Below are 72,089 nucleotides of genomic sequence, written 5' to 3' on the forward strand. Positions count from 1 at the left end.
TGACAACCTGGAGGAACACAGCGCCGGGGGTCAGTAACACACAGATAAGTACCACCAGAGTTACTCCTCTTCAGAAACGTGGAACTCATAGTAGGAAGTGCAGCCAGAAAAAAACAGAGGGCTTGGCTCTACCACACTGGTTGATCATTAGGCAAAGTCAAAGGTTCCCCTGCAGCTCCTTAAATCCCCAACCGCCCAACCAGGAGATTCCAGACAGGTGTGCCACCTGCCTTACATTCAGCAAACAAACAATTTTTAACAATCCTAAATGAGAGACTTCAGCATGATTTGTGAGTGAAAAAACAGCTAATAGGTCTTTTTTTTTATACAGCGTATGTGAACATTTGGTTTCAATTTCATATAAACTTGTGCTCTTATTTGTATTTCTATCTGATTGACCTTTCCCTTTAAACCTTTTCCGATAAGTGTTAGCCACAGGCCTAAACCATAGTATAAGAACGGCCACCTGCAACGGCTGCAGAAAGACCCATAATCCTCACTTGGGTGTCAGCTGGAGGTCATGTATGTGCTGGCGGGCTGATCAGAGTGGTGTCAGGAGCTTGTGGACTTTTTTTTTTTTTTTTTTTTTTTAGTACAGAGCTGTAATTGCCTAAACTCAGCTAAGAGCCTGAAGCTCTCTTTCTAATCTTGGGTAAAAGTCATCTGCTGTTCTACAACTACTGGACACAGCGAACAACTTGTACATCTTTTAAAATATTCTAAGGTTAAAACTGAGTGGCTCCACCTCAATTTCCCCCCGCGGTGGGACCCAAGTGAAAGCCTTAATTGATTATCTCCGGGTGAAAGGTGTTTTCGCTTTGAAGAAGTAGCAAGAAATATTGAGCATGTATTAATGTATTAACAAGGTGTGGTGCCATTACTCTCAAAATGCAAAAAAATAAAATAAAAAAAATGCAGAAGATGAATCACTGAAAGTGAAAAAGTAGTTCCAGCAAAGCAATAAGTTGCTACAGTGGCTCATACATTTAGGGGAATGCAGACTTTCTAATATTCATGGCTTTCAAGCCGAAGACCAAAACAACCCTGGAAAGTAACAGATGCAGAGAGTCAGACCCAATTTAAAGCAGCTCTGTTAGAGACCGTAGGGCCAAAAGGTGTCCGGCTCCTTAGAATATTTCAGTCTATCTACGTTTTAGGCTGGTTGTTGTGCTGCTGCAGCTTTACAGGGTCGTGATGTGGCTGATGGAAGATGACTGGACGGTCAGGAGGAATGAAAAATGAAGAATTAAGCCTTCATCTTTTACAGCTGTGCTCTATCGCCCCCTGCTGAGATACGACGCGAATGAGCAGAATGAATACTGAAATAAAGGCGAAACAAACATCTGTCCTGTGCCATGGAGCAACAGAAGCCTTTTGTTGCAATGAAGAATGCTCAAACCCCGACTGAATATGAAGAATAGGCTCGTTTATGCATGTGGGAAAATTGTCCAATGCTCTGATGAAACCAAGGTTGATCTTTTTTGGCATTATTTCCAAATGGTATGTTTGGTCTAAAAAGGACACTTCACATAATGAACGCCATATCCACAGTGCAGCACGGTGATGGAAGCATCCGGCTTTGGGGTCGTTTTTATTCTCTTGGAATGGGACATTATTTAATCCCATCTGAGAGGAACGGGGAAGAGGAACAGCATCTTTCAGCATGACAACGACCAAAAGCAGAACAGAACAGAATTGTTTCACCAGAAGATAAACATTTTGGAACAGCCCAGCCAAAGGCCAAACCTGAATGTGCTGGACAGTCTGTGAAGAAGGCTGTGCGCACAAGATATGGTAGAAATCGGATCGATCTGAAGCACTTTTGCAAATAAGGGTGGGTAGATATTGCCAACATGCTGCCAGGAAATGTGGAATGTGAATAGACTTAAAACCAGACTGGAGACTGAATGGACTGAATGCTGTCATAAAATCAAACCAAAAGGTGTTTTCGACCAGTTATTAGTTTAAAGGATGAGCAAGTGCATTATTTTAATTTTTCTTCTTTCTTTTTTAAGATTTCTGTTTGTTTTCAAGCGTGTCCTCTAACTGAGAATGTGTAATACTTTTAAGTGATGTTGAAAGTGTACTGAAGCATTTTTATCTTGGCCTCATTTTTTTTTACACTTCAACATCTTGTCATTATAACAGTTTGCAGGCGTTTTTAAATATCCACTGGATGTAAGGCTTGCATAAATACATTGAAACCAGTAGATGGCAGCATCTTTCCTATCACTTATTCAGCTCCCAGCTCAACTACCAGCACTGGGAGGATGGATGCAACATTTATTTTAAGAAAGGGGCAGTGCAGTGTTAGACAAGAGAAAAAAAAAAAGTTATTTTAATGCATAGCCTCTGATTGGATGAAAGTTTTAGGGATTTTTTTTTCTTTCACCGAGGCAGTCCTTAAAAATCTTCTACTGCTGGTAAAGTTTATTTCCTTTGGAGTTTGCAGGAGAGCTCACTTGGTGGATTACCTGGGGGAAAACGTGCATGTTTTGCTGGATTTAACCTTTATGTTGGAATATCAGCTTTAGAATAGATTTTTCTCTTCCACATTTTGACAGATCTATTAACCCCACCTCAAACTTTGTAAGGGTTTGTGACCTGCGACAGGTTGCTCTTGACGCAAGCTTTCTGCCATGGCAAACTCTTGCCTCCAACTGTGCGGCTTCATCCTCAGCAGCCTCGGCTGGCTCGGGATTGTGATCGCCACGTCCACGAATTACTGGGTGACGATGTGCAAGTACGGTCCGAACACCTGCAAGAAGATGGATGAGCTTATATCCAAGGGACCATGGGAGGAGTGTGTCATCTCCACAGCTCTCTACCACTGCTCTGCCTATACACAGATCCTGGAGCTGCCAGGTAGATGCCGTTCTCTTTCACGTAACCCAAGCCTCTAACTTTAGCCGTCTCACGCTGTCACTTGAAGTAATGCTGATGAAGTTATTTTTGCTCCCGGTTAGTGCGCCACCTTAGTATGAATAGGAAAAGAAATACCTAAATATAAAAACAATTTTGCTCCACAGCCCACATCCAGACCACCCGAGCCCTTATGATCACAGCGTCTATCCTGGGTCTCCCTGCGGTGATACTTCTTCTCATGTCGATGCCTTGCATCAGCCTTGGAAATGAAGCCCATAGCTCCAAGAACAAACGTGCCATCGTGGGAGGAGTGCTGATGCTTATTGTTGGTGAGAGACTTTTGTTTCAATCGCATATTCTTCTATAGATACAGTGGTTATTGATAAAATGCCATAATTAATAAGCATGATACACGTAGGCTACTGACAATAGGTTCAAACCTTCCCAGTCTTGACGCATTATGACCTGGGCTCACATGCCTACAAGTGTGTTGAGGGTAGAGAGTAGTTAAGAAAAAAAGTAGAAAAAAAGGCACTGTTCCTCCAAAGGCTCCACACATATGCAATCATTCCTGTTTTATTAATAACCCCCTCCCAAAAAAACAAAAACACAGAACCCATCACATTCCTCCTATCCACCTACTCTCATCCACACCCTGCTTTTGTCCTAAGCCACATGGAAATTCCCAGAGTGGCCAACTTAACTGAGATCATAAATATGCAACTGTTGCTGCAGCGTTTTCCACCACCCACTTCCCTGAGAAAGCAACAACTGTTCTAAAATTATTTTAGTTTTCCAACACCTACTTTTTCACAGAAAAAAAACTCTTGCCAACTCTGACTGATATCTCCAAATTTCCTTTATATGAAGACAACCTAAACATGTTTTGTTTTTGTAGAACATACTTATACTTCAGGGCAGTATGTTCTTCTATGTTTGTTTGAATCTTCTACATTTTGCACACTTTGTTCAGAACCTTGCTTCAGGCAATATTGGATATCATACTAGGAATGTGGTAAACAACTACTATCTCTTCTACAAGCTTAATTTCAGCTATGTCACTCTTTGTGATGGAGCTGCAGCAATTTCATGAAGCAGGAGTATTTTTTTTTTACCACTACACAGTCCATAAAAAAACTATTTTTGCTAATTGGTAAAAGCCACTGGGTTAAAAAATGGACATGCACCAGTCCGTCTTTCAGACCTGCCAATCCTAATAGTATATTTAATGCTAAAGAACTATAACACATACAAGAGAAAAATGGATGTCAACCGTTCTTTGAGGTAATAGTTTTGAATTCCTCTCAAAATGAAAGGGTTATAATATAATCCCTATTTATTCATCAGAATGTCTGTCCCTAATCTTTAGCTGGTTATAACCAAGCTCAAAGCAATTCAAAAATATCCATGCTGTTGGATAACACAGACCAAAAATTATCTTTCTCAGTTTTGATGGAATAATATTTTGAAAAATATATAACAAGCACACACACACACACACACACACACACACAAAAAAAGCTTTTACCAGGCGATCACAAATAAAATCTTACCAGGAGAACTTTTTTCCGATTTGAAGTGATTGGTGCATCTCCAGTTAAAAACAACCCTATTGGGTTATCTTGCTAACCCAGTCCTGGATCAAATATGGGAAGATCCAGTCTAACGATGATTAAAAAAACAAAGTTGTGTTATGAGTTTGACCCAGCACACTGAGTTAAGTTTCTAACCCCATAAAATAGCTTAAACTGACCAACACCCAATGATGGGAAGTAAGTGATATTTGGGTCAACATTATTGCTTTCTTCTGTCTTCAGTTTAATTCCATAAAATAACCAGATAAAATAGACAACCTCTCAACAATGGTGCCACTAGGATACTGTTTGTATAAGTAAGCAGTGCCATGGTTGCACAACCCATGGAAGCAGCTGAAAGTATAACTTTTTCACACAGAATACTTTGTGTTTGACTAGTAAAAGTTTAACTGAAATACAGTATTGTAGGTGTCAAAACATTATTTCTAGAACACCATCTGTCACCACGCTCAACATCTATAAGTTCAGCAAGTTTTCCAAAATATTTTGTTTGGCCTTATAAAGTAACTTCAGGTGAAATAATGTAGTAGTTGCCACAGCTAATTATTGCAGGTAAATATGTGGGATGACTGCTTGGAGAACACCATCCACCAAATAAAGCAAACATTTCTTACTGACAAACAACACATAGAAAAAAAAAACACAGTACTGCACTTCTGCGTTAGAGATACTAAAAAATAAAGCCCACAACCTCATAACATCTCAAAAGACGTGTGTATTGACAAAACCTGTTGAATTTAGATAAAATTCATTCTGAGTATAAAACACTGTACATAGTGTTATGAGTCTGTTTTGCCGTTATGACCAGTTATTCAATCAACGTGTGATTTTTGAACAGAGTTAGCAGCTTCTTTTGTGCAAAGCGCTCTGCAGGAAAAAGGCTAATGTCATCTCAAGCGAGAAAACCTGTTTCCTAGAGTGTACTAAAGTCCTTAACACAAAATTATAACTTGATTTTTATTCTTTATAAAATTTGCAGGTGGTTCAGTGAAATTTGATCAGGTTGTTGTACAGTTCACTGTACAGAGCGATCAGGCTGCTTCTCTTCTCTAACAGACCTATCTTCTTTTCTATCATGCAAAGGGCCATTTAAAACAAAATACATGTTTGTCGATACACTATTTTATACACTTCAGCGAATCGCAGCTACTTTACAACCTCAGTTTCTTTTGGTACTGTGCAGAACAAGATCTTTGAGTGCATTTGTCAGCACCATTTAAAATCCCAACCAAATCACTTTTTTTTCTCCTTTCTGCCTCCTTAGCATTCTGCGCTTTGGTGCCAACCATCTGGTTCCCCATCGGTGCCAACATGGAGCCCGGCCTCATGTCTTTCGGCTTCTCCCTCTACACCGGATGGGTGGGCACCGTTTTCTGCCTGCTGGGAGGCGTGATGCTAATGTGCTCATCAGACTCCTCCCCATCGTCTTCGCGCACCTACCAGGACAACAACCATTTTTACTACTCCAAACAGGGAGGTGGCAACCTGCCAGCGGCATCTTCCAACAATCACGCCAAAAGTGCCCACGTCTAGGGTGTGAGAGATTGCCGGTTGCTTGTATATAGAGACATTTGAGCAAAAACAACAAAAAAAAAGTTTTCATATGTTCATGTTCAATTCATGTTCACTGTACAATGTGAAGGAGAACAGACACAAAGAACTCGACTCATCATTCACGCCGCTACGAGATTTAATTGCAAACAGTTTGAGTGGAGCTTTGTTTCTGTCCTGAAGTGGCAATTTTCCAACCTCCACATGAAGGGTGTGGTGTGGACTCACCCCGCTGTTACATAAATATAATTTCTCCTTGTACAAAGCCTTGTTTAATGAGTACACTAATGACGTAATCTGATAAGGGCCTTTGTCACTGAAGATATTTTGTAAACCTTCTTAGTATCAGGTTGTATTGTTTTGATCAAATATGGGAATGGGAGTGTACTGTTTTGTTAAAATGTGTTCCTATTGTTTATGTACATAGAATTTTTTTTTGACAGTATTAATAACTCACAGGTGATGGACTTGATTCAAACAATTTAGCACTGCTTTCTAAATGGAGGATGGTAGTTGTATGGAAAGAGACCCTAAAGGGAAGTTTTACCAAGCAGTGTTTTAATCTCTGTAAAAGAATTAGTATTTGCACTGTAAAACATTGTTTTATTTTATATATATATATATATATATATATATATATATATATATATATATATATATATATATATATATATATATATATATACTGACTTTATAACAGTCAGCATATAGCAAAAATGAAATGTCACATTTTGTATTTTTACTAATTGTGTTCTGTTTTAGGTTTAATGAATACTACTTTGACATAAAAGCATGTGCCATTAAACATTTCTCAACCAGGCATCCAAGTGTACAGGATCTTTTTGTTACACAGGTGTGCCCTAAAAAAATCTGGGTTGTATTTAATAGTTTATGCCTTAAAATTGTAACGGCATTTTTTTTTTATTCGTATATTGAACCGCAACTCAAATATATGTTAAAACATCCTCAGCTATTTACTGTTGCGAGGGTATACTCTTGTTTTACTTTAAATTATGAATGCCAATGAAATAAAAATATTAAAAAAACTAATACATTATTATTGTAATTAAAATACTGGGTTTATTATCTAGGATAGACGTTGGTTTAAGTTATAGCTAAATTGAATTGAAAATGCATTTTATCTCAAGAGAAACTGTAGGGAGCCTGTGCATCTTAAGTATTTTGTTTATTTAGTTAGTGATTAAGCTGCTCCAGTGACTCTTTAAAGAAAAGCTGCAAATGTTTTTGTGATATTGGAAGCTTTAGAGAATCGTGTGTCATTCTTACTCTGTTAAACAAGCAGTTGGTGCAGCCATTGCCAGACTGCAAAGCCATCATTCCTAAGTGTACACTAAGGTTTAAAAACAAACCAGACTTGTGAATACTAAAGAATAAATCATACATAATCATACATCAGTTACAATATAACTTCTGGCAAACCAGAAAACAATAACTCCACTGGAATGTTCATTTTTGGATCATCTTTACAGGACCAAAGCCAAACCAACGGCAGAGGGTTGGAATTGTTTCATATGTACAAAATGATTGGATGGAGTAAAAAATATATATTTTAACATGCAAATTGCTTGTAAATTCATGAATTATACTTTTCAACTTACTCTTTGGTATCATTAACATTAGACCTTTGTCACGTTTAGACATTTTTGGAGTTGACAACCTACCCCAATATGGGTAAAACCAGGGTGGTGGTCTCGTTCGGTCCATTTTTGGTTCAGGCATGTCACGCAGTTAACAAAAAGACTAAAACTTAAACTCAGCATTTTTGCAGTGTACAGTTTTCTCAGCTGAAGCTTTTTAATGTGATATTTTTATCGCACTCATCCCTTTTTTTTGTTGCAGTAATAGAAATTTGTTCACAAACAGAACAGGAGTGATACATGCGTGAGATAGGAAGTAATGTGCCTCCCAATGGCTTGTCATAAGATTTCCGCTGCAGCTCAGCGATTCAGACTGACTGTCTTAGCATATATGAGTATTTGTGCCTGCATTAGCAATGAGAATCCGGGCTGAAACAACAAGACAAGGTGTTTTGCTGGAATTAATCACTGCGCCCTTGGCTGAGTCTAAGGGACAGAAGAGTCTGTCCCTTAGACTCAGAGAGCCTCCCGTTCTCTTCTGGTAACCGCACAGATACGCAGCGGGAGATAACTCTGCCCAGTGTGTGTACTCCTTTGCCCAAATCAAGGTCACTGAGTCATTGCACAGATGAAAACAACATGTGATGTCTCTTTGACGTCAGCTTATCTTCGAACAAACACATTCAAACATCTTGTCTGAGCGCCGATCCTCACTCCGTTACAGTTTCATTTCTAAGTTTCATATGAATTTCCTGGCATGCCTGTGATGTAGGTGAGCCATCATCACGGCGGAGTGTGAATTCCCTGAAAAAGGGAAACTGTTCCTGGTAAGAGCCATCTAGTTCACATGAGACAGATGGAAGGGTACTGAGCAAATAAGCCGTCCTGTATTGATGAAACGTGATGAAATTATAAACACCATGATTAAACATTTGCTGTTGAAAACTGCTGTTGATGTTTATCGGATTTTCTGCCTGAGTATCCAGCGTTCATAAGCCCAGTTTGCTGATTGTATTGTATCAGGAACCGCTCCGCAGACCTCTTCCTGTTTCCAGGTTTAAAGAAAGAAGGAAATGAACACAGGGGCAGAGACCTTCACTTTTAGAGACATATCCTGTGGTCTGATGAAACTAAAATCAAATTGTCTGACCATGAATGGGGGAAGCAACGTTGAAGTTTGCGTACCCAAAAACACCCTCCTAACTGTGAGGGGCAGCAACGTCATGTTACGAAGGTGTTTTGTGGCAGGAGGGACTGGCGTACCTCACAAAACAGATTACATCATGATTAATGAACTTTATGTGAAAACATTGTAGCAACATCTCAAGACATCAGCCAGGAAGTTAAAGCTTGGACATAAATGAGTCCTCAAAAAGGGTAATCATCCTAATGATGTTGAGTTACAAATTGGCTTCAATTCAAGTATGTGAGTGTTTTGGGGAGGTCATCATAAAGTGCTGATCTTGATGACTGGAAACTTTGTTGGCAGAATCGAAAACGTGTGTGTGAGCAAGGCGGCCTACACGCCTGACTCGGTTAAGCCGGTTCTGTCAGGATGATGTGGCCAAAACGCCAGCAAACGTTTGTAAAAGCTTGTCGAAAGGATATATGCAAAATGTTTGGCACTCGGTTTAAAAGGCCATTCTGATAATTCAAATGAAATGTGTATAAGCTTCTGAATTTAAAGAAAGTTAAAAATAAAGAAATGTGTAGCAAGGAAAGATGATTACTATGAACCATAGTAAATAACTATAAATTTTAGTCTCAGTTACCATCCATACAAATATGACATAATTTTTTCAATCTCATTATTTTAGCATTTGGTAACTAGAAAAATGTAATCCTAACCGCCTTAAAACTGGGAAAAGTTAGTCTGATTCAACACCAGCCAGTGATATATAATAAATTGCCTTTTTATACGGCGCATGTAAATAGGGCTGGACGACAATTAGTTAATAATATATATTGATCCATAGACATATATTGAAGATCAGTAAATATATTGAAGGGTCAGTAAAAACTTCAATAGAATAACAGTTTTCCTTCCATTTGCATTCTAGCCTATCATTTAGGTTAATATTACAGTCGTTACATCCTCCCAACCAATCACAAAGGCAGACCCAGGAATGCTCCGCTACCAAGCTCCGCCCCCTTCAAAGAGTTCACGTGTTCTTTTTTCTTTTTTAAAAGATTGTAGTTTTGGTAAAAAATTGTTTGAATAAAGAGTTGAGTTTGAAATCTGTGTGTGTGTGTTCTGTATCTAAAAATAGGTCGCCAAGCATCAGAATAAAATGGCCAGGGCTGCACTTAAAATATATGCTTTGAATTTGTTGATAATATCAATATCGATCCAATATGATTTCTATTTTAGCGATATGCATTTTTCTATATCGTCCAGCCCTACGTGCTACCATGCATAACTCTAGAAACCCCCTGAAAGAGGCGGTGCTGTTTGTCCTGTGACTGTATGTGTCCACATTTATTGCACACCTTAATAAATGAACAAGCCTCTGTTTAATCTTTGCAGTAAATAACTTTTCATTGATACATGGAAGCAATATTAACAGTTCAGCAAAATACAGTGCACCTAGGAGATAAAGTAAGCACAAATTTGAAAGAAACTATCAAAAAAACAAAACACAACAATAATATACCACAAATGTACAGAAGAGCAACAAAATATTTAGTCGATGCAAGGGAAGCCAGTCTCAACAAAGTCTTACACACATGGACTGGACACTTGGCCGCAAACATAGAACATGTGCAGAACATGGCATTCCTTCTCCGATACAAAAGAAACACAGAGTAGCTGACTTTAAAAGCAACAGTGACAATATTTAAATGTTTTTTTTTTTTTTTTTTGTAGTTTAGCTCTCATAGCTTGGTAATAAAATAATTTCAGCATTGTTTTCTCTCTCTTAAGATCCCTAAACTGTTTAAAGTCCTATGAACCTCTAAGTAAACCAATTCAAATTCATTCAAAGGAAAGTTTATAAATTAGCTCTAACTTTCTAAGGACTACATTTATTCAAAAATATATTTTAGCAGTTTATATCAGGCCTCCTTGTGATTAAACAGATGCTCATGAAGAACTAACAACCCCGCCTTGTTCAGCTCAGCACACCCACCCAAGGAGGTCCTGTAGATGGGAAACAGCTGTAGAAAAATACTTCTTCTTCATTCACATCCTTTAGCAATGTACTTTTATATGGGTCATCTATGGGGAGGACAAATGAATCTAATAAAGTCACTGAAGTCCAGACTAATAACTTATCTTTTTATATATATATAAAAAACATGAGCAAATATTATCTAGTGAATATTTATTTTCTTCTTTTCATTTGTTTCTTGTGATTTTCCTCATGAAAGAAATGATGTCCCCTTGTTGTAAAACAGCTTATGAACTGATAATACCCAGGAGGTCAGCTCTAAGGTACATTAATAACCATGCTTTCTGTAAAGGAACGGTGAAACTAAACAAAAAACAAAAAAAACATACTTTGGCTTGGTTGAGGTTGAGCGTTGGACAGATGCACACACAAAAAAACTGCTGGGTTAGTTCTTTAATCTAAAAGCTGGACTTATGCTGTTAGGTAGAAGTTGGGTAGTTAAACCAAGTAAGAAAAGAAAAACCCCGGTGACCCACTTTGTTGGACTAGATAAGTTCTGAACTATCCAAAAGATCTGACCAGACACTGAAATTGTCCAACTGCATGAAGTAAGAACTAGTAAGACTAAAATATTGCCATGCAATCATTTTAACCTCAATGGGTTGTGTTAATGAGTTTTGTTCAGCATAGAACAAGTTTTTTCACCTAAGTTAACATTTCCCTCTAATCCGCTTAGTAAATATCTCTAGATAGCTGTGTGCGACATTCACTTTTTAACCAATCAAGCTGGATTGGGTGGACTTTCCACACTTTCCTCTGAACTGTTTATTCAGCTGCTGCTGTGACTCGTTTTTTTTTTCTTAGTGTCTAAGCCAAATGAATGAAAGTCTATGAATCAGTAGTTTGACTTTCCTTTTTAGTAACCACATCTGCAACCTTAGATGAAGAGACTTTTAAAGCAACAAAGTTCTTGACTTTATATTTTGACTGCAGCTTAACTGTAAATTAAATCTTCATGCGTACAACCCAAACTGGTTATTTGCTAAAAAGAAAAAACAGATTTTTAGCTACTTCCATTCACTGCCACTATGTTTTACACAGCTCCTAGAAACACAACCCAGTATGCTGTTATACTGAATCAACCCAGTGCTGGGTCGGTCAATGTCTGACCCAGGACCGGTTTAGCAAAATAACACCAATTGGGCTGTTTTTAAACCCAGCAGTTTTTAGAGTGTATACAGTAAGTAAGCATTTTATAGATATCTGAGAAAGGGAGTTAGTCTTCACATCAGATCAGTTTGCTACATAGTTCTGTCAAATGGAGCCATGGTTTCCAGATCTGGAGGAGTGAAGAACTTAATTTTACACACACACACACACACACAAAATAAATAAAATAAACACCTTATTAAATTTTTGGTTTGTTGTTAAAACAAAACAAGAAAAAATTAAAAAGACACAACAATAAATAAAACAATCCTAGGCAGTGTTTTTAGAAGCTACAAAGCTTTTAAAACAACAGAAAAAATGTATTTTCCTTTACCACCCTCGGTAACTAGCTAAAACCAGGGCTCCAGGGCCGAGGAGATCTAAGCCTGAATTTGGTTTTGTGAAATTTCCGTTTCTTCCTGTTGAGATCTATAACAACATGCAAGAACAACATTTAGCAACTGAGCCTTGTGCACAAGAACATGCTGGACATTCACCAGACAGTCACATTTAGGCGCAGGTGTGGACCACAAGTGGACATCAGAACACACGGTCACGTACATCTGTATCTGCACATGCATTCACCAAGTCCGTTAATCGCACACGCAGAGCATAAGAAATAGAAAAGAGGACCGGTCCAGAAACTGAGACATGAAATCAAATGTATTTGCATGTTTGTTTTGGCAGGGCCGCGACTACAAAGCTTTTGAAAGTTTTGGACATCAAACTGAGGTTATATGGTCATGTAAGTAATTCTAGTTAAGTGTAGGGGTGGACAATATAGTAAAAAACATCCTGTCGTCACTTTCTTTTACAGCAATATCAAGATATTATCAAAGTTCTAGATGTTATTATCAAAGTGATAGCTATTAAGAAAAAAAAGAAGATAAAACATTTACGTCAGAGGGCAATGCTAAGAAGATTTTATTCAGTTTTGCCCAATCTTATCAATTTGTGTCAAAGAAAACTGGCATTTAAAAGTACAAACTCAAGACTTGATTTCAAAGATAGACAGAAAGAAGACAACCCAAGTAAAGTGCACTTTTGAGACATTGTAGGGATGTAATAGTATGTGTATATAGTATGATGTTTCGTGTGTTCAATCATGAGTGTTTTAATTCATCAGTTCTCAATTTGATAAAATCTAATGTTATTGCTAAGATTAGCATATTTCAAACTCAAAACTAGTATCAGCAGTAGTAGTATCTTTCATGGTAAAGCTTTTTACTGTGAAGGTTTGAAGGAGGTTGTGCCTCAGTTTGTCGGCTGCCTCTGCACTATCAGAATAAACCGTCCTCAAAAGGCTTCAGGGAAAAATATTTTCTTTATGCCAGTAGCCCAGAAGATCTGACCAGCTGGTAGCTGTTAAGCTGACAAATGAGAAGAGAGCCAGCTAGAGGTTCAGCACCTCTCGTGTTGCCCTCTGACTCCTTTCTTCTTGAGTCTGTACCTACGCGTGTGCGTAGCTGCATTGTATATGCAGTTAAAATACCAGAGTTTTTCCACATCATTTCAAAACATTTTCATCTTTTTATTGAGATAATTCAAATATATAAACATTGCATAACTACTACATAAAACAAGCTTTTGATGCCGAAGGGAAATGTAGGGAAACAAGGCCCCTCCAAAAGGGAAATTTGTTTCATCTTAATAGCTTATGTCCACATTTGAACCATGTTTGGTGCCAAAGAAGACCTGGAATATTTTAAAAAAAAACAACACCTTTTTCAATAGTTTGCACCCACATGTGCACTTCATATTCAGAGTTTAACCCACATAACATACGTAGAGGCCTACATATTTATGTGGCTTTCTGAATCACAACACGGAAACTTTTTTTTTTCACATTCACGTTGTGTTTTTTCCTGCATCTCTTTCCATTAAACTTGAGGTGTAACCGCAAGAAGTAAAAGACAGAATAAAAGGTAAACTGTCAAAGAAAACACAGGTTACAATTGTTTGGAGAGATTATTTAGCCTCAGACTGCTTTAGCCACATTGACGAGTTTCTTCTTTTTAATTTATATGTACTTCATGATCTAATTGTTATATCGCCCACCCCTACCTAAGTAGTATACAAGAAAAGAACAGACATATTTAAATGTGTGCAAATACTTGCCGAGTACTTGCAGGAAGGATTGATAACCCTTGAGGCTCTCAGATTATGTTTGTTTCTGCTATATTCAAAATTTCAAAAAAATAGATAATAGCGGGTATTTTACAGTTATTTTCAGCTTGATTTTATTTTTTAATTATTTTTATTTTCTTTAAAAGTGACCTTTAAACATAAACCGGATCATCGGAATGTTCCATCTTCACCGTTATCAAACCCCAGTCAGATATGACAGCAAGTTCATGTGATAGGGACCTGTCTGTATTTGCATATTGAAGTTCTTTAAACATATTAGATTCCAAAACCGCAAGGAAAGGATCTTTATTTTTTTAATGGTTTTGATGATCGTGGTAGGAGGGAGAAGTAGGATGGGTGGGGGAGGGTTTAGCGTGGCATCCTTAGATTTAGTGCATTAGACAAATAAGGCTTCCCTGACAGGGACTAATGCAGCAACAGGGGGCACAAGGAACAGGTAGAGGTGCAACAATCAGCATAGACAGCAGCACCAGAAGCGATTGAAGGAGCAACCCTACCCCCAGCGTGATGGCATAACAGTGTGCTATTTGGTGTTGGTAAAAATCCCACTTACTGGATATAGAAATACCTCTGCATATGTTTCACAATGCCTTTTTGTGTAAAGCTCTTTTTCCAACCCGTGCTTGTCCTGCCTTTCAATCCTAACTGTAACAACCTCACGTTTTGAATGCAATAAGAAAGAACCTCATAGGTTTTGGATCTTGCAGCAATTGATACCGTCTGTTTATGCAACATATATATATATATATATAAAAAAAACTGCAAACATATGGAGTTAAAGTTTGGTGCACTTATACTATTCTGGGACTTGTGGGTTGAACCCCCTAGGAGGGAAATAAGTGCTCCGGTGACAAATCAGATGAGATATAGCAGACACTGTTAAATCAAATTGGAGCAAGTGGATCGACAGACCATGAGCAGATCGCTGTTCCATTTCCAGAGTGCAAGCCAATCTTTGGTGGTCTATTACTTGCAACTCGGAGAGGCACTCCCTGATGAGACCGTCCGATTGATATCAAGAGAGGAGTTAAACGGTAAAGGGATGATGGAAGAGTTGGGCTGGAGCAGAAAACGAGTCGTGGACATTTGTAGAGATAAAGTGACGGAAAACCATGAAGGAAGAGCAGAGGAGAGAAGATATTATAAACAGGAAGGATTTGATTTAAGCTTTTCTTTTCTCCTCTCTAATGTAAAAGATAACCAAAATAGGTCAAATTAAAACTTTGCAAAATTGAAAAGATAATTAATTCCTTACGGGTGTTACATAGAGAAAGAACCTCATAGGTTGGGATACAAAAGCACAGAGAAAGGACGACATGACTTTCATTTCTATAAACACAGCAGGTTGCCTAGTAGGATTCCCCCTATTCTCGCTTTCTGTGTATCTACCGAGTCTAATCTCTAAATCCTGTTAAGGTAAACTGATGAGCAATCCACATTGCACATTTGTTTTTGGTTGTGGGTGGACTGATTTCATTTTCATGCAAGGTAATAATAGGAAAAACAAAAGAAGCACACTTTTAAATAAAATGTCTGAAGAGCCCACTTTGTACAAACACAGACAAAGAAATTCATGTAAAGCTTGGGTTTGAGTGCACATAGTGTACAGAGCCTTGTAAAAGTACACATTTTTTACATATTGTTATGCCAAACCCTCACACTTCTGTATTTTAATAAAATGTATGTGATGGACCAACACAAGGTGAAAACTCTCATTCCTTTGCACTCATCCCTCTGAACTCTGATACCCATAAATTAAAACCTGATGCAACCAATTCCCTTCTGAAGTCACCTAATAGGTAAATGCAGCTAGCCTCTATGTAATTTGATCTCAGTATAAACACAACTGTTCTGTGAAAGCCTCGTTAGAGAACATCGAGGAACAAACAGCATTACAAGGGCTGGCAAAAAAAAAAAAAAAAAAAAACCAGGCAGACCCGAGATAAAGCTGTAGCAAAGATTAAAGCAGGGTCAGGTCAAAAATAGCTCAATCATTTTAAGATTACAAAGCACTGTTCCATCATTCAAAAATGGGAAGAGTGTGACACAACAGCAAACCTATGAGGACATGGCCTACCATCTAAACTAGGGAGTATTAATCAGGGAAGCAGCCGATGTGCCTGCAGAAACTTAGGAGAAGCTGCACAGATCAACGACTCAGATAGTAGGATCTATTCACATGACAACTATTAGCGATGCCCTTCACAAATATGGCCTTTATGGAAGAGGGGTAAGAACATGCTGTTTGTATTAAAGTGAGGAGTAAGTAGTCCAAATTGGAGTTTTCCGGCAACCTTGCTGGGGACACGCCAACCACATGGAAGAAGGTGGTTCTACTCAGCAAAGACCAAAATTAACGATTTTGGCCATTCTGCAAACTGCCATCTTGTGCATTATGGTACCCCATCCCCCCTCCAACCTCCAACATCCAGTGGCGAAGGATTACTGTGGCAGCATAATGCTGTGGGAATGGTTTTCTTCAGTACAGCATAGAGGCTGGAAAGCATTGAAAGGAAGGGCGGTGGAGTTAAATACAGGAAACCTGCAGGAAATCTTTCGACAAGCAGATGTGTGCCCGAGGGGAAGAGGTTCACAATCTAAATGCCCAACCAGAGTTACAATGGAGTGGCTTGAATACAAACTTTGCTTTGTGTTGATCTCTCACACAAAACCCAATAAAATAGATTGAAGTATATCGCTGGAATATGACCAAATATGAAAAAAAAGCTTAGATTATTTGAATACTTTTGCAAGGCACAGTACCACAAACACGCACACACGGGCTAAATCAAAGTAGAGAACAGACACGACCAGAAAAACACACACAGTGGATGAAGGCACTATTACAAGCAAAGTCCAAGTACTAGTTATCACAGAAAACGTCGACACCCTTTACCCCCAAATCCCAGGCGAAACCCCTCAGGCTAGATGCTAAGATCAGGTTTGTCCAGATTTCTGTGCAAAAGGTTTTTGCCAGACAAAGTCAGACTTTGCCATAGGAAGTCATTATTTATCATACTGTCATTAACCTTTCCTGTCTGTCTGCCTGTGCTGGAACAGGAAGACAGCTGCTGACTCATCTGTCTGTTGCCCATCACCCTTTTCTCTCCTGTGCCAAACTTCTTGACTAAACAGTTAAAAGTCGCTCAGTACAGCATATCATTTCTCCGCTTCATCACAAAAACACATTGTGTCTTATCTCTCGCGCTGTTCACACTTTTTTTTCTCACATGCCTCCCTTTGTTTGGGAACTTGGTTAAAGAGCCTGAATCCGTGAGAGTGTGAAGACATTTATGTCCGCATTTGTGTAGGGGCGGCATGCCAAGCGTAGTCGAGTATGGTAAAAGACAAACTGTTCTGTCCCCCCCCCCAAAAAACAAAAAACAAAAAAAAAAACAATCTAGCCCAAGGGTTCGTACACATAAAACAAATACACACTCGTGCAAGCATGCAAACACACTCACACAGCCGCTATCAGTCATGCACTCACACATGGTCCCCCTCCCTCCCCCCCACGCAGCAGACAAGGCAGTACATTCAATGTAACACAGAAGTCAGTCCCTTCAGAAATCCATCGGGTCCTCCTCCGCAAGGCCATTGTTAGCAATGGTTCTGCCTCCACCTTTTGATGCAACCCCGTCACTTTCGGCTTTGGCCTTTGGAGGCGGGGTCGCCCCTGATTCCCCCTCGAGTGCACCCCAGGTGTCAGTGGTGGGCGGATAGAAATCGTCGTCGAAGCCGCGGAAGCCTTCGTCCACGCCTTGATCGTAGCGCTGGTAGGTGGAGGCGTGCACCTCGTTTTCCCTGGCGGTGATCTCCAGAGTGCTGTTCCACATGCCGTAGCCGAAGTAGATGAGCACACCTGGAGGGATGCACAATTACATCTCGGTAAACACGCAAACAAATGCTTGAAGTGGTTGAACAAATGGAGGTCTGGTGCACAATAAGGGACAGTTAATATTGCTTTAAATGCAAACAACCTGTCATAACTGCAAAAACTATAATGCATATTAAGGTCCGTCTAAAATTTAACATTACTTTCAATCACATAGACTCGTTTAAGGAAGGATGCAGCTGCCGAAACATTTCGTATTTTTACGCCTTTGCCCTATTTTTCTTTACGTCCGTTAAAAACTTACACCCTTTATACATATTCTGTCACATTACAACCACCAACCACAACGTATTTCATTGGGATTTTATGTGGCCAATGAATAATTGTGAAGCACATATTCTAAAGTGTGCTGAAATGTGGTATTTTTACCTCTTTGACTCTGATACCCTAATTAAGATTCAGTGTAACCAAACAGAAATACCAGACAAGTCAGATTAAAGGAGCTGAGCTGAGAGAAACTGTCAACGGGACGACTAGCTGTGAGCTCCACAAATGTGGCCTTTGCGAAAGAGTGAAAAGAAGAAAGCAGCAGATTAAAGAAAGACACAAGAGATACAATTGGCTGTTTGCTACAAGCCAGGGAGTGCATACCACAAACAGGTGCAAGAAGGCGTATTTTTTTTAACCTTCATGCAAAATGCTACAAAACTTAGAATGCCCTTCACCCAGAACAACCGTCTTGGGGTGGTTTGAAACACGGGGGTGGCAACATCATGCTGCGGGGAGGCTCTTTTTCAGCAGGAACTGGAAAACTGGGGAAAACTGACAGAAAGGTGGATGAAGCTAAATGCGGGGCAAACCTGAAAGAAAACCCGGTAAAAGTTGCAAAAGGTGCTGTATGAACAGCCAGAGGGAACAGCAAGAACCCCACACCCCAAGGTTTTAGCCGATAATCTTGAAACAGGAAGAGCTGGACAGATTATTTTAAAAGAAAAGAAAACCTGATACATTTTTGTTCCCTTCGAAGGAAAGAAATACATAAAAGAAATGCTTTCTTTGCAAAGGGAACCATTAGATAAATAATTCCTGGTGTTCATCAAGGTAATGTTAGCAGAAGTATTGCGTGAAACCCAAACCTATTTCTGATCTGTCCTGGACGACAGCTGCATCCTGCCCGTGACTAACATTTTCTCTGGCAAAGTGTCTGCTCACCAACGAGGCACCAGATCGAAAATCGAATCCAGGTGATGGCCGATAGCTTAAGCATGAGGTAGATGTTGACCAGCATGGCTGAAGCAGGTACGAATGGCACGCAGGGCGCCATGTAAGGCAGCCGCTTGGGGTTCTCCGGCTGCTGGAGGATGATGATGATCAGCAGGGCAATGAAGATGATGAGGAAGATTAGCAGCAGCAAGGCCCACCAACGACCATCCGTGATATAGTTGGCTCCTGAAAAAGGAAAGGAAGTAAGGGGTGATTGGATTTTGCAGTACTGTGGCAGTAAGGTGAGGTTGGAGTAGGGTGTTGCTCACCAAAAATGATGAAGGAGCAGAAAACGAAGAACAAGATGAACAGCAGTAGCACGCACACAGTGACGGTTTTCCCTGTGACTGGAGTTGGCCTGTCCATTTTGCCAGGGAGGCCAAGACGGATTCTCAACGTATAGTAATGAGGTCCGATCAGCTTCTTGAGCCGCCGGGACATCCCTCCCTCCGACTCCTCCGCTTCGATGCCCGTTGTCATATCCACCGTGCCGTAGTTGGGATGGCTGGCGCTGTACGCATTTTTATCGGGTTTCCCGATCAGCATCTCGTTGTCACCCAGCGACGGCAGGTTTTTGGCCCCGCAGGTGTTGGTGGCCGGACCTCCGTACTCGTCGACCTCGCTGGTCGGAGAGCAAGCTTCTTTCTCGCACTCAGCCAGAATGCCTTCCTTTTTCTTCTTGCTCTGCTCCTCAGAGAGAAAGTTCACAAAGCCATGGATGTCGCCCTCAGGTTGGTAACGTAAGAGCAGCACGCAAAGGCTCACCTGCGCAGCGTGAAGGACAGAGAGAGCATAATCAGGAAACCAAACTGAAAGATTGGTTTGTGCACACTTTGTGCAGCTGTGTTCCTATTTTTTTATAGCCCTAAAGCTATCACAATAACTAACACTAAAAGTTTTCTCCATTAGCTTCAGATCATTACATCTCAAGTTTGCAGATATTTTACTGACCCCATGGGGATCATAATATTGCCATTTAAACCGAACTTGGCTTCCGATGCATTCGGTTTTTGCAAATATTACTAACAACCATTAAACCTTCACACATTTTAGTGTGTTCAAATTACAGACTTCAGTGTATTTTAATGGGATTTTATGTGCTAGAGCAACACAAAGTTTTTCAAATACAACTCTGCATGTGGAGCCCTGTTCGCTTCAAATCTTTCTGGGGTATGACTCTACCAGCTTTGCAGCTAGGAACCGAATCTTTTGCCAATTCTTGCATTAAGATTGCATTAGGATTCTTGCCAGATTAAGTTTGATTTAAGTTTGGACTTTGAGTGGGCTATTTAATCAGCTAGCTGTGGTTGTATGTTTAGGGTCATTATCCTGCTGGAAGGTTGACTTCCACCTTCATCTTAATTCTTTTTCAGCCAATAACAGTTGTCCTTACAGGATTGGCTTGTTCTTACATAGATTCAACTTTTCATTAAGTCTTTCCATCTTCTCTGTACATACATTCCACAAGATTATCCTGCCACCACCATGATTCACTGTTGGGCTGGTGTGTTCAGGATGATGTGCAGTGTTATTTTTTTTTACACCCAAAATGTCTGCATTTTTATTCTTTGCTCCCATTTGAACAGAGCACTTTCTTCTGTATGTTTACTCCTTTTGCTTTGTGGCTTACAGCAAATACCAAGTAGGATTTCTTATAGCTTTCTTTTAACAATTACTTTTTTTTTTTTTAGAAAGGCCAGATTTGCAGAAAGCACAACCAATAGTTTTCCCATCAAAAGATTCTTCTGCCTGCGCTGTGGATCTCTGTAGCTTCTCCGGAGTTATTAGGGTTCTGTTGGTTGGTTCCCTAATTGATGCTCTCCTTGCCTAGCCTGTCAGTTTAAATTAGCAGCCATACCCTGGTAGGTTTGCTTCTGCCACTCAAACATTTTTTTAATGATGCACTGAACAGCGCTTTCTGAGATGTTTGCTGCTTCTCATTCTTTGGTGTTGTTTTACAACACAACTTTGTCCCTGAGCTGTCTCCTGTGTTCCTTGGCCTTAATGATGCTGTTTGTTGACCAATCTTCTCTATCCAAACTCTTGGATATAGAACATTCACAGAACATCTATATTTACATTAGGATCAAATTAAACAAGGGTGGGTTTACTAATTAGATGATTTCTGAAGGCAGTTGGATGACCTTGATTTCATTTAGAGCTATCAGAGTAAATGAGTCTTTATACAAATGCAAACATTTTAAAATCATCTATATTTTCTACTTCCGCTGCACAATACTGCGTTACTTGGTGTTGGCTCATCATAAAAAAAACAATCCCAATAAAATGCACTGAAGTTTGAGTTTGCAACATTATAAAATATGTAAAAAGTACAAGGTGTATAAATACTTCTGCAACTGATTTGAAGTTATGTTTTAGTCAGTCCAGTGATAGACCCCACAGATTGAGGAAGGACAAAAGCAGAAAGAGAATGCATCTTCATTTGTGGTCAGATGCCACGCGTCCCAACCCAAGGTGCAGTATGTTTGTAACCCCAGTGTTCATCACTCACTAGAGTATAAGCCAGCAAGGTCCCTATGGACATCATCTCTATGAGGTCTCTGAGGCTGACTAGAAGGGACAAAAGGGCAGCCAGAAATCCTGACACCACACAAGCCACAGCAGGGGTCTCTGTGTATGAGGAAACACTGGCCAGGAACCTACACACACAAAATATTAATCAGGCTCATTAACACACATCATTTATTCTTTAAATGAAGCAGAATGAGGTAAGAGGGTAGACTTACTTAAACAGGAGGCCATCCCCTGCCATTGCGTAGATGACCCTTGGCATGGGGAACAGGGACCCCAGGAGGGAAACAGTCAGTCCAGCTATCGATCCCACGGCAACTATGTACTTTGCAAACATACAGCCATGGATGGAAAACATCTCCATCAGCGGAGCGTCTTCATCGATTTCACTGTATGGGACCATCAGCGTTAGTATCACAGAGACCTGAAGGAAAGGCACAAATATGGCGTCGCTTGTTACTGAGAACGCTACAACCTTTATCTACTCGCAAAGATCAGGACCTTTAAACACTGGGTACACAAAAATACACTGCAGCATAGTGGGCTACATCTGTGTCTTTGATATGGGAAACCTGCGTTTGAATCCAGGTTGTAAAAGGAAGTGCATGAGGTTTGAAAACTATGCCAAGTCTGTGTGCAAATTGTAATGATTTGCTATGGCGATCCCTGAATAGGACTCACATATACAGAAGCAGAACAACTCATCAAATTCTTAAAACATAAAAACAAAGAACGTTCATGAAATAGTTTTTTTTTTTTGGCTCGATTGAAGTGCATTTTGTTATTACATGAATACAGTCATTAGGCTTTAGAGGCTACTGAATGGACACCACATTCTTATAATTTTGGTTTTATAGAAATGTTATTTTCAGCCCCATCGCATGCAAATTGCTCATTAGTCATTTTCCTCTCTCTTACTGTGTGTACGTCTGTGTCTATGTGTCTGTGTTTTTGTCCTTGTGTCTGATGTGTGAAATCATGCAGGGCCACCTGTCAGAGTTGATATGCTGCAACAGAGCTGAATTTGCATGTGCGCTACAAAAAGAGAGACTGATTAAAAAAAAAGATGGACCCCACACACAGATGAAATAAAGGTATGTATTTCAGTTAAATATTTAACCTCCTGACAGGAAATGTAATTTGCCAATTTTTGACCATAGCACTATTTAGAATCTATCTATAGTTTTATGAGGATAAAGAAAATGTTGGCTCATAAGTTACAGCAGTGTCTACATTTATTGGCAGCGCTGGTACAGAAATGTTAAATGACAGAAAAAAGAAATAAATGTTTTATTGCTGAGGCATAATCTGACACAAAAATGTCTTTGTCAAAATTACTTTGAGTGCATTTATTCAGTCTGGGAAAATCCCATATGAAGAGAAAAACCTTCCTAACAAAATTTCCAGTAATACCATTATCATCCTTTCACATTTTTTTGTTTAATTTTTAAATACACATGAGTTTTAAGTCGATCAAAGTAATTAAAAATGTATTACTTCCTGTGTCCCCTGGAAGAAATGAATTTCTTAGCTACTCAGGAAACATAAGAGAACATGTCCTTCCAGAAAGGCAGATGTCTGTTTCTCATCATAATTAACTAAATGAAAATTGATGTTTGACTAAGCTTGCCTACTGTACATCCACGGACAGAGCAATGATAAAAAAAAAAAACTCCAAACAGTTGGAAATGTAACAAACAAGGTTAGACAAGGACGGATGTCTACCTTCCCACACAGTGAAGAGGAAAGTCATGGAGGGTAAAATATGCTGAATTAATTAGGTTAGAATGAAAATGTGGAAAAGCACATCATGCTCTTATTAGTTTGCATATATCATCATGAAACTCTAGTTAGAGCAAAACTACAGCGATTCTTAGGTGTATGAGTTTTTGGGTTTCTTTATGTCTTTGTTTCTTCTCTGTTGTTCATGTTTTGTAGTTGCTACCATCCTCTGTGGATTAGGTGCCCAGTCCAGTCTTCTTTTCTATATGCATTTTGTATTAGATTCTTCCTTTTGCAGGGCAGTCAAAAGAAGCCGGTCGACGGCGGCAAATCGCCGTCTATTGCAGCTCTTGCTGCCGTCTACTTTTCCCCGATTATACATCCCAAAAATCACCTTAGCATCTGTCTCCACTGAGAGCAACATTAACGACTGATTGGGTTCCTTGTTCCAACCGAGATGCTACTTTTCTGATCAAAACACAGAGCGGTGTTGTGACGAAAAGTGCAATAAAACCGTGAGAACCGACGTGAGTTTTGAAACTGCAAAGCTTTGTCTTAAGCGGAAGATCAATCACAGCACACAGCACCGCGTTCATAGACCAGTGTGATGCATTCATGAGCGTCAAAAAGCTATGGTGCATTCAAGAGCATGGGACATTTCAAACTTACAAGGAAAGAGGCATAAAACGGAATAGAACTTAACTCATACAGTAATGTATTTATCCAGAAACAGCGTGGGCTTTCTTACAATACTGAATGCTCTTTAATTGTATTTCTGATATTTTTTGATTATGCACATGTGTTAGCTTTTTATTCTGAAAAATCTATATTACATATAATATAATATAATATTACAGCAGCAAATTATCAAAGTTTTTCAGGGGATGCATTTTGTGTTTGTCTCTAGAATCCTCGCCGATGATATGATATTGTGTTTGTGATGAGTGCAAGTGAAATTAAACTGAGATAAGAGATTTCGAAAGAGTGATATGACTGAAATAAATTCAACATGTAAATTCAATTTCAAATTCCAACCCTGTTTTTTTATCATTAAAATTCGACTTTGTTCGTGAAGAAATGTTACGATCGTTTTTAGAACAGAACTGTGAATAATAATAATAAGATGACTAGACCTCACCTAATCTGATATGTTTTATGTGGTGCTAGTAATTCAAATTAAACAAATTTTATGCAAATGGAGATTACCTTACCTTGTTAAAACATGATGATAACATCAGGTGAAAAAATAATGTTTTAAGAATAATAATAAAAAAAACAAAGGTTGTTTTTGAAGAATTGATCATTCACTTCTTTTTTTGCCTTTTATTCAATTTAAAACATGCACTCTGACTCTATTCTTTAAATAATCACTTGTCTTGAAAGCTTCCAAAATACATCAGGGAGACTCTATTTTTCAAAATTCTCCCCTCCGGGGCTCGGGCACCGGCATAAGTGCACCCTCCTACCTGATAGTGTGTGGCCTGCTACTGTAAAAAAGTTTGACTGCCCTGCTTTTGTTTCTCTCTTTTCAGCTGCTGTTCATTCCTCTCCTTGGCTTCTCTATCTTCATTGGTATCAGCTGTTTCTCCACATTTCCCTCCATATATAACCTCCCTGGTTTTCCCTGCTCATTGCTGGTTTCTTCAGTTAATCTGCCTCATGGTACATGTCCCTGCCCAGTTCTCTGTTTGTGCTCCTCATACCTGTTGTAAGTTGTTTTTGACTTAATTATTAAAATCCTGCATTTATCATTTCTCTCTTGGTTCTTACACAAACCTACATATTATGACAAAATCATAGTACATAGAAATCTGGTGACGTTTGCCAGTAAACTGGAAATTGATCATCGTTGGGCTTTTAGCAGGATAATGGTCTGAAACATGTTGTCAAAGTCTACAAAGAAGTGATTCACCTGGAACTAAATCATCCTTCTTCCTTAGCCATATCTATTCCCAGATATATGGTAGATCCTATAGAAAACCTGGATGATGTGGATATTTCCCATCTCTCCTTCTGTATCTACAAACATTGTAAAATACTATAGGAGAAGACCTAGTGATGTCCTGTTAGCTAAAGAGCCCTGTACAAAGTATCAAAAGCAGGGATTCCAACTATTGTAATGCACTTAATTTCATGACAATAAAAACTTTATCTCTTAATGTACTCAAATTAAAAAGTTAGATTTTTCAAACAATTTTTTCAAACATGAGATTATTCTACAGCAATAAAAGGTGCATTTATTTTGTGGCCATATCTTTAGCAGTGTCAACAAGTCTGGTGGCACAGTAACTATTTACTAATGTATTTATTCGATTTGACACTAATCTTTTGAAGATAGTGTATGTTAATATCACATAGTCTAATGTCCAGTTTTACTTTTGACACAAAGACATATTTGCAAACGCTAACTGGCATTCACTGTAAGGGAAATTGGGAATAATGCTCTGCAACTGTGCAGTTCATGAGCCTTTATAACAACGGTTGACCTGTATAATCACCTGTTTCTGCAATCAAGCTAGAGCTAAATCTTCAAGTTTTTTTATTCTCTTTAACAAAGTCCTCAACAATTAACAAAAACTGTGTCTGATCTTACAGCTGGATGTCTCCACAAGCTAATTAAAATGATGTTTATATGTATCTCTGCTACTTTTCTGGTTCATAATGACAGTTTAAAACATCCTACATGCGACAGTTACAGTCGCCCTTGAAAATATTATATTTCTTTTTTCATTTTTCAAAGATATTTATGAGTAATTTTGTCACAGTGTATTCTAAATGATTTCAAATATAGGAAAACGTGTTTACCCATGTTGTTATGCAATGGTTGTTTCAAGGCACAGTCCTTTCATTTACACCAGTAGACACTTTCTCTGCCTTTAGGCCAATCAATACTGATCAATGAAACAACTTTAAAGTTTACTTTAGGAGGCTGCATGTGTTGCAAGAAACAATGCATCAACTGTCAAGGTTAAGAAATGGCTTTTAGAGTACCTTTACTGTTAAATAGGGTAATTTTTAGAAACAGTTTGTCCCAGAACAGCATTTTGAATTAATTTGCTCTGAAAGCAACCAAACAGCAGAGATGGGAAGGAATACACGTATAAAACCCATTAGTGAAAAACACTGAAGGGAATAGTTTTGGCCACTGTGGATGAAGGGGTAGCTTTACTGTCTTTCACTCAACCATATTACAAAAATCCATGTTACCAGAGAAAAGAGTCAACACTTAATAAACAGAGTTGGTCTAGAAACTGAGCTTTAGTAGCTACCTCACGGGAGAGGGAAGGTTTCTTCAAGCTACTGACAGTGTGCGACTGATTAAAGAACGGCAGAGGTTAAAAAAAAAGTAAAAGCATTTGAAGTAATGTTTGAAAAAATCTGAAGTTTTGATCGCCTGCTATTCCACAAAACACACAAAAACAACCACACATTATATACAAGGCAACTTTAATGTTATCTGAGCTTAATATGGAATATCACCTGATGTATGACATCAGGTGATGATTAGAGCATCCATACGCAGCATTTTCAGTTAAGTTCTGTGTGCTCCTCACAGTTGAAGTGAGAGTGAAAACCGTGGAGATATAAAACTAACTGGCTGAGGACTTCAGAGAGAAGATTGCAGCAGATCTTGAGAGCTTTAAAAAGTCTCAAAAGAATTTTAAATCAGTTATTTCACTATATGGAAAAATATCAACAAGTGATGGACATACCAAACAACTGCCAACAGGCCCAGGACTGGTTGTCAAAACAAGTTAACCTTAAAATTATATTACATCATGTTAAAAGAAGTCTTTAAAAAGCCCGAAATTCATCACAGATGCATATGCTACTGTTGATTTAAAGAGGCTGAAAAGGTTTGATTTTCATCTGGGTGTGTGATGAGAAAATCTTTGCTCACTAAAAAGAATATCAAGTGGGAAAAAAAACCCACAAGTATCAGGACTTTGAACAGATAAGTCTAAACATAAATAATTTGGTCAAATGCTTTGGAAGTAAAGCATTTCAGGAAAACAACCTGAAACCAAAGTGAAGCATGGAATTAGAAGTGTCATGCTTTGGGGATGATTTGCTGCAGCAGAAACTGGCCTACTCAATATTATAGAATCCACTATGAGATCTATTAACCTTGCCTGCAAGCTGAATTATCGAGGTATTTGAGCGTTCATAACCGCACAAGAATCCATGTTGTACCGCTCCAGATTGTGTGACCGAACCAAAAATGGTTTGGGCCAATCTAGTTGCAGTATTGTGGATTAAGGCGGGAGCCCACAGCAGAACCAAAATAAACATGGCAGCGCAGGAGGAAGTACATGAAGCTGTTGCTATCATATCTGTTTTGTATGAATCCACAATTTCTTCTTTGATAGTAGAACATCTAAAAGCATCTTGACTAGCTTACCTTTTTGATGTTTCTTATAGCACTTGCTGCTTACGTTTTAATTTGATATTGTGATTGGCTAAAACCAACCTCTGGTAGGTGGGCATCAGGTGTCGCTTAGCCCAATCAGTTTAGAGAGTTCTGCTGATTGTCTTTGCTTACCCCAAATGGATTTAATGGGAGCAGTCCCAGATTGATAATGTGCAGAACACAGAGTGCTACACATTATAAATCTGGCTGGCCAGGTCAGAATTCTACCGTGCTTGAAGAAATTGCGAGCACATTTCTTAACATTTTTTTTTTAAATACCTGAAGCACAACTGGATGCTGTAACATAATGACAAAACACCTATCAGTATGGGCCACTGGCTGAGAATTAAAAACTAAAAAGTCCTAGGTTGAGTCAAAAATCACATCTTGTTCTCAGTGAGATGCAGTGGGGTGATTTGAAACGGGCTGGGAAATCCCTCGGGAAGAACTGTGCTATCATCAGAGATTAGCAGTGAAGAGGTGTCTCACTAAAGTGGTTTCAAAAAGACAGGGGAGGGCTAGCTAGTATGAAGCAGGTTGTTTTAACCTTTTTTTCTCAACTATAATGCAATGTCCTTTGCTTAATAAGTCAAACAAGGTAACTATATTGTGTTTACCTGTGACTAAATAATAATAGTCATGGAAATTTGAACACCTTAATAAAGAACGGAAAGTTTAATGAGTTGTTTTTTCAGATGACTGTAAATAAAAAACAGCATGAAAACTGGTAAAAAAAAAAAAAAACATATACTGTTGCTAAGTGAAATGGTAACAGCAGAGTTTTAAAAAAAAACAACAACAACGTGTAAGGTTGATCCAAGTGTGAGCATAATTTAGGATACATTAAATGATTTTTCAGGTCTTGGCACGTATCCATTCCCCCGTGCTGACTGCCCTTCTCAAAAACTCGCTTACGTAACTTGAGTTGATCGGACCCTGAATGGGTCATGTGACCGCTTTACGGCAGTCTGAGCTAACCTTATATGCTTCTACTTTTCTAATTCTCAAGTCAAAGTTTGTCATGGCCGAGGAGGGAAGCAAAAAGAGGATACCTTTTTGCTAAAAGAGGTTCGATGAAAGAGCAATCAGGATGCAAGACACATTCCCTTTTTGCATAATTATTATTATCTTTTTGCCTGTTGTATATAGATTATGTCCGACTCTATATTTTCAGTTTTGTAGGAGCTAAATGATAAGCTACCAAGCTAAAAGTTGTTGTTAGGCAACAAAACAAAACAGATATGATTTTTGGTTATCTAAGGATTTAATCTAAAGGGGTTAATGTGGCCTTGTCTTTACAAGTAACTCCATGACTTCTCAATCTGCTGGTCCACAGTGGTCTGCTATCAGCTTCCAAAACGCGGTGGAGACTGTTTAATTGTGCAACAGTGCTGTCTTGCCAGTGGCCTTCAGGGTCGCTAACCCTGGAAGTTACAGGTCTAGTGCCCCCAGTGGCTATAGATTGCACAGCGCAGCTGTAAATTGATGTAATCATATTTATAAAATGATTCCCATTGAAAAAACAGAGTCACATCAATATAAATATACAGCAAAGTGTTATCGACAAGAACTTCAAACCCATACTAAGAAATTAGTTTTATTACTGCAGTGATGTTTAATAAAAAAATATATTTAACAGATAAATTACAAATTGTAATAACTCACAGAGACATAGGCAGTGAGGCAGGTGATGAGTGAGGCAGTGATGGCATAAGGGATGGAGGTGTTGGGGCTTTTGGCCTCTTCTCCTGTTGTAGCGATGATGTCAAACCCAATGAAGGCATAAAAGCAGGTTGCTGCACCCTGCATCACCTGCAGCCAACAACAGAAAGCAAAACTTGTGAAAAATAATAGAAAAAGGAGGCATACTGCCTGCTTGAACATTTGGGATCATCTGCATATAGCCAGACACATTTATGGGCACCTCTGATAAACAAGTTTTAAAAAGCCTTAAAACAAAATATCAAAAGAATCCTTAGTAAGTCAATGTGTGTTGACTCGCACAGTTGTTACCCCTTTTTTCAATGAGATGGCCCTTAGCCAGTCTTCTTAATAGGGGACATGAGGTGCTTTTCCACATGTTCATCCTTTGATTTATGGCAGACCAACCTGCAATATTTGTCAATAAAAGGGTAAATTTTGGTCTCTGTTATGGTTGGATAGAAAAGGCTTTCTTTTTTCAATTGTCACTCTCAAAGAATCAATTGGCAAATAGTCTCATGCTAGGAATGGAGACTCTGTGACATGCAGTGGCAATTATTTGCTTTGTTGCAATCTAACAGGGAACTTCCATGATATGTTACCTTCCTAATAATTCTTCAAACTTGCATAGCAACATTGTAAATATAGTACCTCATCCAGCCTAATTCCCAGTGACTAAACAAATGGGCTTCTGTATCACATCGAGTTTGTAACCCAATTAAACAGAAAGTCATGGATTACCAACAGCAGGCTTCTACACACTCTGATTAACTTAAAAAATCTATATATGAATTCTAATTAATAGTTCAGGTAATTTTATTTGAAATGGATTGTTAGGGGTACCATTAATCATGCTTCAGGTGATTTTGTAAAAACAAATGATTTAATACAACAGGATTTTTTTTTTCACCAAACAAATCCACAGAAGATAAAAACATGATTTTTGAAAGACTTTTCAGTTTGAAGTTCTGTCACTGCATAACAAGCTTCCTTTATTGTAAGGCTTTTTACACACCTTTATCAGAGGGGCCAATAAGCGTGGCTGCGAGTGCGTGCATGCATACCCCTGACCAGCCAAAGGGCAGAAATCTCCCTTCATCCCAGTTCTCTCCGTTGACAAAGAACAGCCCAGCGATCATCATGAACACCCACACGATGAGGTTGATGATGTTCAGCGCATTGTTGAAGCCAACGGAGTTCTTCACTCCCAAAGCCACTATCACGGTCACCAGCAATGCTATGAGCAGCGCCAGCAGATCTGGGTATGACTGCTCCCCTTTACCTGAAAAGAGGACACACATATGTTCCAAAGCATAAAAATGTATGCATATATTTCATTTAACAACCCTGGTAACAGCAAGAATAAAGATCCCATATACTAAACCAAAAGCATTGACAACATTTTTCATGTTTCCCAAAACAATGCTTTTCAGCAACTTATTCGATACAAAGGCTGTAGAGATATGCTTGCACTGGAGCATGAAGGTTCTGGGTTCAAATAAAGACCACAGCCCTTCTCCATTGCAACAGTATCCAGGGTTTTCTCTGGATACTGTTGCCTCCTCCCAAGTTGTGAAAGTACACGCTCTTTGTGTTCATCTTAATATTAATGTGTGCATGTGCAGTTGTCTTGTGCACCCCCATGTTGCCCTGTGATAGACTTTCAACTTACGTATATAGAAAGTATATAGATGGATATTTTATACTGAATGATAAATAAAACTAAATTCCTAAAAGAAAATTTAAAATTAAAAGTTCCAGAAATAGATTTTTAAAATATATTTAAGATTAAAACTTGCCTCTGCAAATTCTCAGTTATCCGGGTCATTGCAACAGCAAACAGGCCTAACAGGAGGCAGGAGGCAACCGGACTTTTGCTCAGTTCTTTCTGAAAACGTTTTAACGTCTATTCAGTGCCGGATAGGTGTTGAAAGGTTCTCAGAAAGAACTGAGCAAAAAAACTGAGCGAAATAATAGTCATAAGAATCAGAATCAGAAATACTTTAATAATCCCAGGGGGAAATTACTGTTCCAGTACAAACGTCCGGGAACGATTTGACTGAGGCCTTGCTGCCAAGGACCCTGCCTACGTGGTTTCCATAGGGCGCTGCCATAGATTATATTGTAAGAAAATATATAGTATAGGTTTTCATTGGTTATATTTTAAATAAATTAAGAAAATACTATTTAATGCAGCAAAACAAATGTAACTTGGTTTAATCCATAGGCAAAAAGAAAAAAACAAACATTTAAACTTGTAACATTTCAAGTTTTTTTTGGCAAAGCTCATTATTATTATTATTATTATAATCATTATTATTATTATTATTATTATAAGATTATTATATTATCTTGCACAAGTCACCACCACTTCACTGGGATTCCCAAGTGAAGTCATATGACTATTGTGATATGGTAATACATTGTGTGGAATGTTGTGAATATATATATTCACAACATTGTGAATATATATATATATATATATATATATATATATATATATATATATATATATATATATATATATATATATATATGTATTCACAACATTCCACACAAGGTATTACCATATCACAATAGTCATATGACTTCACTTGGGAATCCCAGTGAAGTGGTGGTGACTTGTGCAAGATAATATAATAATGTGTGTATTCTGGAGCATGTAACAAAAGTAATTTCCCCCTGGGATCATTAAAGTTTGTCTGAATCCGTATTATTATTATTATTATTATTATTATTATTATTATTATTATTATTATTATTATTATTATTATTATTAATAAAGAATTATGTCAATGCATCATTGAAAGACCAGAATTAACAGGACATTCATGAACACGAGGAGTGTTTACACCTCTAACCAGAAAGGCATATTTTTGGTAAAATTCCACAACGTCCCCTGGGTGGGGAGGAAGAATCCACCAGCTGGAAAAGGGAAACAACATGTTTCTAATAAAATGTGGGACCGCTCAGCATCCTGCAGGCCATGTGACCCCTCCCACATGCATTCGCTGGTAGATTCAGCTGCATCGGCTGGAGGCATGTGCAAAGGGAAGGGCACTTCATGGTTAGCTGTTCAGTTAAGGTTACTTTGGGTCAGGTGGTGGAACTGGTTCTGTCATCATGGGCTACAAAGTAAGGAACTGACAAGTCAGTGACAGTGAGACTGACAGATTGCTGGCTCAGAAGCAAAAGCTGTTTACACCAGAGAGAGCAGCCCTCTTCACATGGCCACAACCTGGAAAGCTCTGTTGGAGGATTATTTTTCATAATTCAAGATGGATAAACAGACGTTATTTTGTCTTAGCTTCCAAGAATAGCAGTGAGATGTCATTCAAAATCTTCCTGCCAAAAATGAGGAGAAAAAAATTTGCTTTTCACCATCAGGATGCCAAATATTTGATTTGGTCAATTCTGAGCAATAAATTATTACTGTCTAGGTACAGAAGAACCGAATGACAGCAAGGGTGAGAGTTTTTTAAACCTTTTCTTTTGGGTCTTCAGATTTGCATCCCTGACTATCTAACCAGGAATCGTATTTACTTATGGAGTACAAGAGCTTGTTTCCTGTTTCTAGGCCAAAAACAAACAGACACACACAAAAAAAGTTCATCAAATAAACATTTCTTTAATGAACAACTGGTCATGCTTTTTAAGAAAACCTCCTTTGTGCTATTATAGTTGAAAGGCTGTATTATCCAATGATACAAACACAAAAAAACTTTTATTTCTTCAACCCAGGTGATTTTTGGCACTGGAGTTGCGTTATCCAAACCAGAATTAGATCAAATACTGTGAACCAATCCGTTGGTTTGTAGACGAAACTAGAAGGAGCCACAATCTTTCACACAGAAATACAGATATATTTAAGGCACTGTGACTTGTAAAAATGTTGCTCCGGGTGATGCTAAACTTAGCATCTCTTTTTTAACTTCATATTAGCGGTGAGCTAAAGGACTATTTCAGTGCATTTAATGAATCTGGAGAAAATTGAAAATTACTGTTTTCAAATGCTTTGTTAGCATTAAGACCCGTTTGAAATTCAACAAAGCAAAATCGGAAATAAAAGGACTAGTCGAACCCGTACTGAATAATCCTGATGAGATTCTTTAAAACACAGTTTGAGATCTGTATAAGCTTTATTTGTGAAAACCAGGAAATTAGATTCTTATTTCCCCCAAATACATAGCTTGAATTTCGCCTCAATTTTGTGAAATCAACATCCTGTATCATCTCGTCTCCTGAGCGTGAAATGTTACCGCGCCCCTGGTGGGATACATTTAATGAAAGTCTTTCTAACCAAATTTTGTTATTCGACAGTCTTTTCAAACAATATGAGTTTTTTATCTTCATTGTTTTTAACTGATAATCTTTAATAGATTAATAAAAGAAAAAAAAAGCGGTAAAATCAGGGCTGCTTGTTGGTGCAGTTGTTAGCATATTGCTCTGTAACAAGAAATTCCTGGGTTTGAATCCTGGCCTTGCCTGTCTGTGTTGAGTTTACATGTTCTCCCGCATGGATACACAGCTTTTATCTGGATAGCCAGGTTTCCTCCTAGTGTCCAAAACCATATATGTTATTTTTCCACCTGTTTTTCCACTTGTGCATTGTTAGTCAAGGAATCTTTGTTTAACATACAATTTGCCCATTAGAGCTAGACAACAGCCCCTCGTGATGCTGCAAGTAAAGAAATTACTATAGAAAAATAATAGCTGGATACAAATAATACATTTAATAAAAAAAATTAGCCTTAGCATTAAACATTAGTCACTTTGACCTATTTTTGTGGAATAAAACAATAACTTATCCTTGGACAAAACCCATAACCCAAACATGTTGTTTTAATCCAACCAAGGATTGGATCAGTCCATATCTGATCCAGGATTGAGCTAGCAGATCATCAAACATAAGGTGGTTTAACCAAGTTTTTACGCTGTACCTGGAAACATGCGACTTTACCTTATCTCTATGAGACCCAAAGACAGCAAAATTAAAAACACTACAAATCCTTGGCATTCCAACAAATCTGTGACTCAGCCAAAATGGAATAAAACCTATGAATTAAAAAAAAAAGCCAAATCAAACGTGCATTCATAATCCCAAAGCCGCCTCTTACCCAAGCCGTTGAGCGTGCCAATATGTGAAATCATGAAGTTGCTGATGCTGTGATTGGCCAGAGAGTCTGCCATGCTGCTGAGAGCAGATGCCCCCGCTGCCGTGCCAATCAGATACTCCAGGATTAAGTTCCAGCCGATGAAAAACGCCACACACTCTCCCACGGTTACGTAGCTGTACGTGTAGGCCGAACCTGTGGTCTTAGGGACGCGCACCCCAAACTCTGCATAACACACTCCTTCGGAAAAGAGAAAGACACACACCCACACAGGCATGAAGATGTAACTCTCTGAATTATTACAGGAGTAAAAGGCTGATGCTGTGGGGTTATAGTGAGATATCCCTTGAGGGCTTATGAAATTAAAGCTATAATGACTATGCCCTTGTAATAACATACATGCTTAGTGAAAGGCTCTTCATGAATCAGAAGGGTCTAATAATAAAATGAACATTTGCATCTTGTTGTTGCTTTAATCGCCCCGGTGCTTGTGAAATAAAGGGAACGACAGCAAAAGACTGCCCTAAACCACCATCACTGCTATCTCACCTGAAAGGATGGACGCCACAGCAGCGATAATGAAGGACACAATGACCCCAGGGCCAGCCATCTCCTTGGCAACCAGCCCCGAGACCACATACATCCCTGTCCCGACGCAGCTGCCCACACCAAGCGACACCAGGTCCACCGTGGACAACACGCGGGCCAGCCTGGTGCCGTGTGAGCTGGTGCCCGACACGGCTGAATCCAGCATGGACTCCACAGGTTTGGTCCTCAGCACACGGGACGTGAAGGTGTTCCATGCCGAGCCCCACTGCACCCTGCGAGGGTCCAGCTTCCCTACCAGACCGCTCATCCTGAAGGTGCGAAGAGTAGAGCGAGAAGACTGCAAGGCAGTTGTTCTTTAATGTTTCCACTGGAGTTCTGGAACTTCTCTGTAGCCAGTTATGTTGTCCTTCATCCGTGAGATGGAAGTGGTCCTGATCTTCTACCGCTGTCTGTGGCTCCTCTCAACAGTCTAGTGGATAGCCTTGTTAGGTTTTACCCACATGATGAGAGAAAAAGTTACCTGCAATACAAAAGAGAGGACATTTACTTTTGCACATGGCTATTGTTACTCACAAACCATCCCTAAAACTGAGGCGTACTTTCATTTTGACCACAGATGATTTGTACCTTAATTAGTGTGCAGCCTAATTAAAAGGCCTTTCCCTGTAGCTTGGTTGCTATAGCAGCTAAGATCATCCGCGACAACTGCGGTTCATCATTCCTGTTTGTGCCGGGAAGAGAAGGCAGTGTCTACGTGCGTCAGTGTTAGCAAAAAAGCCTAAAAGAGTCTACTTGTGTAACGTTTATCGAGCGAGCTGAGATTAAAATGTCAGTTACTTCACTTTGTGGTTCTAAAAAAAATTGCCTGCTCAGAAAACAACCGAGAACGTACTTGCTCTATTAGCCCTGAAAACAACACTGTGAATTCACTCCACTTCTATGTTCACTCATTTTACCACATAATAAGAGACCCATTGTATTTCACATAGACCAACACAAAGGAGTACATAATAATGAAGTGAGAAGAAAATTATAGATCATTTTAAAGAGGTGTTAAAAAATAAAAAAAGTGTGTCATGTATTTCTGCTCTACTGAGTCAACCAACCTTCTCTGATGTTACAGCTGCAAATTGTTTGCGGTATTTCTAAACCCCTTATGGAAACAAGATATGGAGATTGTCCCCCATTCTTCTTTGCGAAACGGTTCAAGGTGTGTCAAAATTGTGGATGAGTGAGTATGAATAGCCAGTTGCAAGTCAAGCCACAGATTCATAATTAGATTTAGGTTTGGACTTTGAGTAGGCCACTCTAAAGGTATGTCCACACCGAATACAATCCAGGTAAAAAAATTCGCCTAGATCACCTGCCGTTAGTCATTTGACATTTCGTCTCTCTCTCGCAAACAGTCCTGACGCTGACAACACAGCCATTTCCCCACAGCCTTGTTCACCACGTCAACAAAGAGGAGGAGCGTCTATCTGCTTGCCGGTTGCTCCTGTCTGTTCAGCCCTCTGTGCCGGTGATGCATTTTACTCAGGAGATGATTTTAGTGAGCAAGTCATGGTGCTGTATGCAATGTAGAAAGCCGAACAACGGCGTTGGCTCCCCTGGGTCCACCAGTTCCTCCACAGAGAAGCACCCGATTCAGCGGGTACCACCACCTGTAGCTGCATCTGCATGACGGTCGCTTCCAGCAGTACTTCCGTCTCTCCAGGACCCAGCATGAGGAGCTGCTGCCCTGTGCCGGGGTGTGGATCACTCTATGGGATACCAAATACAGGTGTCCTGGGTCAGTAAATCTATAATTTCTCAATGGAAATAGAGCCTAATTGTACTATCTTAATATGTAACAACTAAAAAACATTTTTTGTGCTTAGATAACAGGACACGGAGCATCCGTAACGCAACGAGAATTGACAGAAAAGTTCAGATTGTTAAGCTCGTTCAAAAATTTGCTTTGCTCAATTTGCAGTTCTGCTTCGGTCTTTGTGCCCATTTCACATCGCTCAAAACGCCTCAATCGCATGGTTGACGGTTCATTTGCAACTGAACATTTACACAGGGATCACTCACTCAGTTCGCCTCATTTGAGTTCAGTGTGAATGCACCCTAACTCATGGACATCCTTTGAGCTAAACTGTTCCAGTGTAGCTCCAACTGTATGGTTAGGGTCCTTTTTTTCCAGTCTTAAGTCATTTGCTGTCTCTACAAGGCTTTCTTCCAGGATTCCCCTGTATTTAGCTCCATCCATCCTGATACTATAATAGTGTTTTACATGTAGAAGAAAAAAATCCAGTTTTGGTCCAATCTTAACAGTCCACATTCTTCCCAGTGTTTTCTGTGTCCTCTATGTGGCTTTTGATAAACTTTAAAGGAGGCTTCCAACAGCTTTTTTCCAACAGTGGCTTTCTCCATGAGCGCACAACTAACACTTTACCTATCAGCAATGTCCCAACATTGTCTCCCACCTGAGCTTTGTATCTTAGCAGCTCATCCAGAGATACCATTTTGATTAAAACACACTCATAATAATAATGATAATTATAATATTAATGATAATTGACTATTATTATACTATTTTCTAACAGAACAGAAACATAACGGGGAAAAAAACAGCTATCATTTTCCATCCCCTTCCCAATTATAGACCCCTGTGCTAATTGTGCTTAATTGCACAAAATTGAAAATAAAAATCCAAAATAATTATATGAAGCCGAAATGTTAAAATGTGCAAAGGTTCAAGGAGTCTTTATACCTTTTGCAAAGGATTATAGATGCAGTAAATCTGTTAAATTATGAAAAATTGCTGAGTAATATTCTGGCTCTGATTTCTTCACCTCAGTGTTTTTGTGGATAATGATGAGAATTGGCATACTGCTGAAAAGAGAGCTATTACAGTTCTCATTTGGAGCCCTTTTCTCTCGCTCCCTCTGAGCAGTGCTGGACCAGCAATCACCGCTCATCTACTGTACTTCAAGCGACAAACGCAAAGTAAGTGAACAAACACTCATACGCGGCGCACCCACGGTGCCTCTCAGCGATGATGACTGCAATTATCCAGCTGTTTAACCAGACCACAATGGGGCCGCTATTGTAGCTGCACTTAGTGGAAGCACGGGCGCGTGTAACAGGAGAAAAAAGCTCCAAAGGTGGTGTAATGTGAGTGCTACGGTGAACACTGAGTGGAGTAGGAACACTTTAACTGACTCAAGGGCAACACGTGTATATTCTAAATATGAGCTTGCAGGACAAACAGCAAACAGCAGGTTCACGGAGCAGGACTAAGGTGTGTTGAAATAAATTCATTTTGTTATTGCAGTAGCATAATCTCCCACAAAAAATGTTTAACCTTTAATATGAGAACATTTTATCAGACAAGCATAAATACTAAGCAGTAGTTTCTTTTAATCAAATCTCTGTTGATCACACTTTTGGCAACTGCAATTTGAAAATAAGACTGCCTGTAACATTTTGTAAGGTAGAGGGGGATCTTAGCACAATCTTTTGGCATCTTCTAGAGTTATGGTTCCTCTCATGTCATTTTCCCTACAGCTCTAGCCAGAGGTTTTCTATAGGATTTAGCTTTGACAGTGAAAAACCATAAAAAACAGCTGATTTACATCGGGTTAAAACATTTCTGTGTTGATTTGACCAGGTATTTTCTGGATAATTTTGCTGTTCAAAGACCCCATAACGACCTTTGCCATGGTTTTGGCACATGCAGATACATTTGGATTTTAATGTCAAGGTATTTTAAAGAGGTGTTGATGCAATGCACTCTAACTGCATACCTAGGGCCTCTGGGAAAGAAAAAAGCACACCACATCACAAATACTCAGGTATTTTTCCACATATTCACATTTTTTTCTCTTAAACCCAACTGTACTATTTCTTGGGTCCTATCTCCTCAAGCTTAAATGTGGGATGGCAGGACAGTACCATATTTTTCAGACTGTAAGTCTTAAATGTTCTCACAGATTGATGGTGCGCCTTATATACGATTAAAGTCGTGCGTACTAACCGATTTTATTTGGGACAATGTGCTCAAAAATCTGTTAAAATGTGTAAGTACGACTTTGGTAAACAATGAAGCCACTCCGCTCAATGGATATTCGCATTATAGTACACTGTGCCACTACCTACAAACCCCTGAGCTGTCTATAAGACTGCCTGACTATAATGTCAAAACTAGAAGTTCATTCATGTTAAAGCCCCCCACATACTCTGGTGTAGTTCACTCCACAGAGGTCCTTGCGCACTCGAGGCGTACTCAAGGTGGACTCTGCGTGGACTCCATGCATACAGGTACGTGTTACACTATAAACTTCACGGACGCAAGACTTCTTTACATCAAACTGTTTTATATGTGACACTGAGCTTGATACACTGAGCTGCTCCAAGCAGGCGGTCACAAGGACGCACGGCATCACAGTCCCTCTCTGTTCTCACTGACAGGTGTGCGGTGGGAGCCTGCTAGAAAAGAAACGGCTCTAGGTGCTCAGCTAGCTAATCACGCATTTTATCATCCGCTCTGCTGCTTCGTCCCACTGTCAGAAAGTGTGGGAATTGTAGGAATTTGCCACAAGAAATGTAGGCAACAGTACGCTCGACTATGACGGGTAAAATGTCCGCGGAGAGTCAGAACGGAGTCCGCGCAGCTCACAGTATGCGCACAGTATACCCGAGTATGTGGGAGCCTTTAGGAAGCCCGTGACTGGAGTACACACTAACAACAATAAACCTGGTAAGTTAATTCAACATAAAAGTTAAGTTTATTTTGGCTTTATGTTAGAAACAGGGCAGTGTAGTCCAACTACTCTGTCCTCCAGACAGAGACAGATAACTCTCTCTCTCTCAGGACAGAGCTGTGTACGTGAAGGGGCGGAGTGATGTTACATACTTGGGAAGAATATTTAGTGCGCCTTATAATCCGGTGCGCCATATGCTCTGAAAAACACTTTGTTCCAGCAGGTTTCCAGACAATTGTTTGCACATAAACAGCTTTCTAATAGCTTTAATGGAGTCTTGGTAACACAAAAATGTAGTTATTTACAGTAGATTCTCTAACAGTAAACTTTGGAGTTCCCTATTTTGGGAGTTGGCCAATTATGAAATACAGTTGTATGAATCCTATTCAATGGGATAATTAATCATTTGTGAATGGTCTGATGATGTAAGTTTTTGAAACTTTATTTCAGACTAAACGTTTTACATAAACAAGTAATAGTTAAAGTTGTAGCTGTGAACTTGGTTCAATATATTCAGGTGGTGAACTATAAACATGAATTATTAACTTTAACCTGAATTTAGGACTGGCTCTCGAAGTGGCACCTCACTGTGTACCATAATTATCTGTCAAGTAAGCAGCCTGAGAAAATGAGAACATGCATATTTGAGTTGACTAAATGCAGAGATAAATCAAGGCTAAAGATCACCTGCTTATCCAAAATTGTTTCAGTCATACTTTGATTAATTCTCGCCCAATGACAGCTGGAGATAGGCACCAGCAACCCTTGCGACCCCAAAATAGAAATAAAGGAAAAAATGCAAATTAAGTAAATATATATATATTTTTTTTTTTAATAATAAGGATGAATTTGATTATTGAATTTTTTTCACATTAAAAAATATTCTATTCAAATCAAACAGAACTCTTCAAGTGTACTTAAGGGCCAAGTGTTAATAATTTGTTCTATAAATGCTTGCATTATAGAATTGGTTCAACTGATAATGAGATAAAGTGGGTTTGATTATTGGAACATTTGTACTGTGTGGATTAGAGGTGTGCATTTATTTAAGACACCTGTGGCACACATAAGGATTCATATGCAATATACAGATACAGTAAACACCCAGGTGGTGACAAATTTTTCCTACTGATCTCACATAAGGGATCACCCTCCTTTTGTGGATGTTCCTAATGTTAAGGTGCATTCACACCGAATGCGAACGAGACATTTGGAGCGAGGAATTTACATTTTATCCTTATGTAAAGGTGCTTTCAAGAGCAGATTAAAGGTCCACTATGCGAAGGACACATTTAGAGTAATGTGATCGGCACGATTTGGGCAAACAGAGCGAATCAAAACTGTAAACAGCACGGCAGATGCACGGATAGAGCGAAGCAAAACTGTGAATGGAGCAAGCTAAATTTTTGCTTGAGTTCAAAAATCTGGACTTTTCAATCAATTTCACGTTGAATTAAGGGTGCTCGTCATCCATTTATTCGAGCACAAAAAAGGTTTTTATGTGTTACACATTTAGACAGTACAATTGGGCTATATTTCTATTGAGCACTGATGGATTTACTTCACTAAAAAAAGCTTTCAGTTGTTTTCCCAGGGAGAGATCCGTGTCCCAGGTAGGGAGATATGTCCTCATGCTTGGTTCTGGAAAGACGGAAGTCCCTCTGGAAGCGATTGTTATCCACACTCAGCTACGGGTGGTACTCGCCAAAACGTATCTGTCTCTGGAGGATCTGGTGAGCACAGGGGCGTCGATGCTGCTGTTTGTTTTACTACATGACTTACAGCACTGTGACTTGCTCAGTAAAATCTCAAGTTTTGAACAGACAGGAAGGGTTGGAAAGCGGATAGATGCTCATTCTATTTGATGAGGGTTCTGGGGGAAATGTCTGTATTGTCAGCGTGGATCTGGATCGTGTCCGGTGTAAACGCACTTTCAGGGGTCAGCCAGTAACCGGAGGAGATGAAGTAGGAAGGGGATGAGGAGAGAAATACTCGTGAAAACAGTTTGTTTTGCCTCGTTTTGCTCCTGGAACTCATGCAGGTGCCAGCAAGGGGAGCCCAGAGCTAGACTCTTGTAATCAGTTCTCTGCCGTATTTAGATTCAATTTTAAGTCTAACTCTGAATCTGAGTCATCCTTAGAGGGCGTTTTATTTTAGTGAGCCACTTAGAGAAAAAAAACAGACCAACAGGGAACTATCACGTTCGACCATTTGGGTGTGTTAGCTAAACACCACTTACACGCTTCTCGTTTTCTTTTTTTGTTTGTCCAAAAACATACAATTAAAATAATTACATGTTCATCAAAAAGGTAAACAGCTAATTTAAACTCAGGCATCATATATACTGCCTTTAAAAAAAAACATTCTTACTTATGTCAAATAGAAAAGAAATACCTTTATTGTGCAACAGTGGGGAAATTAGGGTGTGAAAGTGGCAAAAACAGGTACAGAGACTTACACACCAGATTAATCAATATGAAAAAAGCTCAATTTAAAGTTAAGCTGTACAGCAGAAGGTAAAGACTTATCAGAAAGCAGGCTGACAGGAAGGGGATGAGAGAGAGTCACACTTGGGACAGTCGTGTCAAGAGTTTAGGTGTATAAGGTGTATACCCTCTGTAAATGGGTCGCCCGCACTATCCCTGCACCACCGGCGTGTCCAATACTGTGCAGTTATTAACAGAGAATAAGGTGTTTCCAAATAAAAATTAAAATGTTCATGTAAAAGAAAGAGTAAAAAAAAGCAGCAGTTGATTTAATATTTTAGTCAAACGTTTTTTTGTTGCACAAATGAACAGAAACCTGCAAAGACATCCACAGAATAGAACTAACACCAAACTCTCCTCTAAATTGAGCACCCCTAGCTGCTTTCACGTGTGATCCTTTATTCCCATCTGATTGGCTTCATGGCCACCATGATGACCAATCAAAACAGGTTCTGACAAGAAGAAAGGTGGGGCCTTAGCAGCGAGCAGAAGCACTAATCTTTGGCTGCTAGAAGCTCAGTCAACAACTGCTCGCTGCAGTTTCCTTTTCTGTTAAGTTTAAAGTGACCCTACACCTTTGACATTTTCTCCCTTACTCAGCACCGCTTTTTGCACGCCACTGTCTCCCTGCATAGCGAATATCTGCACTTAGCATCCATGTATCAGCTGGGTACGCTATCATTAGCGGCAGCCACCCGGCCCGGAAACAGGTGCATTGAATAGTTAAGCATAATTCACTAAAGCTTCGAGGCAAATCAATTTTACTCAATTAACTTTATGAATCGAGGTCCTCGAATCATTCAGTGAATTGTGACGTCCCTATTGAAAACTGAAACTTAATGGCAAGAAATGATATTCTAACTTTAAACATTAGAGAGATGCTGCCTGAAAAACCTTAGGATGAGATTCAATGACAGGGTAACAGAGATCATCAGGCTGTTATGCAGCTCTTTGCTAGAAAACCAATGACAGGAGCCACCCACCTAAGCACTGCTGTAGACTGGCATCTCTCCCACCATCGCAGTGGCACACCCTGAAAGCAGGAACTGCATCCAGGCTGAAGATATGCTCCAACACTAGTCTGAAAAGGCTTGATAAATACAGAACAGAGTCAGCAACGCTCTGGCCTGCAAACCCAGATCCCACTTTAATGAAGCATCTGGTGGCTGTGCCGGAACAGGCTGGGCGTGCCAAGGCTCCACCCTGCGACGCAATCAATCCACTGCCAACATTAAAGAGTCAGTCACTGTAGCTCATTTCTGGGCTGTTTTCGCTTTGACAGGGTTGCTACAAAAAGCTGAACGGAAGCTTTTGATGTGGAGGATCACCATTGCCAAATGTAATGAAATGGAAGCGCACACACAGGAAAACTTAACAGCATCCAGTGTGTGTGTGTGTGTGTGTGTGTGTGTGTGTGTGTGTGTGTGTGTGTGTGTGTGAGCGTGCACAGACACATAGGCTGGATAAGAACGTATTGGAAAGTATTAGGAGAACAGGATGAAAAGGTCGGGCCCACGGAAGCACAGCCGATCTGTTTTGCCATTAGCACACGAAGCACTGATCATCCATGTGGCATTGTCAATAAGAAGGTGTCTAACAAGGAGAGACGCTCCACAGACCGTATCAGCTTCAATCTGAAACAATGATTGCTGTCCACGAATCCAATCACAGACCCTCAGGCTCTCATCATTTCGGATCTATAACCAAATCACACAAGCTACTCAGTTTTTCACCACCTGTTACATTTTCCTCTTTCAACCCCCCCCCCCCACACACACACACACACACCCTTCTTACAGTAACCACCACCTGCCCTGCGCTGATTGTATATTATTTGAACAGGCACAGACCAAGCCAACAGAGCTGAACAAAGGAGCAAGGCAGCAGGTGTTCTTTCTGTACGGCACTAAGGCAAAGACTGTAATAAAGACTACTTCTAGAGTATTGAGGCAAAACATTAGTTACAAAAATATAAAGTTAAAAATTAAAGGCTTCATTTCTATAGAGTACATTTTTAAATTAAATGTTATTTGATGTCATTGTAACAGTATAAAACCCTCTGTTAGCAGAGCTAAAGTGGAATGTGCAATCTTAATCTTAGCATACAGCTTTTATGTGAAGATCTCAGAGGTTTGTTAGAGAAAGTTAGTGTTTAGGTTGAATGGCCTAGTCAAAGTCCAAACTTAAAACCAATTGAGAACGCGTGGCAGTTTACTAATTAGGAGTTTTCTGAAAGCACTTTTGTTGGTCTACCACAGACAAATCCAATAAAATACAGTATATTGAGGCTTGAGATGATGATGATGGGACAAAATAGAAAGAAAATCAACCTCAGTTCAATTCATATTCTAATCTTATGTTCCTCCACTTACAGTCAATAAGATGTCTGGAAATTCAGAAATAATAGCGTGACTATAATGCAAAACATTTATTTTTTCAGATACTTAGGTACACGATTGCGCATAAACTGCCCAAACAGTCTTTGTTGTTAGCTTCAAACATTATTTCCAATAAATGGAACAAACAGACCCTTCTTATGAAATCTTTGTATCATTTTCCTTCTCCTTGACTATAAATCACCACTTTGTTAGTCTCACATAGAATCTCCAAAAAATACATGCAAGCTTGTGGTTGAAATAGGGCAAACTGTGGAATAGCTCAAATGGCATGAATACTTTTGGAAGGCATTGTAAACTTATTTTAACCTGAAATCAAGACATACTGGTCAGTGAATTGATGGCAAAATGGGAGTAAATTTACAAAAGTAAGATATTTTTTGCTGAGTTTGGTGTTCTGCCACAAGCCACTTCCCGTTCGGTCAGCCAGGTTTTGTTTTTGCAGGGGCCGGAGCAGCTTAGTCTAGGCAACATGCCAAGTGGGTTTAAAGTTATCAGATAAGCTCTCATGATTATTAAGTCAAAGCAGCTTAGTCTTTGGGGAGCAAATACTGGCAGAAGACATTTTTAGCTAATTTTTGAGAAATGTCTTAAGCTGTAAAAGAAGTATGGAATTTATTCACCTTTTTTCCTCCAAATGTGGATAATATAATGCAGCTTTTCAAGAAACCTGTGATCTATCATCCTTAAGATGGAACCGCCTTAAAAACTGTTAATCATCACACTTTATGGAAGAATATGAATGAAGGTAACCTATACGTTTACTGTATTATCGCATTAGGATGCAAGCAAAGCAGCAAGCAGAATTGGCAAACTGCGTCATGCAAAAAGGGTCAAGTCTTAACGAAATAGTATTTCAAAATATGGTGAGGATTTACACAGAGATTTGTAAGTTAGTGACAAAACAGTTCCTAGGACACAAGACAGGTTGCAGAGAAATGTGTGAGTTCAGAAGGTGGCTCATTAAATTTCAAGTGGAAGTCAAGATAAGATAGGATAAGATAAGATAAGATAAGATAGGATAAGATAAGATAAAATAAGATAAGATAAGATAAGATAAGATAAGATAGAACCTTATTAACCTCACAGAGGTATTCATTCGTTACACCAGCTCTTGTAACTCATTAAGAAATAGTGATCAAAATTAAGCAAGAAGATAAAAGAAAAAGTTAAGATGTAGCTGCCTGTTGAGCAACAAAAATTCACAAATTTGCTGCAATAAATCTTTCCATTATGGTTTTAGGCATGCATTTAATACATCACGGTACACGATGGGCAAGTTTATTTGTATTGCGTCATTTTTTGGAAGAAGATTCTGAAGTGCTTTAACGGAAAGTAAAAGAACAAAGGCAAGGAATCACAATAAAGACTGACTAAACCCCAGATCAACTTTTTTTTTTTTTTTTTTTTACAGATAAACTGTTTAAATAGCCCCTTAAGGGTAATATATTTATGTCACTGTGCTATTGCATGTAAAATTGTTTATTTCTGCAATATTTGGCCTAAAACTGTCTTAGTACAGACCTCTATGGGCTGAAATGTGGCTACTGCAGTTAAATTTTCCTATAAGTTAAAATGGTACAGCTTGGTATCTACGAAGCTCTATACATGTCTATGCTACAGCCCTGCGTTCGGGGAATAATGGTGCATTGGTTTTACCTGAAAACTTGGAACTGAGAAATTGGACAGCCGAAGTGATAGTGTTCCAATTTCCTGCTTGTAGATGCTCGTGTCCTCCATTGCTCATAAACGGCCACTACAACAACTTTTACAGCCATAACAATAACAAAAACACTGTTCTACGCAGTATTACTGAGTACAAATTAAATGTACCATAAAACCATCTCACTCAGACACATGCCAAGTGGCGAGGCAGGAGTTGGAGTTGCGAGCACAGCAAGTATTGATGGATAGAGTTTTTCAGGTGAGCATTTTGTTACCTATTAGTCAGCGTAGCATTTAGGTACTTAAATTATTAAGTCATATGACATTATTTTCCCTCGTCCCGTTTTTCAAACGTGTCTGGGGTAGGGGTCATGCTTTTACATCGGGTTCAATTACACTTTAAAGTGAAGAAATACATTGACGCAAAATTTTAGACACATTGAAGTAAGAAAAATGAAAACATGCAATACAGACAAAATAATAATAAAAAATGGTAAGACTTGACAAAAATGAACTGATAAAGTTCTCTGTTATAGCATTTTTACTTTATGGGAACACTGAGTAAACAAGTCTTATTTGATGGATTTTAGATGTGTTTAGATTGCTGAAAACACTATAACAATCAAACCTACTATTACAATGTTTAACTACATAATCACTTTTAATTCTATTGACCTCTATGAAGATAAATATGAGGAACATCACCTTGAGATATCAATAATGTGAAAATAATGACCATCCACTCTTGCCCACCTTGTGCATGTTTGCAAGGAGGATAGCACAAGTGAAAAAATATGTGTTTTTATTTATAACTTTGAAGCATTCATAGTGCATTGATTTTTGTACTATTTTACTACCATTTGATTGGGTGCTAGGGCATGCAGTCTAAGTGGCCACCTGGGAAATGGCCAGCGGTACAGACACACAGAGCATGTGTGATTAAAAACAATTGACAAATCACAGCCATCCTCCTGTGCATTCGTAAGCTGTTCTAGTGTGTAACAGAATGATCCAAACACCCTTTTCTACAGTATTATTACAAAATGATATACCATACCTTACCAAACACAGACCAGTGTGCTTTCACTGGGAAACCGATAATTGAATTTCTGTCATAATCATCTCTGTAGGTGTTAGTGTGACTGCTGTTTTGATAAGAGAGCTGTCAGAGCATCTATACTTGTGACTAATAAGCCGTAACTAAGCCTGTCTCTGCCTGTGTCTGAAGTACAGGAGGAATAACAGGGTTGAGCTTTTACCTAAGGCGAGACTTCTTCACTCAAAACTAACTTGGAAACCTGGTAATAATGGTTCTAGGAAGCCAAACTGGCCCCTGCAAAAAGCCCAAGCACACAAGTCCTGGTAAGGAATATAAAATAAGTTGGTTGTGCACTCTTGCCATCTACTTAGGATTTAATTTGACTTAGTATCAGCTTAAATCTAAAGTTTTAAGATTTATTGTATGTTTTTTCTGTGCTAAAGTATAATACGAATTAGTCGTAGTTCTAGCATCATGTCTGATATCTAGAAGGTTGGACAAACAAATACACAGACAGAACAGCAGGGCTTGCTTAAATGAGAAAATATTACTGTGCATAATTGATGTGCCTTAATGTACAGATGGATGTCTGTTGCTTACACCGTTAAGATTTATGAGCACAGTCTCAGCAGAGTACTTAGAGCTTTCCACAATCTGGGTGCAACTGTCTTTATCCCATAGCTATCAATCTCTGTAGTGGAGTTATGCACATTTGCTTAATTACATTTAGGTAGACATCATTTGGATTACAAAAAAAAAAAAAAACATTCTTTCATGTAACAAACTCCGCTCTGTCTTTACTATGTACAAAAAAACTGACATCATGATTATTCTATAACATACTATTCCACAGCTATACATGTGCAAATATTTTAAGGGAATTCCTTCCTGAAAAATACTGCACTACATTCTATTAGTCTTGCAATTGGTAATTGGCTGGTTAGATCACTGAAGTGTGGAGTTTTTCACTCATTTTTCCCCAGCCTGACTAACATTTGTGACAGTGTGGTTGATTTACTGCCTTGGCTGGCTGACCGTTGTATCCCTGTGTGACATGCGAAATGAATCTGACATAAAAAAGGAAATTGCAGGCTGTCGGGTTTATTTAATTGTACGGTTCATCGGCCATGCTTCAATTGTTCCAGTCGGTCTAAAATCTCTGGAGACTCATTTTTCTATAGGAATTTTGACATTCATATCAGCTTGATGAGTCGGGCTGTCAGACAGGCTGAGGGCTATTCTAATGCAGGAGCTCTGTGATCCCTGCTGAGAAATGGAGTATAGCCAAAAGAAGAATCCATCACCTTTTTGCTGTTGTGAGTGGGTTTTTTTTTTTTAAGTCTGCAAGATGGAGCCTAACGTTTTTGGAGCTGATATCCTTTCCCTCTTACCGGATTTCCCAAAATAATAAATCCCCCCTCAGCTTTTTCACATTCTATTACACTTAAACCACAAACTTCAGTGTATTTTCTTGCAATTGTAAGGGACACACCAACAGGGCGTAGTAGTTGTGAGTTTCAGTGAAAATGAAGCATTCTACTGAAAACTTTTTTTCCCAGCTTGTCTTATGTGTTCCTTGGTCTTCATGGTAAATGTCTTGTACTTGGTGCAGCGCTTCATCAAGTCCAACGACCCCAAAGCGCTTTACACTACAATCAGTCATTTACACATTCACATCCTGACGGTGGTGAGCTATTAGTAGCCACAGCTGCTCTGGGGCAGGCTGACCGAAGCGAGGCTGCCATACATCGGCACCACCAGCAGGCAATACGGGTGACGTGTCTTGCCCAAGGACAAATCGACTGAGAAGGTCAGAGCAGGGGTTCAAACCGGCAACCCGCTGGTTGCAGGACGACCTCCCTCTTTATGATGCAATGCTCTCCAAAAGTTCAACTAGCTGTATTATTTTAACTAATGAGGTGTCGTCTGAAGGCAATAGCATTGTATTTAATTTAGGGTATGGAAGTAAAGGCGGCTGATCTGAGTGGCACTCAACACATTTGCAGACTTTTATCTATCATTTCCTAATAATTATGAGCTGCATTAAGCTAGTTTGTCGATTTAGATGCCAATAAAACACACTGAAATGTATGATTATGTGACAAAATGTAAAAAAGTTAATTGGGTATGTGTTGACAATATGCTAAGCTATATAGGTGTGTCCTAACTGATATATAGTGTGTTGAGCTGGCGACATCAATCTGTGAAAGGGCTTTATAAACGTAGAAGAAATTTATTAAAGCTCTAAAAGAGCATATTGCTCAGAGATTATGTCAGTATTTTAAAGATTAGTGGATCGAGGCTCAAAGGACTCTCAGCAAAACTGTTGTTTCTATTCTGATTCAAGCGCATTTACAGTGTTAGCCTGTGATTATCACACGACAGCTACTTGCCTCAAGCCAGTCCAAGATTACTAATTCAGTGTTTATTAATGACTGATGGAAGCAGTTTTATAGCAAATAACAACTGACCAAAATAACCAACACGCTGTTATGTCTTGTGGGCATCAACTACCTAAACAATTACGCACCTACAGTGGGTAGCTGATCTGCTCTTCCAGTTACCAGCTACCTGACTAGCTCATGTTTTGTTTATAGGTCACACGTTTATTTGCAATGATGGCACAAACTGTAGCCCAGGCTACATCTTGAGGCAGTGTAAAATGGCAACATGTGCAGGAATATTGGAGAAAACCAGTAGAAAAGGCCATTATTAAGAGAAGATAGGACTTTTTAAAATTAGAAATGTAATTGATAGACTAAAGCTGACCAGATGATGAACAGCAAACAGTCCAAAATATGAGCACTTAGACAATCAATAACATGAAACAGAGAACTACTTTCTTTTGAAGCGCACATTTATAGTTTATGCCAGCCAGATCGTCTTCGCCTTTATAATTCAGCCGATTAGTCATCCCGTTTTGTGATTGGTAAATGATAAAATGTTTTAACCCATGTTTTTGTCTCTGACAGCCACAGTTTACATTAACATTGTTTTGCATACAAAAAACATCAACTTAGTAGGGTGATTTTAACAGACAGTGATACCAGGAAACAGACCAGTTGCTGTGAATGAAGGCTTTGTCAGCAAAGCTGGTTTATTCACAGTTTGGGACACAGCAACCTCCTCTGTCTTCCCTTATTGCAGCACAGTGGCAGCTTGGAGCTTAAGGCAAAGTAAATCAGGCTCCAGACTCTAAGATAAATAGAAAAAAACAGTGTCACTCCCTGGGGCTCCAAGCTAACCAGCCATCATGGGGACATCTCTGTCCATCTACCCTTAAGTGGTACAGCAAGGTCATTTAACACATAAAAAGACTAAACAGAACTTCTTAATGCTCAAGTGAAAATGTAATTTGTGAATATTTAATCCAACAAATTGTATGATATCATAAAACAATGAGCTATAGAAAGGAAAACGTTGCTAATAGCATGAAAAAATTGCTTTCTTTTAAATAGAAATGTCCTCCCTTCTGTTCATTCAGAAGCATTTGTTTACCTCATCACTGTCACTGACAAGCAGTCTGTCAGAGACCGTCTCTTTATCGTCACGCTCTCTAACCTTCCCAGTGTCTGTCTTATTTCAATTACAAATCTTTACACACCCACATCTTCTCTGACAGGGGGTTGTTTATCATTTTACATCCAGCTTTCCAGCAAATGAGGTCCTGCTGCCAGCCCTGCTCACCGTGTTCAAACAGCCTACTGTCAGTGGAGGTGTTTTTTATTTTTTTATTTGTCTGTCTCTCCCCTTTCACTTCCTTACTGTTTATGGTTTAATAAGTCAGTTGTGAATTTTTGCAGCTATAAAATAAAGTGACCAAAACGCGCTTTCAGGTTAGACGTTTGATACCAACAATGCGATTTAAATGTCATGGCAGTTTCCCTTTGAACTCTGCACTGGGATAACAATGATAGCAAAATGCTATGAGTTAAACCAACACAACATCATAACAACTGTGAGTTCAAAAGTTGGTATCGTTGCCGAAGACAAGCTTCGGAATAATAACGATTTATTGAAATCCTGATTACTGAAATTGCCCAGACTTATGTGATTCCAAGCATTTCAGTCATTGCCCTTTATCATACATTTTACCTCGAACCCACCCCAGTAACAATGGGATTAATTTGACAAACAAACATCTGGTTTATCAAGAAACAATAATGTGGTTAGGAAACAATATTGTATCAAAAGTCTTAAACTTAAGACTAATGTAGCATGCTGATTTCCAAATCAAATGTGTTTTATTCTCTTTAGCTTGCCCCTTTCATTTTGTCAGCATGAAAAGGACAGATTTTTGTTAATGATTCAATATGGCTACATATATACATGCCTTTTAACTGGAAAAATAGCTAATTTAAATGCACAGCTTGCTCCTAATACTTAGTTTTCTTGAAGGTTTGTTGTATTACTGTGTTATATCAACACATGACGAAAACATACTTTTTACCTTCTTTTTCATCCTTCTGTATGCTTTGTGCTTCTGATTAGAATGAAACATCAGCTTCATCACTGTAACGAGAGAAGTAGCAAGAAATTGTCTGGTGACTGGAATCGGATGACTTTGCATTTGGCTGGCCCTGGTCGATAATCGGTTGGCCAGAAACTAAAAAAGAATGCAATCAGTTTCTGGTCAGTGAATGCACCACAGTTACAATGGTGAAAGGCTGCGCAGACAATACTATTCAGCATAGAAAGTTTTAAGTCTGGAGGAAAACTCAGCAGCTTTTAGAATCACTAAGGCTCCCACACGCTTGCACGGCTCACAGTATGCACACAGTACGCCTGGGTGTGGTGGAGCCTTTAGGCGTTAAAAAATCAGCACAACGGAAACCAAAGAAGTGTATTTATGTTTGTATTTATGACTTTGAGAAAACTGCTGTTTCATTTTACAGCTTTTACTGTTAAGACAGTTCAATCTTTTTACTTATCCATAAAAAATTATATTACTGGTTATAATTCTAATAGTGAAATTGAAAGCAGTTGCAATCTGGCTCAACAGGAACACGCTGGATTGATTCATCTCCATTTGAAACCACTTTCACCAATAGCTGGCCTTCTGGTAAAAAATGAACACCGAAATAAGATAGGAGACAAGGTTGAAAACACTCTCAGGGATATATTTGAGATAGATTTCAGATGCATCTGCACAGTGACCAAAAGAACATCAAGTTTGAAGGCCAAAGCAAACCTCCAGCAAAAAGATACTTTCAAAGCCTCATCGTGCAAAGACTTATTATTAGTTCACTTAATATTTCATGCCGTTCTTTCAGCAACTATAATTATACATTTGTAACAAAAGTCTGATTACAATGTTGTGTCAGTTATCAAATCCATTTACCTCCTACACACTGGACCTCATCCTCTCTTTGTCATTCATGTCTGTTTTTCTTTCCCCCTGTTGTTAGTGCCTACTGCAACTCAAGGCTTCATTGTGCGCGCATATAGACACTAAACAGAGACAAAGGCAAAAATACAATGTGTAAATGTGTGTGAGGCTCTGATCATATTAGCCTTCCTGTGCGGGAAGGGTTTTCTCTTTGACGTCAGTGCTGACCAGTATCTCATAGAAATAAAAGAGGAGGGGGTCAGCCAGCCATTCATAAATAAAGGACTAGGTGTGTCTGCGTGCTTCTGTAGCATCTGCCACGTATACCGTTAGACAAGAGCAAAAACAGGGCTATTTAAAAACACAGCTGTGCAGTAAGTTGATAACTTGTGATCCTTCACAGCAGGCATGTACAAGATTTTTTTTTATCTATTTTATGAAAACAAAAATTAGTCTTTTGAACAGAAAAATACACTAGAAAATATTAGTAAGCCAGTGGTATCTCAGAATATTTCCAGATGTATATTTAATGTTCAGCTTCGCTATAAATTCCAGTTTACTTTCCTTATTTAAAAAAGCACATTCCTTTTGCGCTTTCAGTAAAGTCAAGGCTTCGGCTTCTGCAGTTTTACTTGGTCTCATTTGATCAACTCATTTTTATTCATGGAAAGAATGCTCGATGACCAGCAGAGTCTGAAGGTCGAAGGGGAGAGGAGGGTTTTCTCACAGCAGATTGCAGATCACATCCTATGTGGGGCCTTGTATGATAGAACAAAACAATCATCTACAACAGCCCTCTGCTTTGTTTTGAGCATGTTTATAAGCTCTGTAAAACATGAAATAAGGTACTGCTAACCCCTCCATGTTTCATAGTAGGCATTATGTGGCATATTAGCTGTACCCCACAAACAGTTTTGTCTATAGGCCAAATGTCATGATCTTGCCTTGCTGTCTTCCACACATTTCCTGCTCCAGATTCATAGACGTCATCCAATGGCACCGCAATCAAGCTCATCATCATCTCCTCCTGTTTCTCCACCTTCAAATACGTGTCACTGACAGCCAGCACCAGATTACTGAAAGCCTTAGTGAGTAGATGTCCAGTGTTTCCTCATGTGTTTACCATGTTTCTGATCACAACCTCTTTCTCTTCACTTCCCGTCCTATGCCATGTCCCTGTCAGACATCTTCGCTGCTTTTTCAGTTCTGGACCATGACCTGGAATGGTATGATGACCGTGATCCTCGCCTAGCCCCCTGGGTCAGTCTGCCCATCTCTTCTCTGACCACCTGTGTATGGCCCAAGCCTGTTCCCAGACTCCCATCAAGCCTCAGCAATCTTGTCTTTTGCCTCTGCAGTGCGTAAGCCTTTGCTATCCACCACCTCTTGCTATGCAGAGGTTTTTCTGTTTACACAGGGTTTCCATTAATAAATCTTTTAAAGTGCAACACCGTGTCTGGCTTGAATATTGGTTGCCTGCCTGTCTCCCCACATAACTCCAATAAGTTAAATTCTTGCTTCATCTGAAGCACCTTCATCCATGTTTGCTGTGTTGCCTACATGGTTTATGGCAAACAGCAAGTGAGAATTTCTATGGCATTAATTTAGTTAGGGGTATCCTCTGGCCACTTTTCCAAATATTTGTAAAGTGATTTGAACTTCTGCAGCTCCTTCAGTCTCACCATGAGCCTCTTGACTGCCTTTTTTTGTTAACAAAAAAGCTTCCATTACCCTGCCTGTCATTTTAAGTTAATGCCTTGGTCTTGTTGGTTTGCATTTGCAGTTATGCCTTAGAGGAGCTAGAAATAAGATATTTACTGTAAAATCAACCTAAATCATTCTCATTTCTCACCTGGGATGGAAGTAACATTCCCTATAAACAATCGGTCCTCTTCATCAACAATGTCTTACTCCCTTTTTCTCCTTTCAAACTTAGAGGTACTACTTCAGTGCAGTGTGTAGCCCGTGTTTACTTCCTGGTTCCTGAGCCAATCAAATGAGAGTTCCCAGGGTTCCCAAAACAGAGCGCAGCATTTGGTATTTTATTTTTGACAAAAGAGCAGCAGCCTGCAAACATGGAAGCCAGTAAGAGAAGTGGGCCAGAAATAGAACAGAATACAACATCATATACCTGCCATTTGGAACTAAAAATTCAGGAGTGTTTCACACCACTTAAATACGGCATTTTAGATTGTTGTGATTGGCAAGCTGTTGTACTGATTTGAGCCACAAGGTGTCATTATTACTGATAGCTCCTTTAATTTCTCTTTCTTTTTATGCAAGGATTTCAGTATAGTGGGTCAATAATCCAATCAACAATACAATCATTAATTTTCATGCCACTATTCCCTTGTGTTGGTCTGCCACATAAAATCCCAACAAAACACATCAACGTTTGTCGTTGTACCATGACGAAACGTGTAAAATATCTGGTATGAACTCTTTTGCAAGGCATTGCACTCCAAGAGGCATGTCAACACTGTGGCAAACAGACGTAGCAGGCATGAAATTGCCCCGTAGCAAGTAGTGACTGCATTACAAGCTTCTGGGCCTGCATGTGATTCCGCCTTCTTAGAGAAGACCTGCGTGTCTCAGAGGCTGTTTGAGAGTTTGTGTGAGGGAGATTCAGGGAGACAAACTGCAGTTGCTAAATTGGTCAGTTATGTAATCGTCTATTTCTGCCTCTTATTGTTTCACCAAATTGTTCCTCATCGCATCACAATATTCATAATGTTTTTGTTTTTTCCTTGTTAGCTATTCTTTTGTGATTTGGTGAACTGCTTACGGGAAATCATCATATCTTTTAATTTCGTAAGTCTCAACAAATAGATGCCCCAGTTAGAGTTTTATTTGACAAGTTTTACATCTTTTAGGAGAGTATAAAAGTTAACAAATCACCTTCTATATGAGAGGTATGTATAACAGGATCTTACTATGTACTGCAACTAGCATCCCTGGAGAATCTGGATCATCATCTTAACCTTCATCTGATCTTGAAAATAGCCTGTTACAGTAGACATCTGTGCTTTCAGTTACTTAATTACTTAATTTTAAAACACCTAAAAGATACTGATAACAGCTAACTGTGAATCTTCTGCCACCAGTAACAACTTCCACAATGAAGAGTGTTGCTGTCAGCATGATCTAGTACCATTTATTTATGGTGTGACTCCTATCGTCCTGACTGCCCATGTGGGCTTGTATATGTTGGGAAAACTAGAAGAAAACCTAAACAACGGATCGGTTGGCATAAAAGCCCGATTCGTAGAAATGATCAGTATTGTCCTGTTGCAGTGAACCTTAATGTTCAAATTTTTTATTTTCTGAGAAAACAAAAATGCCACCTAAAGGTAGTGACCATACTAATAAATTACTAAACCAATAGGAGGCTTACTGAATATATACCCTTCGCACTTTGACTCAAAGAGGACTAAATGATCCATTGCCTTTGAATATGTTTCTTAGATGTTTACAGCTACTTTCTTTGGAAAGATCTATTTGGTTTTAGTCACAGTATTGCCTATTGTTCTTAAATATACACAATAGCGTATTGGTCTTCGTAAACGTTTCTGCCAATAAATTGAATTGGACTGAAATATTTTTTAACACAGAGGTTTATATTATTTTTGATTGTTCAGTTTTTGTGTACATTTTAAAGTTTAAATGTGATTGGTCAGACACTTAGGACTACCTCCAATTTAAGAGAGTTTTCAAATAATTAGAATGTGTGTGCCTGATAAAAGTCTGTGACCAAAATGTTGCTTAGTAAATATTTTAAGTTTTAATAGTTTGGAGAGTTTTGTCCTTTTTTTTTTTTTTTTGTTAACTGATCAGAATTTCTTTTTACTGTTGAGTTAACAATGGGCAGCTCACTGGCCAGGGAAGATGAAGCTCAAAATTGCCTCATTCTAATTATGGTGAATTATTGATGCTTCTCTACAATGACTCCTTTTTTTTTTTTAAACAAAGCCATCCAACATGCAGACGCATGATATCAACTGAAACGTCTCCTGCCACAGCCTTGTTCCTCACCTCTCTCGTCATCCCCACTGTTGTCTCGTATGCCTTTAACCAAGCACCTGTTGAGCGCCGACAGGCCCATCAAGCTTTGACGTACTACCGAGCCGTGTCCCTGCTTTCAGCGCCACGGACAGCACGTCATCGCAACTAAGTAAAACAAAGAACTAAGAGGAAGAGCAGGAAAAGGAGACGAGGCCTTACGGCAAATAAAAACAGAGATAAATGGAGGGAGGGCAAAGAGAGAGAGAGAGAGATTGAGAGAGAGAGAGAGAGAGAAAGAGAGAGAGAGAGAGAGAGATCTGTCCATGTCATTAGGGATTAGCCTAGTTTGACTGCTTGAGGCTGTCAGTGTCTGAGTGCTCTTGTCCTCAAATAAACACAACCAGACATCCAGCTGCACAGTGTGTTACCTTCTTGGATGGATGGATGGATGGATGGATGGATGGATGGATGGATGGATGGATGGATGGATGGATGGATGGATGGATGGATGGATGGATGGATGGATGGATGGATGGGGCAGATAGATAGATAGATAGATAGATAGATAGATAGATAGATAGATAGATAGATAGATAGATAGATAGATAGATAGATAGATAGATAGATAGATAGATAGATAGATAGATAGATAGATAGATAGATAGATAGATAGATAGATAGTCTGACTAAAGATGGTTTTCTCTATGTTTCCCTGTATATACCCAAATTTGTTCACTTGCATCAAACCTGTTTTTTTACTCATTTATTTCAGCCTATTTAAGTTTGGCACCTTTCTGTACAAATGGTACAGTTTGCTGCAGCAGCTATAGTCCGGTGGGAGAAGCTACACCCACCCTAAACTCTTTCCTCCTTTCTCTTCCGCAAAAGAAAAATCACTTTGGGTGGGGTGTGGACACAGGAAAGGGACAATTCCCCGACATCTCTTTATCTGCTGCTAAACAGTGACGAGGTCGCGCTGTTTCTACCGAGTTATGCGCCATCCCTCATGAACAAAAAAAAATGGAAAACTGCACACAGGAAGATGGAAAACAACCATGTAGGGAGACGATAAGGGGAGATGGCGGGTGGAGTTACGGCTAAGTTTAGAAAAAGCGGTACTGTGATGGTGTGCGGGAGAGAAGTGGAGGTAAAACACTCACTGTGACGCGGCCGGATTAAAGGATGCCCATGTCGGGTGCTGCAGTCGGTCGCTAACATCAGCAGCAGCAGCAGCAGCATCTCCGGGCTGCTTCCGCGGCGCATCGGCGGGAGGCAGCGCAGGATGGAGGGAGGGAGGAAAGGATGGAGGTGGGGAGGGGAGACCGATGATGTAAAACGGTTTTAAATCATTCAAACCGCGTGAAGGCAGACGCGTTGCTACAGACGTCCGGTTTGTTTTCCTGTCCGGCCAGGATGTCGTAGTTTCGACCCACCCTCCCTGTCCCGTGATTAATTAAGAGCCGACAATGACACGAGGATCGTCGTCATTCGGCCAAGATTCCCTAAATAGAAGAAAGAGACGCGGGCGCGTTCAGGGTAAAAACTCCAGGGTTAAAAACAAAAAAATAATAAATGTTTTGTGCCAGTATGGTTCTGTGTCAAATATGGACCAATCTAGTGATTTAAAGCAAGGTTATGGCTTTGATTCTGCATACGATATGCGTTTTATAATAATAATAATAATAATAATAATATTAATAATAATAATGACAACAACAACAATAATAATAATAATAATAATAATAATAATAATAATAATAATAATAACGACAACAACAACAATAATAATAATAATAATAATAATAATAATAATAATAATAATAATAATAATAATAATAATAATAATAATAATATAAATAAATAAACAAGTTAAAGTTACAAAAAGATTAAGCTACCAAATAGAGTTGAAAGAATAACCCACTGGATTACTAAACCAGCAATATCTGCATTCAAGTTTGATTCTGCATTAAAATGTGTCAGACACGCAGAATAGAGACAATCTTGTTATGTCTTTGAAGACAGAAGTTATTTTTTCCACACTTTAGAAAATATTGCATATCTATTTTGACTTTATGACCAGTTAACTGGTTAAAAAGCAAAATCCAGTGTATTAGACATCTTACAGATCACTGCTGAGTCCATCACCTGAACACGGATAGAGTAGGGCAGATTGGCAAACCTAAATCAGAGTTAAAAGCCTATCCAAATGAGAATTTGGAACAAGACTTGGAAATCCATCAGGTCTTGCAGTTATTGGCTGTGCAAAGTGGTATCCACACCTTACGGTTCATTAGTGGAAAAAATGTGAGAACTTGTATTGTTTTCCTTCTACTTCACAATCATGCAATGTGTTGTGCTGGTCTATCACAAAACAATTAAATCCATCGAGGTTTGTGGTTGCAACATAAAATTTGAAAAGGTTCAGGGGATAGGAACACCTTTTGCAAGGTACTGTAATATATGGCCACTGTTCATGGACATATATTTCCACTAAATCCAAAAATCTGAACACTGCTGCTCCAAATGAGATGGTGCGCCTCTGTGACCATGTAATTTAGTTTGCTCTTATATGGAAGAAATCGATAAATTGTGAAACTGTCACAAATGACTTTCCATTAAATCACGTTGCCCAAGCATGGTGGGTGGAACAGGTCACACGAGACACGTCTGTCATTGTTAACATTTTCCAGCATAGGCGGTTGTCGAACATTTTCTGCTCATTTTCCACTTAGGAAGTGGCTTCAGGGCATCCTAATGTGCAGCATTGGTTTTTAATGTGCCATGGGTGAAGACAGCCACTGTTTGTCCTCAAAGGTAGAGTCAGTGAGAGCCATGCAAAGGCCTAATGCTAAATTATTTATCCTGTGCTGGTGTATGATCAAATATTCAGCAGTTGACTATCTTTTCTTGTGCCACAAAAAGCCTATTTATGTCAGCTTTATTGTGCATATTTGTGGATTCCGACTAAAAATAAAAGAGAAAAGATATCTATACACATTTACTTTGGTGGTAGAAAGATTTACCCTGACAGAGACTTTAATCAAAAATTATGTTTATCCAATTTTGTATGAGTTGCAACCACAAATGCTGCAAAACAGCTCCATATGACTATTGTATCTTTAGAACTGCATTTAGACTATTGAAGCCTGTTTTGCCACTGTAATAAAAATTATTTGTTTGTGTCATTTCTGAGAGTATACACAGTTCAAACCAGATATGTAAATCAACCATGTAAAAAAATGATCCCTGTCTGAGAATAAATCTAACTTTTTTTCTTTCTGTTTTAGGTCAGTTATGGTTACTAAGATTATTTCCATTTGCTAAATGCCAATAATAAGAGACAGGATTTCTCACAGCATTTTTTCAGAGTCAGACGTTTAGATACCCAAATAGTTTAGGAAATCACAGATAATGATGTAGGGACTGAACTGCCTAAGCAGAGAACAAAAGACATTGGTTAAGAACTCTAAACTCATTGCCATGATGTGCTCCTAGGAGAGAGGAATTTCCACACAGATAGAGATTTCCCGTGATGTAAAAGTGGTAAAAAAGCCTACACAGTCAAGCATCCTCCCTTTTGCCGCAGCTCTACACTAGCCTTATCTTGGGGACACACACACTTGTGACACCTTGAACTCACTGGCTGAATAAAATACTCCACCTTTGAAGAACCTTGGATCCAAAGTAAAGTATGGATCACTGTTTGTGTATCTCGTGACCGTACTTAGCCAAAAAATAAGACCAGCGCCTGAACCTGGCTCCCGGAACTCCTGCGGAAGAGCCAGCTCTTCTATCTACTACTCTGTGTAACACTAATAGTAGCATGATGAGATCACTTATTAGCTCTTGTTGCGCGTAACTTTTTTTCTCATTCATAAAACTGAACAATAAAACCCACACGTTAGCAACTATTAGCTCCATTTTGATAACTACACAACTCGCTCTGTCTGCGCCTTGATCAGCTGTGATACGCAACCACAATCGTACACACAAAAATATTTGTGTGTCACATACTATGACTTTACAAATTCCTATGCCAGTTGCATGCAAAGGTTTTGTGATTAAATTACCAAACCCTTTTGGATTATTACATTTTATTTCTGTTTTTCACTTTGTTTTGGCTCGATTTGTTATCAAACAAAGCACATTTATGTATATTTACCATAACCATAACAACAATGAGTAAAGAAGAAGAAGGGGCAAATCAGCAACATCCTGTGGAGGTGTGAAGAGAAAGAGTAAGTAGCCCTAACCCTGTAGATCTGCTTGGTCTTGCAGGACAATCTTCTGGCTCCTACAGTAGCTTAGTCAATTGTCGCCATCTTGGTTTCTGATAGTTCCACAGATGGCACAATAATGTTTATATCTGATGATTGCACCTGGTGCAAAATTCTTTACTGGCTCAGAAAATGGCATTTTATGGGGAGGACTAAGCCCTGAGTTGCAGCTGTTCACGTGCATGAACGTGCATGTGCAGCCGGCCTGGCTATGTAAACAAGAGATTCGAGAACAACACAGAGAGATTGTGTGTGATGTTTAACCATAGTCCATCGAAAAAGATACCTTTAGTTCTTTACAAAATTATTTTCTTGTTTTTTTTATATCTTAAATATTGAAAATTTGCTTATTGTTCCTTTAAGGGTAAGCATGGTATTTCACACCAGTCAAAGGTTTGGAATTACCTTTGTCATTCAATAGCTTTTCCTTATTTTGAATACTTTCCACATTACAGAGACATAGTGAAGACATCAAACCTCTCACTCAAACGTACACTCCTCACAAAATTAAAAGGAACACTAAAATAACACATCTCAATTAATTAAATATTCTCATTTAAAATGAGAAAACAGTGGAATTGATTGAGAAGAAAATAACACAAACATTATCAATATAAATCAACATTATTAAACCACTGAGATATGGATTTGGATTTATACTCGATATAATATGGAAGTGGAAAATAACATGACAGACTGATTCAGTGTCAGTGAATATTCCTCAAGACAAGTCTAAATGAGGCTCAGTAGTCTGTGTGTGTGCCTGTATAGCCTCCCAACAAAGCCTGGGCATGCTCCTGATGAGACTGCAGATGTTCTCCCGAGGGATCTCTTCCTAGACCTGGATTAGAGCATCAGTTAGCTCCTGGACAGTCAGTGGTGCGATGAGGCGTTGGTGGATTGACCAAAACATGATGTCCCAGATGTGCTCAATTGGATTCAGGTTGGGGAACTTGCAGACCCGTCCATAACATCAATGACCTCATGATTCAAGAACTGCTGATACGCTTATGGTCTCACAATGGGTCTGAGAATCACATCCTGGTACCTTATGGCAGTCAAGGCACCACTGGCTAGCACATGGAGGGCTTTGCACCACCCCCCCCCCCCCCCAAAGAAATGCCTCCCTACACCATGACTGACCTACCACCAAACCCTGGTCATGCTGGAAGATGTTCCAGGCAGCACAACATCTTCCAGCATCACTTGTGCTCAGTGCGAACCTGCTTTCTTTCATGATGAGCAAAGTGCGCCAATGGTGAATCCGCCAATTTTGGTGTTTTTCTGCCAAATGCCAATCATCCTGCACAGTGTTGGGCTATAGGCACAGGTCCTATATGTGGGGATTGGGCCCCATGCCACCCATGTCCGTTTGAGGAGAATCATGCACATTAGTGGCCTGCTGTAGGTCATTTTGTAGGGCCCTGGTAATGGACGTCCTGTTCCTCCTTGCACAAAGGACGAGGTAGCAGTCCTGGTGGTGGTTCGTTCCCTCCTACGACCCCCTCCATGTCTCCTGGAGTACTGTCCTGTCTCTTAGTATCTATTCCATGCATTGGTTTAATTGAATGCTATTAGCCTAGTTAAAGAGTCTATTAAGAGATGTATCTTAACTGGAAGTTGAAGTATCATGTCAAGAAATATTTTTGTTTTAGAGACAAGTTGTTTTTAGTATGCGTATATCTGCAGTGCTTCCTGTTTGAGAAAGCCATAATACCGCACCTCATCAGGCTAGTATTCATAGAACAACCGGGAGAGACTGAGAGCCTCTTGGGGATGAATTCTTGATTGTCAGATAATGCTCCAACTTGTTAATCTGATTAAAAAATATCTCAGTTGGCCTTATTATTCATAGTTATTAATAGCTAATGATACATCAAATATATTGCTTGTTTGTATGACACCATAGGAAGATCAAAAGGAATTAGCCAAGCTATCAGAAAGAGAAAGGTGGACTTTCACAGGTCTGGCTCATTTGTTAGTACAACATCAAGATACATAAAGGTACAATATTCATGTGTTGAAATAATTACGGTATATGGAGGTATAAACATCAAAGCGTTCAACTATTACACAATTCATGAAGGAGACGGGTTCTGTATCTCAGAGATGAAGGTGTCTTTGGATGAAATGCGCACATTGACCCTAGGACAAAAGTAAAAGATACTATTAAGATGATGTCTAAAGCTGGAAAAAGAGTGTAATTATCCACAGTTAAGCAAGTCTCGTACCAGCATGGGAAGACAGGCGACTCAGAAAAGGGAAAGACATTACTGTAAAAGCTGCCCAAAAATACAGACACTGTTCTCAGAGATAAACACTTAAACCTGTGAGTATGCATCCTGTGCCCTGATGGAAACATAACTAAAGTATGCAAGCCTGAAAACACCCAACTGCAAAGTACAGGGCGGGCAGCATCATGTTGTGTAGGTGTTCTGTACCACAGGGGACTAGTGCACTTTATATAATAGATGGTGGTGTCATAAGGAAAGAACATTATGTGGAGCTATTGGATCAACATCTCAAGAGTCAACATTTCAATCAGTCAGGATGTACAAGCTTGGTCAAATGGACATTGAACCCAAGCATACCACCAAATTAGTTAGATAGTAACTTAGGAGAAATAAAGTCCATGCTTCCAAGTGACCATCACCAAGCCCTGATGTCAGTTCTATAGCAGATTTACAAGAAAAGCTGCAAAGGAGTCTGCCAGCAAGGTGGCCTACAAGCCTGGTTTAGTTGTAGCATTTTTCCCAGGAAGCATTGGCCAGAATTCCATCTAGCTATTGTAAGAAGCTGGGGAAGGACAGAAAAAAGATTTGACCCAGGTCATATAATATAAAAGCTAATTCAACCAAAGACTAAGAAAATATAAATCTGAATCTGATGAAAATAAAAGAAAACCCATAAAAAATACTTTGGTTTAGTCTGATTTAATGCCAGAATTTTTTTCTTTTTGCAGTGTATATAAAAATCTGTTTTCAGCTGTGTATTTAGTTTATGTATACAGTGTTAAGTATTGAGAAATAGCGTACACCACAGCACTTATTACCTAAACTAATTTGCAATGTCAGTCTCCAGCTTGGCTTTTGGTTGCATAGAACATGACAGGTATTAACTAAACAAAACACAGAATGTGTAATTTTTTCTGTTACATTTGTGGAAATAGACGTTCATAACGAAAGGCCTCCAATAAGAATTAAACAATTAAACATAAGAGGACAAGCAGGACTCCCAAGCAGTGCCAGATTATCTTGGTTTGCTATGCCAACAGGTAATCCAGCCCTCTTTGCTATGCTAGATTATATTCTGTCACAGCAGTCACATCTATTCTGGTTAAAAAAAGTTCATGTTTTAGAACCTAATAAATGTTTCCTATATAACGGATATTTAATTTAACTTGGAAACTGGTTACAGCTTCAATATCTATAATAAAGTGTTGGAAGAATGGATGACACTAATTAAGATATTGCTTGAGCTGCACATATTTGGTTTAATATCTTATGAATGGGGTTAGTTAGACAGTAATGCTTTCTGAATTTTGAGGTCATTGATCACCATGGGGTCAACAACCATCATGGTTGCTGCTCCCATTTCTTCTCCTCAGCTCCCACTGCTTTTTCTTTCACTGCTAAATGTCAGCTACCCCGTTGTCCAGCTGCTGTGTGAGTGTGGGGCGCGTGTCTGTGTATAAAGAGAGGGAGCCATGAGTCACTAACATGGCGCCCTAAGCGGTGAGACAGATGTGTGAACCAAGTGTCACTACCCATAATTCAGAGCAGTCTGATGAGGTCATTAGACATACAGGCCAGGAGCGAACCCTTATTTCTGTCAGATCTGATGCAAAAACGTAGCATGGTGATGAATGTATATTGCTAGGTGAAATGTTACATGCTCTCATCATGGAGATGAATGTCATATTCATTTAGCGCATTCATTGATGAATTGGAGTATTTATAAGGTGCCTCGATGATATAAGAAATAACGTGAATAACATTCAGAAACAATAATTGGATCTATAAGTTTAGATTAAATTTACAGGTAGGCATAGAGTAAACTGGAGCTGAGACCATACGTAATTCAAACTTTATGTCAACCAGTGGTTTGAGCACTGATGGTCTGTTAATGTGAGCTTGGTCCTTTTTGTTAGTGGGTCCCATTCAACCCATCTCACCAACCTGGATTGAAAATGTCCACATAGTTCTATATTTGGCTAAATTGTCTCCCCATTATCACAGGGGTTATTGCTACGGCTAAAAGCTGTGCTATTGCTACCACCATTAGTTTAGTTCTGCTGTCTTTAATACACGGCTCGCTCTGTTTGTTCTGCGAGCCCGCCAGAGCATAAATTCTTTTATTTTGAAGTTGCTGATTCTGTATATGTGTTTAGGGCTTGCTGTTCAAAGGCTGGTTCACACGGCAGGATTTTTAGCCAGATTTTTGTCCCAATCTCCCCTTTCCGAGAGATGCCGATTTTCTGTGTGTCTCTTAAGATAATATTAAGAGAATATCCTGCCGTGTGTGGCTTGATGAGTTTGCAGTCTGACCGGAGACCACACACACACACACACATCTAAGATATTTTATAGTTACATGCGGTGTCTCTCATGCTTTGAAAATCCCACAACTATTTTAAAATCTTGCCGTGTGAACCAGCCATGAGACCCTGGGCTGGGTTATGCAATAAAACTATGTATAAATTCCAGCTTGCTAAAGTCTAGATAGATCAGAAAAGGCTCCATAAAACAGAAATTCTCCAGGTTAATCCCAAGTGATGGAGAGAAAATTATTTGAATATGTTTCAAGTATGCAACATAAAATCAAACAATTAAATTGAATAATGAATAAATTGTTACCGCTGAATAAATAATTTATTACACATTTACACGCACAGCTTGTTTTTCTTTTTTCTTATTGTGACTAAACAATAGGCAATGGTTTCTCAAACACATATATTACAGTTCAATTTATAACACTTTTGTCTTATTGCAAAGTACACAGGATCTGTGCAGCAAAGTGATTTAGCTTTATGTAAAACACTTCTATGTGAAAAACAATTCCTTCTTCAACAATATATGGTAAATTGTAAATGGGCAACAGTGGTGCAAGAGTTAGAGAGTTTGTTTTGTAACTGGTGCTGGTTCGATCCCCTGCTCAGTTGTACTTGGGCAAGACACTTCACACGAATTGCCCTGCTGGCGGTGGTAATCATTTCAACAGAACTGTTTCTGTATCCACAGGAAGGGGTAAAAAAAAGGGTTCTGCTACCGTTTTCCTTTTTTCTGAGGGTGAATGTATTAGATTTATAGATTCTCATGTTTCCACCTAATAACAAAACTGTCTGCTCATATTTCATCCTAACAAATTCCTCCACACTCGCATGCTATGAAACTCTATAACCAGCTCAGTAGTCTCTCTTCCATCTGTGTCAGCCTCCTTCGGTTTGCTTTAACAGACATGCATTATTCACTAAAATCTCCAGAAGTACTCGTCCTGCACTCAGTGAATCAAATCAAGAAGGGAAGCTTTTGAACAACGGAGCCAAAGCCAAAACGTAGATGGCAAACACCGAATGAAAAGTGAAATTTGGATAAATGGGAAGGTGCTGAGACAAGAAGGACAAGAGAACATCAACGTTAAATGTTGGAGAATAAAGCAAGCTGTAAAAGGGATTGTAAAACAAAGGAAGTGAACTAGAAACAAAGGAAACGTGGGGCCGGGCTCTTTAATGTATTTTTGAACCGCTTGGTTGTGAGGCTGCTCAGCAACGCTACAGTTCCCGTTTGCTTGAACCCATTTTTATCTCTTTCTAGAATACATTCCAGATGCAGATTTTTAAAAATTAGTATGGATGTAAATTTATCTTTATAAGCTACCCTGTACCGACCTCATGGTAAAGCAAATAAAATCCTTTCTTTTGTCTTTCCTGAAGAGCAGGAAAGTCAGGATCTTGTGTCCTGGAGTGGTTGCTTTCTTTTCTGTTGTTTCCTGGGCTATAAGCCTCTACTTTCTGGTAAACACCACTGCAGTAACACTCACCTGGCAAGCACACCTTTTCCCACAAGCTTACCACTACTCCTACACCTTCTTTTATATGACCCTGATGGAACAATATGCAGGTTTTTCCTAAGAAAGCCGGGCATAAATTCAATGCTTGCTATTTTTCAGCAACTGAACAGTATCTAAAGGTCATGTTTTTAAGAAAAAGAATGAGGTCCAGCTGTGAACTGATTTAGGACCTTGGAGATTGATCATTGTTTAGTTGATCTATCTACTGTATGCCAAGATCTCAGCAAATAGCTCTTTGAGAACTGATGTCTAATGCTATAATACTGTAAACTTGTCACACCATGACACACTGACTGGTAGTCTTTGTTGATTCGGCTAAAGAAGTGGAAACAAACTGAATCTGGATTTCAGTCAACTTATAACACAGGGATCAAAGATGTATTTAGAAATTGTCTTTGCCCTAATGCATTTAGATATAGCACAGGTGTAGCCTGTAGCTGTAATGCCTTAATGATCCATAAATCAGATTAAAGAACAAAAAAAAAAACAGTCCTCCTAAAATGGATGGATCGAAAATGCAAAAAAAAGACCCTTTGAAGACATTTATCATAGGCAGGATGGTTTGAGATGATAAAATTAAAACACAAGCTCAAACAAGCACTTGTTACAACCCAGACATGCACTGAAGTGTACAAATAATGGAACCTTGGATTGCAAGTGTTCTGTAAATTGTATCAAGGTATAACTGAAACGGCAATCCAATATGTTACAAGACAAATTATGAATGGGTCATGTTGTTAGTATTTCAATGATATAGTAAAAAAGAGAAATGTGTTTTTCAAATTACAGGTTTCCTAGGTTACCCCTATTTCAATCTTCACCTAGACATGCTAAACCTTATCCTGTTAAGTCTGTGCAAATTCAATTTTACAAAGTCTTTGTCAACAAAAGGGGGGAAAAAAGAGCCTAGAGGCTTACATTACTAAGTGGCAGAGCTGCCATTAAATGCTGTGCTTGTGAGGTCTTTTCTGAAGCATGGCGAGCTCAAACCCATGTTCCTCCTCGGGTCTTTGAGGTTGTTTAGTCCCACAGGTGTTTACTCCATGCATTGGGTCATCAGTGACAGATCTCCTGAAGAAAAACACACACACGCACACACATCCTTATTTTGATGGTACAAAGTCCTCATTTTACTAGTAAATTGCACAAAAATGTTTCTCACTCAGCTGCAAATACATGCACACGCACACAAACAGATTATGTAAACAACTTCATCTGTCAGCAGTGAAAGCCAAACAGCGCACGTGGGTACGTTTCATAGTAGTCTGTATTTTTATGTTAATGAGTTCTTCACATTTTAGATAGGGATGAATTCTGATTTTTGAGGGGAATTATTATTCAGTTATGTGTGTGTGTGTGCTTGTGAGACACAGGTGCATGTATGTGTGTAAGTGCTCACATCAGTCAGGCCAGGTTTATTCTAATTGCCCTCGGTATTCTGAAAGGCTGATGATCAGTGAAACAATGACAAATGCAGGGCACATTGTGAGTAACCATGGCAACTGTGTGTGTGTGTGTGTGTGTGTGTGTGTGTGTGTGTGTGTGTGTGTGTGTGTGTGTGTGTGTGTGTGTGTGTGTGTGTTGGGGGGATGTAGAAATTAATGTGTCCTGGGGTGTACACAATTTGTCAGCCAACACCTTAATTATTGTTGAAACAATGCGTGTACTTTTAAATAATATAATTACATTCCTAAGTAATATTCACACCACTGTAAATCTGCAGTTAGAAACAACACCCAGCAATATTTTTGTTGTGTTATTTTGAACACAAATTTAAAGATATCTAGAGTGAGCTATTGAGCCTTGATTTCATAAAACTGTTTTCAAAATATAACCAAGTGAAGTATTCCTGAAATGTAACCTTCGCCTGGAGAATATATTTCAGGCAGGTTATATATAGGTCAATATATTTTTAAATGCAAAGGGCTGACCAGCATGTCAGCTGGTCCTTTTGGTTGTGGGGACAGACGTCTAGTCTTTAGCAGACAGAAGGAAGGGTGAACATAGTATAGCATGGTTGTCCTGTTTTTCTATTTGAAAAATCTAATTCCATACAAAATGTGACTTGCTAGACTTGAAAATGGACATCTTTTGGAAATATAGATTAGAGGTTTACTGTTTGCAATTAGTGAAGCTAACTGTGTTAACTGCTAATATAAGATGCTTGAGATGGTTTAAAGGATAACAAGCATGTTATCTTTATTTCACAATATTAGTGAAATCCTGTTAAACACTTCTAAATATAGAAGTGCTCCATTTCCCCATGTGTATTTTTCTAGAAGATACATTCAAAATACATGCTGTGATTAATTTAACATTTTAGATGAAAGAAGCAAAGATATGGGGCTGCGCAGTGGGTAGCACTGTTGCCTTGCAGCAAGAAGGTCCTGGGTTCAAATCCAACCCTGGGTCTTTCTGCATGGAGTTTGCATGTTCTCCCTGTGTATGTGTGGGTTCCCTCCGGGTACTCCAGCTTCCTCCCACAGTCCAAAAAAATGACTGTTAGGTTAATTGACCTCTCTAAATTGTGTGTGTGCATGAATGGTTGTTTGTCCTGTTTGTCTCTGTGTCACCCTGTCCAGGGTGTACCCTGCTTCTCGCCCGGTGAACGCTGGAGATAGGCACCCACGACCCCATAAGGGATTAAGTGGATCAGAAAATGGATAGAAGGAGAAGCAAAGATAAATACCTGTTATATTGTTCTTCTGTTTATTGTTATGTTCTGCCATCAAGCCATGAGGAAAAATCAGACTGAGTTGTAAGCAAAGAAGTTTGTTCCTTTTACAGCCACCAAGGAACTGCCCCCCTCAGCAGGGTGCCGTTACTGTATAAAGGCTTGTTCCCCACAGACAAACGTTCTAATTTTCCTGTTGCTTCATGGGAGTTACTTTGGGGGGGGGGGGACTCTCAGAGGACCCAACTGGGTTCGGAGAACTGCTGGCTGGATCGAAATTAAGTTTGCAGTCTAACCAGACGCTGCAACCAGACGCTGAAGTAAAAGAATCAATCTATGCCGAAAACAGCCTTGTGATTTTTCTCAGCTGTTGCAGGAAAGCCGACTCGAGATGGCCTGGGTCCATGCCAAGTTGAGAGGAAAGCTGACCCTGAAATCGCCCGCTGCAATCGGGTCAAAGACTTGCATGAAGGACCCCGGAGCCGCCTGCTCCAACAGCCACATTGCGGCTAGCCCATAGCCGCCTACTAGCTGCATGCCGCTGATCAGACAACGAGCTTTCCCTCAGAGTACTTCAATGGGTTCCAACTGGATGCCCAAAGAGAACAGAACTGACACAGAGGCACCGTCAGGTTTGGCAGAGAAATAAACAGGGAAAGTTAAATGGTTTATTTAAAACAGTTTACTTAATGCTTAGTGTTTTTAAAACACGTGGAGCTAACCGACATAGATCCCGTTAGCATTTTGAAACCAAGCGTTGCCGATGTAATATGCATTTTTTACGGTTAAAACAAACGTTATTTCCACAAAGGTTTGATACATTGATGAGATGCTGATGTTTGTGTTTTCCGGTCCGCTCATTACAACCAAAATCGAGCTTGAAGCTTTTTGAAATTAGTGCCGAATGTCCGCTAGCACAATGCTATTAGCATACCACGCAATTACAGTTCATTTAAACATAAGGTTTGTTTTGTTTCGCTGCACTGTGTGATAGTGCTATGAGCATTATTACCACAATGTCAGCTTAATGGTGTTTTTGTATAACTTTAGGATTAACCCATTTAGCGAGCGTTTGCTACAGCGACCCCTAGCTTCCCAGAGGTATAATCACATTAATATTTTAGATTTTGATTTTTACTGAGCAAATCATTCTTTAAAATGTTATTTTAACAAATAATGTTTTGTTTAACTCAAGATTTGCATTGTGAATGGGTTGAAACATACCAAATGTTGTTCTGAATTAGTTAAGCTAATTTAGCCTCATTCCACATTATTTAAGATGAACTTTGGTTATTTGATTTAGATCTGCAATGAACCAGGATTCACTGAATCATTCCGATGATGATGATGATGATCAACCATTTGATTTTTATCTTTTGTTTCTTTTGTGTGTACATAGTTCCTTAGCTACTTCTTATCTTAATTTTGCTTAGTAGTTTTAGTTAAGTTTCACTAGCCTAGTAGAGAGGATTTGTTGTGTGTGTTTATTTAGTTTGGTTATTTGAATATACAGCTTTATCCAATATTCTAAAGGATTTATGTGTATACATACATTTCAACTGATAGAGAAAGATGTGCTGTATAGGACAATTTAACTTTCATATTTCAATTTATTTACATTTTTGCAATATATTTTTATATAAAACTACATCATTTAATTTTTCAATAACTGCATTGTGAAAGGAATAAAAATATATTTTTCCAGACAGTTAAGAAATGTATGTCAATGTAAATAGTTCTTAAAGAGGTCTTTACTTCTTAACAGAGGCAGCAGAATTGAAGACATAAAAAATAATCAAGTTGGATCAGTTTATTCCTGCAGTGTTATTTTTTTTCCATGCTTTCCAAGTGACAGATAAACTCTGATAAAATGTCCCCGACCTTATCGCTTCCTGTAGTTACGGTCAGCAATATGCAGTCTGCTGCTCATTATGCAGGGACATTTCAACATTTAATGAATGGCTCAATTGCATTGCAGCTTATTAGAGTCCATGACTGTGTCTGTGTCTCAATCCTCCAAGGCATTATTTTTCCATCTGCTTTCTCCTATTTAAGCTCACTGAGACCAAAATCACTGTCTATTTTCCCGACAAGCTTCCTATTGATTTGATGGTGACATGGAGCGTGCGTGCAGCTGTGTGATGTAGAGACTGCCTGAGAAGAAAAATTAAGTGGGGGTAAGGCAAGGACGGGAATTGTTT

At 39.1% G+C, this 72,089-nt stretch overlaps 2 protein-coding genes across 3 annotated transcripts; one reads left to right on the plus strand and one right to left on the minus strand.

The window, feature by feature from the left end:
* Positions 1–2,424: 2,424 nt before the first annotated feature.
* Positions 2,425–6,833, plus strand: cldn11a (claudin 11a). Its single transcript, XM_012875747.3, has 3 exons — positions 2,425–2,865; positions 3,030–3,194; positions 5,725–6,833. The coding sequence occupies exons 1-3, from the start codon at positions 2,640–2,642 to the stop codon at positions 5,991–5,993; spliced, it is 660 nt and encodes a 219-aa protein (XP_012731201.1). The 5' UTR covers positions 2,425–2,639; the 3' UTR covers positions 5,994–6,833.
* A 9,165-nt stretch (positions 6,834–15,998) lies between these two features.
* Positions 15,999–58,158, minus strand: slc7a14a (solute carrier family 7 member 14a). Of its 2 annotated transcripts, XM_036128570.1 has the most exons (11): positions 58,029–58,158; positions 43,421–43,527; positions 35,204–35,723; positions 34,658–34,894; positions 30,605–30,822; positions 29,505–29,651; positions 21,922–22,130; positions 21,687–21,834; positions 19,444–19,939; positions 19,124–19,360; positions 15,999–17,938 (listed from the first exon to the last, which is right to left on the minus strand). In XM_036128570.1, the coding sequence occupies exons 3-11, from the start codon at positions 35,508–35,510 to the stop codon at positions 17,640–17,642; spliced, it is 2,298 nt and encodes a 765-aa protein (XP_035984463.1). In that variant the 5' UTR covers positions 35,511–35,723; positions 43,421–43,527; positions 58,029–58,158; the 3' UTR covers positions 15,999–17,639. The 2 variants fall into 2 exon arrangements, with proteins under 2 accessions (XP_035984463.1, XP_012731206.2); XM_012875752.3 differs by lacking the exon at positions 43,421–43,527.
* Positions 58,159–72,089: the final 13,931 nt, after the last annotated feature.

Source organism: Fundulus heteroclitus, unplaced genomic scaffold, assembly GCF_011125445.2.
Source record: "Fundulus heteroclitus isolate FHET01 unplaced genomic scaffold, MU-UCD_Fhet_4.1 scaffold_100, whole genome shotgun sequence".
Classification (NCBI taxonomy): Eukaryota; Metazoa; Chordata; class Actinopteri; order Cyprinodontiformes; family Fundulidae; genus Fundulus; species Fundulus heteroclitus.

Coding starts and splice junctions, on each gene's coding strand:
- cldn11a (XM_012875747.3), top strand. CDS start 2,640: ATGGCAAACTCTTGCCTCCAACTGTGCGGCTTCATCCTCAGCAGCCTC. Junction 2,866..3,029: donor ACAGATCCTGGAGCTGCCAG/GTAGATGCCGTT, acceptor TTTGCTCCACAG/CCCACATCCAGACCACCCGA. Junction 3,195..5,724: donor AGTGCTGATGCTTATTGTTG/GTGAGAGACTTT, acceptor CTGCCTCCTTAG/CATTCTGCGCTTTGGTGCCA.
- slc7a14a (XM_012875752.3), bottom strand. CDS start 35,510: ATGAGCGGTCTGGTAGGGAAGCTGGACCCTCGCAGGGTGCAGTGGGGC. Junction 30,823..34,657: donor TGGCACGCTCAACGGCTTGG/GTAAGAGGCGGC, acceptor TCCTCTTTTCAG/GTAAAGGGGAGCAGTCATAC. Junction 19,361..19,443: donor CTGCTCCTTCATCATTTTTG/GTGAGCAACACC, acceptor TTCCTTTTTCAG/GAGCCAACTATATCACGGAT.